At 43.9% G+C, this 68,129-nt stretch overlaps 1 long non-coding RNA gene across 1 annotated transcript; it reads left to right on the forward strand.

Moving 5' to 3' along the window:
• Positions 1-11,799: 11,799 nt before the first annotated feature.
• LOC116963365 lies at positions 11,800-37,399 on the forward strand. The gene is made up of 3 exons (XR_004408117.2): positions 11,800-12,188; positions 35,776-35,933; positions 37,288-37,399. It is a non-coding gene; the product is annotated as an uncharacterized LOC116963365 (long non-coding RNA).
• Positions 37,400-68,129: the final 30,730 nt, after the last annotated feature.

Consider the following 68,129-nt stretch of genomic DNA (forward strand, 5'->3'; position numbering starts at 1 on the left):
CCAGATTTATTCTGCTGTGGAAATAAAATAGGGAAATAACACTCTCGGGGCAGTGTGTTATCAGCTTTCAAAATTCCCATGAGGAAATTATGTAAATCTCTATTCAGTCAAAGTCAACAGACTTGTAGGAGAGTCAAACAAGGGTAATTCCAGATGAATCAAGGGTTATATGAGTACTGTGGCTGGAGAACAGTCTGGTTTGTCTGCCTTCCTGGTTGCATGCATTGTTCACTGGATTTGCAGAGGCAGTTTAGGGCAAGGGGTGGAAGAGCTGCACGGATAACCAGTACAGCTGGGAAACAGTTCCAAAAAGCTGGAAAAGACCTGTGGTTAATTTGGGGTTTGAGCAATCATTTCTCTATTTTTAACTATATGCTTGTTAAAGAAATGTCATTTTAATTCAAAAATGAAAACAACTTTTTTCTTTTTTTTTTTCAAAAAATGTAAAACCAAAAGAATTTGAGGAGCATTTAGGGGGACAACTGTATTATAGTTTTGTTTTTCTGAACCAGTAGGATTTGATAAAACCAAAATCATTAAGTGTATACGTGTACCCAAACTGGTGGGTTTTTCTATAGAGAAAGTTTCAGTCAAAAATTCTCTCCAGTCATGCAGACGGTTAATTAATAGAAGGGGTGTTTGCATGCCTGGCTGGAAGTTATGAAAGGAGCTCATAGGGCACAGGATGGAGACTACAGAGGGAGATTTCTCAACAGCCCATTGAAAGCAGTGACCCAACATGGGCTGGAGAAAGATGCAAACAAGCAGCAACAATAGAGCTGAGGATTGGGATCTTTCGGCCCATCTGTTTCTTGTAGGCGAATACAAGAGCTGAGCAGCTCTGCTCACAGTTAGCTACCTGTTTGCTCAGCATTGCAGAGGGCAGCCGGCTTTTCTGCATTAGATATGCAGATTAGATAACCAGATTAGATAACCAGAAATGTGGCCAAAAACTAACTTCACACTAACATCACGCTGCCAGCGTGCAGTGTGGGCCTCCTCTCAAAAAAAGGTCACCACCCTCAGTGGTGCCCCACATTCCTGTGTGAAATATTCCTTCATCCTTCCCTATAGTCTCTCAGCTGCAGGTCACAGGTCCCTCCATGTATGTGCACAGTGCATGGTGGACAGTTCCTTCTGATCTTCAGGTCATTGTCTCAGACCAACCTTCTCCCCCCAGCATGGTTTCTAAGGAGCTCCCCTTTCTCAAGTCATTTCTCCTAGTGGCAAATGGTACACTGCTGGTCACTGCATTGTCTTAACAGGTGAGAAGGTAGGACTGAGATCACCTTCTCCTCTTGAGATGGTCCCTAAAAACACTGCCTCCCTGTGCTTTCTGCTCAGGAGAGATGAAATCCCCCTCCTGGACCCAAAGACAAAGCTGTAGGGGCAGGGACTGCTCTGGTCCTACCCATGCTGCCTACAATGAAGAATCAAGAGGCATTGTTATATACTAAAGAAGCTTTCTGGCTTGTATTTGCATATTCACCCATAGGGACTTTCATTCCTTTGTTGTATTTATAGGTCCCCAGGCCTGGAAATATTGGTTTAAATGAGGCAAATGGTAACAGTTGAAGCTAAACCCCAACACCTGCTCTCATAAGCTGTAGCTGTCATCTTTGTTCAGCTGTTCTCTACACTCCTTCACAATGGGCCTGTCCATTGTAATCAACACACAAATTCTCACTGGCTTCATCAGCCAGGTCCCATCTCCCTAGAAAATCTCAGGGGTAGGAAACCTGCACCACTGACCATAGGGGCATGGGCAAAAGATTAATGTTTGTGCATGGCATTGGGCATTATTGCACAACGTTTGCTTTTTTTGTCTTCTCTTGTTTGACTGCAGGTGGAGGTGTGGCCAACATCTTTTGAAGGAGGGGCATGTGCTCTTGTAATATTTTACTTGAGCCTCTTGTATCCATAGGAGGGAATGACCTTTTAACAACGTTTCTCGTCTAGTTTCATTCTCATGGTCAATGAATCACACCACAAGCTTTGATCGACTAAGTGTGAAAATTACACCATAAGGTCATCTGTCTCTTTGAAAAAGCAGCTGTTCCATTTTTTCTGTCTAATTGAGTTTGTCCTGCTGAGAAGGACATGGAGTTTCTTTCGTATTTCAAAGTGATGAGTTCTTTGCATAATTTCAGTAAATTTGGGGTAGGAGAGGAACTGCTTCTGCTTATTGCTGCTTCATTCTCAGGAAATTTAGCAGGCTGATTTCATTATCGATGAAATGTAACTCACACCGGGATGCTTAATGATATTCCTGTACCATGATGTGTGGCTCTGAGGGTCCTCTATATTTCATATATTGCTGTCAGGCTGGCATTAGCTTGGACTGCTGCAAAGGTAGAATTTGAATCTCTCTGGAGTAAAGAGCACCTGTACAAGAAATAATTCTCCTGTTCCTGTTTGGCTGACTAAATGGAAAACTGGTGCCTAGCTCTCACATTTCCCTGCAGTACCATTCTGGGGAGAATAGAGGAGAAAAAAATGTAAACAGAATTTAAAAACCTCCAAAACAACAAAAAAAGCCACAACACAAAACCAACAAGAAAAACCCAACAACAAAACCAACCAAAAATCCAAAGTCCTCGAAATCAAAGAGCTGCTAGAAGGCCCTCTCCTTCCCTGTACGTTAAGCATACAGTCTTGAACAGCCAATTTATAGCAGGGGATAACCAAACCTGAATCATAGAAACTTCTGACCACTCTGCCTGTACTTAGGCAAGCACACAGATACAAGTGGTGTCAAGGCAAGGTTAAGACTGTGACTCAAGCCACTTTGAGATGGGGAAACAAAACTGTTTCTCCTGGAGTCATAAAAGCAAAACAGGGTCAAATCTAGGAAACTTTCATTTAGCTCATTAAATGAAAGCGATACAAACTATGTCAAAGCACTGGGTGTTTTTTACAGAAGTGAAGTTTTTTTCTTCTGAAGCTGATCAGCCTCAGTTCCAATGATTCGTATGCAAGGTTTCAGCCAGGTACAATGATCCTGTGTGCAGGCTATAAAGTAAACAGCCCCTTAAGTATAGTAGAGTTTTATGTGTATGTGTGCAACAGTATTATACCTGCCCAGAAAAAGCCCTGTTGTTATTCAGAGCAACCCTTTTCACAGATAATAATGGTTACTATTCTGCTTAGCACTATGATTTAGCAGTGAGAGACGTGAGGGAGACCACTGTGGAGCCAGTCCTATCATAAGAAGGGATGACAGGTCCTTACCAAGGGTCCCTCTAGCCCCATTCCATGTCCAACAGTGTTCAGGTCCAGATGTCTAGGAAAAAAAAGCATAAGCAGCTGGATAAATGATCTTTTCAACAAAAGAACATTGCCAACTATTTGGGCCATCAATTTTTAACAACTACATTTACTCTATTAGCAATTTAATTGTAAAAATAATTTAGCTCTTGATCCCTCCCTGACTTCTTATTCCAGCAATTCTCCCAGCTTCAGTAAGGAGGTAGTTCAGGGCTCAAACTATATAGAGACCTTTGGAGATGAAGATTGACAGGTCCTATTGCAGTTCTATAATGTTATGAAAAATCTGTACCATTTTATTATTGTCCTTAGTTTAGATGCTTCATCTGTGTTCAGGTATAATGCAAGTGTGAGGTTGTTTCAAGGAAGTGAAATAGGCTACTAAATCCATCCTGATGCCTTTAGCCACATCATCACTATTGAATTCTCTAGATGTTTTCTATAAGGACTGATTGTTGTTGGATATTTTTTTCTGAAATAATATGAACTTTCTTCCAAAGTCACTGCATTCTTGGGTAGCAAATAAGCTCTGATGCTCATTAATAGAGAAAACTAGCCTGAGTTTTAATCAAAGGTGCATTAACTCACATCCTGTTGTTTGGCTCTATGATTGCAAAACTGAAATGACTGAACACAATGTGGCAACATACATGCTTTAGTAGCATTACTGCCAACTGTTCTTGGCATAAAATGAGTTGACTCATCTTGAAAATAGGCCTCTGTTCATTAGAACTGGGGCAGAATGCAAATGCCTGCCCTGCTGACCATCACCGACATCATTACCGGTGTTATTTGTGGAGCACCACTGCACTCTCTCAGAAGAGACCTGCAAAAGATGTGTCCCGTTAAGCTGATGTATTACAGTAAGATGAAATCACTTTTATGATCAGATAAACCTATGGACTACGAGTAAACCTAATGCAGACTACGAGTGTTTTGGGAGGTCTGTCTGTGTAAACAATCTGTCTGAGCTGAGCTCATTCTTCCTGGCAAGAAAAATACTCCGTACCCATTTTGCTGGTTCCTTGGGGATGTGCACTCCATTATCCTAACCTTGAAAATAACAGGTGTGAGAAGACAGAGTGCATGTAAGGGAGAAGAAGGGCAGTTTGTATGGGGAAAAGGGTTGCTAATGAAAGGTGTCCTCCTGAAAAGGCTCGCTCTGGATACTGGATACTTTTCATTTCTTTGTAATCTTAGCTAAGTTATACTATGCGAGAGAATAGATTTACATTTTCCCACCCGGTTTTATGCAAAGAGGATGGTAGCTATTCAGTTTTTGACTGATTTTCCTTCATTATTTCATGTCCCAAAAGCCTACAAATGTAAGATGATAACACAGAAAGTCTGTAATTGGACCTGTGCTTAGTGCTGGGTTGAACTGGATATGGCATGCATTCCTTCCTCATGCATGGAAGTCCTGCAAAACCTATTCAGCATCCTTTTCTTCTATGGAAGAAAAGCTATACTTCTTAATACATATAGTTATTCTGATTAATACAATCCTGAGAAGCAAAGCAGTTGGAAATGACTGTCCATTGTTATTTGGTAGACTTGCACCCAAATCACTGTCTTAAACATTGGAAGAGATGTGGTCATCATCATGACCAAATCCTCCTGTATTGTCTGAAAATCCATTATCCTGCATAATAATGACAGTAGTAATAGTGGACAAATTCTTGCTTCTACTGGAGATATTAAAAAAAACAACCAACAAACCAACAACCTCCCCACAAAAAAACAAACAAAAAAAAAACCAAACCAAAACCAACCAACCAACCAACCAAAAAAAAAAATTAACAGAAAATAAAAGAAGAAAGGACCAGGTAAGGATCCACATATAATTTTGTTAAAATGAGAATTGCCTCCCTCACCCTAGCCCCCTCTTATATTCAGGACAACCTTTTGCCACAGCAAAAGGTCTTTCCAGTAAAACAGTAAATATTTGATAGCCTTTCCTCCTTTCCTCCCTTTCCCTACCTGCTTCATCCTCCCAGTATGAGGAAGCCTTAGTAGCAGTTTCTTGATGCAAACTGTTCTTCACATAAAAGGTCTGAGACTGGAAAGTGGTGGATCATTGGGTACTCATCCCTCTGTCTGGAGTAATTGTGTGCTGCAGAAGCTCAGAAAACAAGTGACTGCCTTTAAAAGCACTAGTTTCCTAGATAGTTTTTTGTTAGTGCTCCTCATTCAGCTGGCAATACAGGGAGAAATTGCTGGATGAGTCCCACAGGAGTTGGAACATTACTTACCCCTGCTCTTTCTCGGAAACCCTGGTGTTTGGGTCTTTTGAACTAATTTTTTGTGAACTGCCATGTGTTTTTGAAGCCATACCTGTACTGTGGATCTTTTTGAACAGTGGCTGGGGCAGACTGAACTCAGTAGCTCAGGATGATCTTTTTAGTCTCCTCTTTCCACTGTGCAGAAGTGACTGTGGCAGCAAGCAAGGAAAGAGGACTGCAGGCACCAGGGTGCTGGGTGATCCCCCTGGCTTATCTGTGCTTTCGTGGCAATTTATAGAAAGAGTTTTTGGCTTCTGACTCACAGCTAGTGAGGCTAAGCATGTTGCTTTTTAAAAATTGAATGCTAGACTGCATTTGCACTCATGGCATCCCAGTGCCTGGAGATTTGGCAGGTGTAAGTTCTGCAGCAGTAATTCAGGACAGGCAAGCATTGTTTGTTTAATAAAGAGTAAAGTCTTGAACATGGATATTTATATTGCATGCCACCATGCACATAGCTGGGCAGTGTAAGCATAGTTATATAAACTTCTGGAGAATTTTGCCTAATTCAGTACAGAGTACAGGCAGATTTGCACTAGGGCTGCAGAATAGCCAACCTCAGTTGCCTCACTAAGGTCAGTGCCCCTCTGGCCGCACCAGTCCCCCCAACAGAAATGCACACCATGGCTTGGCATGGGTCTCCTGGAAAAAGCCTCCTACACTGTGGTTGGGTGCTGGAGGGTGCAGAATGTCCAGTCCCTGGTAAATGTGTGGATAAAATTATCCTCCTGGTGCAGAAGTCTTTGGGGAGCACAAGTGCAGCTCACTGGATGATTCTGAGTTGTTGAGACACCACGGCAGCAGGTTAAGATGGATCACTGTAGCTGTTGGCCTCACATTCCTTCAGGAAGTCATGTCACCAAAACAGGGGTGGCAGGAGGGCTCATGAATCAGCTCCTAAACCACCAGAGCCCGCAGCCCAGCATGTTATGGGAAACTGCCATTGACCTGGGGTCACGCTGTTAAGCCATACTGTAAACTGCAGCTGCTTAGGAGCTGATTCACCTCCCTTTTATCTCTTTCTGCTGAAACCTTCAGGGGTGCTTTCAGTGTCCTTGCTTCATCTGCCTTTGTTTGTGCATCAACCTGAAACCAGGAAAGAAGTTCTCCTGCAGAAGCAAAAGAGGATGCTCCAGTTCACCTGCTTGAGCAAAGGTATTTCTTTTCCTTGATCTAATTGTCCTTATGACTGTCAGTCTGGCTGCTGGGTTATGACCTAAAATTTGGGCATGATAGATGGGCTTTGAAGAAATTCTGTGTGATTTAGAAAGAGTCTTTTTGCTAAACGGAAACATAACAGATGTCCAGTCCATTCTTTGAAATTACAATCTAAGACTTGCTTTTGTTGGGCCTTTCTCTGGGCCCTTGAGGGATGGGTCTACAGAAAAGAAATGGTGCGATTCTCTCCAAACACAATAAATTTCAAGTCATAGGAATGTAGTGGGGAGAACCAAACCCAACATTTTTTATTTGTTCTTGATATTGCAATGGTATTCAAAGACCTCAGCTGACAAGAGCCACTGCAAAAGTACATAGTGGAAGCCCATCTCTCTTGTGAAGAACTTCAAGTTGACAATCAGTGAAGGCATTAATATTTCATATTAATGAAATTCTCTAGAGGGAAGGAAGTTAAGCACACAAAGGAGGGAATTACCTTACCTTATATGAGCTATCTAGTTTGGCTAGTCAAAGAAATTGTCATTTTTTGATGGTGTTTTATCTGAATTTTAGACCAATGTTGAAGACCAGCATTTGTGCTTCTCCACTGATGGGGGAGGAGAGACTGCTTGACTGGCATAGACCAAGTACCTAATTTTTAGGTGGATAAATTTAAGTGAGAGTGAGTCCCAGTTTTGTCTCCATTTTCACTGCAGTAGGGTTAGGAGCTGTAACTGGAGCACTGTCAAAGGATATAATGTACTCTTGCTCTGTCATCTGTTAGCACTTAGGTCCTTTAGTAGCCTTTGCATAGTGTTAGGGTGCTCCCAAGAAAACATTTTTGTCCTGTCCATCAAAAACAACACCAGAAAATTTTAGTCATGTGTCTTGGTGTTAGTAAGACTTTTGACATGATCTTACATCATGAAATATTGTCCAGATGAAGCTATGGTAAAATGGGCACCAGAATACCTTAGAAAGGTGAAGTCAGATGGTAGTCACCAATGGTTTACTGTCTAACTGAAGACTACATTGTGTGAGATTTGGCAAGGGTCCATCCTAGTGATCTGGATGACAGAATAGACTGTATATTTATTCAGTCTTCAGGGGTTGAGAGCTTGAAAGGGACTGAAACCACACTGGTGAGATGAGTGAAATTTCAATGGATCATGACAAATTGGAGGAATAGTCTTAAATAGCCAGTATGGAGTTCAGTGAGGTCATGGACTTAGGAACAATCTGTTGCAGGATAGGCAATTAACAAGCAGGCATCAATTCTGCTGAAAACCATGTGAGGGGGTTGATAATGCATCACAAACTAAGTGCTATACTGTTGAAAATACAGCAATCATCAAGTCAGGATGCTTAAATAGGAGAGTTTTAATGTAAACCAGCTAATATAGTTGTTCCACTTCACTGCAGTACTGTATTATATACTACCCTTGAAGAGAGTTGGAAGGAGCCTAAAGAAAAGCAACAGATGTCCTAGAAAACACAACTCATTAAAAAAAAAAAATAAAATGAAGGAACAGGGACTAAATATTCCAGAGGAGGAAAATCTGAAGAAAATGTAGGCTGTGGTCTTCAAATATGTAAAAGATCATCATAAGGAGGGTGGTGGTTGATTTCCTCCCCCACCCATATTCTGCCTTAAGTGAACAAGGAGCAAGAAGATGAGATTACTGTAGAGGAAATACAGCATCGATATTTGGGCTGCAAGGGCAGCAGAGTACCAGAGTACTTCAAGAGACTTAGGAGCTTTATTCACTGGCAGTTTTTAATAGCAAGGCCTTTTCAACCCTATATTCTAGGAATCTATGATCTCATCCACTTTATGGTGAACCAGCACACATGACCAAGTGCCTGGGATAATTATCAGAAAACAGAAATTTTTCAGCAGTGGCAACTCTTCTTGCTGTTTGCTCCAATCCTTGCCAGAACTTATATCCTTATGCCTCCCACTCCCACATTCTTCCCTAATTGCCAGAGAGAGTGATTCGCCCCAGCTTGCATCTGCATTTTAGCTTAAAGTGGTTAAACAGCTGCTCGTGCTGTCCATGTGCACATGCTGGCCTGAAGACTTGTTGGCAGAGCACTCGGCAGGCAGTGCAGCCCCTTTCCATCACGGGGCTCAGCTTCTCCAGGATCATTTCATCATCTCTTCAAGCAAAATAAAAGCAGTTCTGGGGTTGGGGCCGAGGGGTGGTTGCTCTAATCTCTCTTTCTTCCATGTAAGCAGCATCTTTATGAGGACAGCGAAGTACTACCAGCTGGAGAATTAATTTAGAAAATTTCCTTTTATGGAAGAAGTCTTTTTCTAACACTACCAAAGAGAAGCTTTTAAAGAACAGCACTAATTTGAAAAGCTTACTGTTTCCTTTTACGCTGTGGATTCAGTCTAAATAAAGTGCATCTTCCCATTGCAGCACAGACATTTTCAAGTGTGCAGGAAGATTTTGGTTATCAGTGAATCTGTCTGTATTTTATTCGCCTAACAAAATAATTTTGTTGTTCAACATTAAGCATCCCATATCAGATGGGAGGAATCTGATTCTCCTCATCAGGGACAGATCCAGCTGTGCTGGTGGATGGGAGGAAGGGGGAAGGGAGAAACAGAGTGAGCTGTGTAACTGAATGGCCACATCTACACAGTGCAGCCGAGGGGCAGGCTGCAGTAGCGATGCTAATGCAAGAAGACTGGGACTCCAGCCACCTTCATGCCCCCTCCCTTCAGTTCGTGTATACCTGGTCGGTCCATGCGAGCCTCCAGACCACCATCCTGCTATTTGCACGCAGTGACACAACTCACTATGCGCACTCCTATACCAATGTAGGAATCCTGTTTCAAAAGACAAGCCACTAGGTTTTATTTTGGATTCTCATTTTGCCAAGCATGGGTGCTTTGCTTTTAATTTTTCTTAAGGTCTTTTAATGCTAAACCATTTCAGCCTACACTTTCCCTTTACTCTATGTTGTTACTTGTATTTACCATTTAGGATGGTGTTTCCACAAACTTTCTTGATTTGGGACCTAGCAACAATTTTAGAAGGTGTTTAGCACCCAGGACTCCAGCTGAAGTCAGCTGTAACTGAGTGGATCAGAAACTGGGGCTAATCCATACAAGAAGCTTACAGACTGTGTTGGGTCCAGTCCCTGCTGTGTCCTCAATGACCTGTGACTCTCCAGCCCTAAGTGATGCTTCCACCTCCTTCCTAGTTCATAGAAGACCTGGATTCAGACAGACAAAATATTTCCTTCTCATTGATCCAGAATGTTTTCTTGGGGGCTGGAAATGTAGTGGACACAGCTACCTGTTAAGTCTTAGCCTAACGTTGTAGACATTTTCAACTACAGCAACAAGCTGTTTCAGAGGATCACTTGAGTGTTGGGGTTGGACTCATTTAATCAGTGCAGAGGATCACTGCCCAATTTCCATTCTCCTAGGGAAGGCTTTTTGCTCTTTTCACATTATGTCAACAAACCATGAACCTGTCAAATTCCACTGCTTCACTGTAATTACAGCGTGGGCATGAGAAATTATCCACAGAGTCAAAGGCAGAGATGTGGATCCATAAATACATTTGTCAAACTGACCTCAAGCTGGCAGGCAGCATCAGTGCAAAAAAAAATATTTAGCAGGTGCAAGCATGCCAGCCACTTGTGGTATGCAGTATGTTTCTTTAGTAAGTAGATGGCTCTATGTGCTGTTTTAATATCTGTGGACAATTCTCATGTGCTATTTATTTACCATGGCATTTTAACTGATGCTATGCAGAGCTGTGTTTGACAGCCAGGCACCTCACAAACCCATTCCCTCTTCCGTTTTTCACTTGTGCCCCAACTGCAAAGTTTGTACTTCTTTTCTTTTTCCAAGTGATTGGAATCCATTCAAACTTCATAAAATTGAACCTTTGATGTAAAGAGGATTGAGTTCATGCTAAAAGGCAGGGTACAAATGAGCGAACAAACAGGCCCACCAGCCAGACCTAGTGGACACAGGTCAGGTAGAAAAAAAAAAAAAAAGCAGTGAAGAGTCAGGATAAGAAATACGTGAAGGGTAAGTGATTGCAGCAATACATCATTTAATGTGTAAAAAAACCACTCTTGATTGTGAGGGGGAAGCTTGATCAAATGGCCAGAAAAAAAAAAAAAAAATTAAGACTAACAAGAAACACAAAGCCATGCATGTGAGTCTTGCTTACCAGTATTCTTTATATGTTAGAATCTTTATTTAAGCTGGTTATGTTTCACTGTTTTTTCAGCCTGGAAGGAGGAAGACAGAGGGGTATTAAAACACTAGACAGCTGGGGTTAGAAGAGGGGTGTGGAGCCTGCAGAACATTGGCTTTGAATATGCTTAAGTGTCTGAAGGCTTCACACACAGGTAATGGGATAATGAAATGCACATAAAAGGTTTGGATTGGTTTTGGAGGTATTTTTTTTTGTGTGTGTGTTAACACTGGTGACTTTCTTGTCTTCCTGTAAGCCTAAAGGATTGTTGGCACCCATATACCAGGTTTGCTCCTATTGTGAAGAAGAAAAAGGGCAAGAGACCCAGGAAGCTAATGGCAGAGGGCCAGTCATAGAGCCAAAGCCAAGGAAGAGTCATGAAAAGCCGTAAAAGCAGAACATGACTGTAGGCAACACCAAATCCAAGTCATCTTAAATGTCCACAAGGTGGTTCCCAGTAGTTTAACGCTTAGAGTGACTAAGGCTGAAATTCACTGAGCACTTTAACCTGGTGTAAGATGACATTCTTGTTGAAAGAAGCTGGTTTTGTGTTTGTTGGCAGGTGCAGTTTCCTTCCTCGTGCAGCCAGCGAGAACAGGAAAGTGGGAACAGGAGAGGAGTATCTGGAAAACATAAAAGGTACTCTATTCAAAATCAATATCCAATTCTGACCAACTTGAGAATGAGAAAATCGCTTCTTTTACATGCCTGTCACCCAACAGAAATGGAGCATAAGGCCTAGGTTCGAGTGAGTTGTGGGGTTTTTTTGGATCAGAAGATTGTAGGTTCGACTCCTACCTGGCTCGTTGGCGAGCCAAATTTTGTTTAATTTTTCATTATAAACTTGTTTGAAAGAAGCCTTCTTCACAGTGTCCCTGTGTGAAAAGAGCACAGGACTGATACTCTGTCTTGTGCCACTGGATCTAAAACTGGAGTCAGTAGTCCTCACGGAAATAAAGCTGAAGGCAGGAATGAATGAACATGATTGCAACGAACTGGCGAACAATGGAAGAGCGGAGTTATTATTGTTTCTTAGGCCAGATTACAGAGGCCTGGTTTACCTCAGCTCTCTGCTCCTGGCTGCATCTCGCTCACCTCCTCCCTCCTCCCCCTTCTCCTGCAGCAACAAAACCATCTCTGAAACATAGAGGACATCACACTGGAGAGAGATCTATCAGAAACCACACCCAAGCTGTCGTGGAGGAATGTCAGATTGATATGGTTGGTCACACTCAATGAAAATGTGTGGAAGGTAATTTAATCAGTTCAAGGAGAGAAACAAAGAACAAAGATTTCCCTCCTACACATGACATGCGTAAAAAGCCTTCGGAGCCAGGCCTCCCCACTCCCCTCTGTACCATGTGGCTATGGGGACAAGACTCCCCTTTTCCCCCTTCTGCCTGCACACTCACCCTTGTCTGTCTGTACTGCCTTTGCTCGGCAGCTCGGTGCTGCTGGGGTTTGGAGGGGACACGCACCCGGCCTCGGCACTAGGGAGGTGCACATCAGTGCCTGCAGGACAACCTGAATTCGGGCTTCCTGCTCCCTGCCCAAATCCCCTCGCCAGCAGGGCGCCGTGCAAAACTCGACCACGATCCTTCTGCCCATCGCTTGCTTGGAGGAAAGCCAGAAATGTTTGTGGTGTTTTGGGCATAGATATTGTTGGGAGGTTTTTGCAGGCTGCTGTAATATTTGGATACCTGTAACCCACCTAACCTACATGCAAGTGCTCTTTGGATCCTCTCCTTATTACCTACATAGCTTTGATAACATCAGTGGGGTTATGCCCACCTAGCTTTGACTTTTATGAAGAGGTAAGATACAGAAGACATTTTTACAGAGTATAATTAATGTCATCCATGCCAGAAACTGCAGTGGCATAATTACCGTAATAAAAATCCCATACTTGTTTCTAATTTTATTATTGTCTAATCTCTGACTTTAAAATTGCATATTGTGACATTTGGAGCACAAATCACAGCTTTTGAACATTGGTGTGCACCACTGCCATTTATAAAGTGTTTCTACACACTGGTTTTTGGTCCTACTCTGAAGTTTGCCCGAGAGCTGCATATTCCATTGTCACAGTTCTAGAGAAAATGCACTCCTCTGTTTCTAACCCCCCTGTAATGCCTACTTCAGAAAGATGGTATGTGGAATCTGGTGACTATTTCACAGATGTGGAGCAGGACCTCCCCATCAGCCATCAGATCTGACCAGATGAAATTCATAACATCTGCTGTTCCTCGTCAGACACAGCTTTCTGTTATTCCAGCTGTTGCTGAGCATGCATTAAGCAGTTCTAATTAGTTAAACCTCCTCCTAATGTTACAGCAGCTTGTTTTTTGCTGCAACTGAAGAAATATTTTTCAAACCTTAAAGATCTATTTGTAGCTGTGGTGTTGATACACCCTCTAATGGGCTTTCAGTTTTTAGGCCAAAATACCAGAAGCCACCAACTGCCAATAAGAATAACAGATTGCATAGCATCGTCCCTCTCCAGAATTCAAATAGTGCTGGAAATGAGTAGTGAATTCCCTCTTCTGCACTTAGGAAGAATGAATAATGGAAAGATTAAGACTGGAATCAGGCTACTGTAAATCAAGACAGAGAAACCCAAACCTTTTGCCCTGGGATGTACTAGATAATGCTGCTTCCTATTGCCTACTTTTAGCTGATGCATCTTTTGCCCCACTGTTTATTGCTACAACACACATGCAGGGCTCATTTTAGCCATTCTGAAGTTCTCTAATTCAGAGGGTTGCAGATTGGCGTGGGTTTAAAGAAAAGATGACTGCTGGAACAGACCTTTCAGTGATGTCCCCCATCTCTAATTCAGTGTGACACTCCTGCCCAGTGTTTTGTGGAGCTGCAGAGCTCCACAGCAAACATCTGGAGGTTTTGCTGGTTAGAACCTGTGGCCAGCAGCACCGTAAAAAACATGCCTCTGATTTACAGCGACATGACGACTTTTAATAAGGTCATTTTTTCTTGTTAGTGTCTCTGTCAAGAGAATGAGGCGTTATATTTTAATGGCCAATACATTTTGTTAATTATAGCATTTCATTATTTTTCTTTGACCTTGTCAACTGTCAGCATTCTGATCGTGTATATACATTAAATGCATTAATGTCCCTTTTTCTAATGATCCAAGCTGTCAAGCAGGGGTTGAATAGTCAGGCAATGACTCTGCAGAATGATGAAAAGACCTAAACAGTGCCATGAACTTCCCCAGTCTGTGCAGTGTATGAGGCATTCAATTTCTAATATTTCATTCCTGTGACAGCAGTTGGGGGAGGGTACCAGCCTCCTCCAAGACCTGCACAAACGGCAGCAGAGTAAGCTCAGGTGGTTGTCACTGCCACGGTGGTAAACAAAAGCAGCCAGCAATAAATGGCACAGAGGCATAAGTTCGGAGAATATGGCCTTCTGTGCATTGCCAGGGAAGTGGGAACATTCTTCCTGATGCAGGAGAGTGACGAACACCGTGCAGGGGCCTCTTACAACTCAGCTGCATGTCTAAAATAGTTTTGCTACAGTCACTTACCTTGTGCCCCTCTCCCTTTCTGTGTCCAGATCCTCTACTCCTTTATCAAGACCTGAAGCAAAGAAAATCCCTGAAAAGTTTCCATAACTTTTGTCCTTTCTTTCATAGTACTTCTCTAGAAGTGCACCGATTTATGCACCTCCTGCCTGAGAATATTTTCTCCTGATGATTTTTCTCCATCTTCCAAATTTTTTATTTTGTTTCTTAACCTAGGAAAATCAGCGTCCCTTTGGTAAACTGTGAAGCTGTCATGGCTTGTCAATAATTTGTCATTTGATCCTTTGTTTAGTGGGGCTCATTATCTGTGTGGGAGAGGTAGTATATTTTGCCTTGTGTGAGTGAGTTAGAGAAAAAAAGTGAAACACATCTAGCATCTGTTATGGTTTTCCTTCTCAGTGTTTGGGATTTTAAATAGCTATTAGCACACATTTTTTTCTGCATTTTTTTGCGAAGTGCAAACAGGCAAATAAATACATAAACCTGACTGGGGCTCACTTACTGCAGTCTTACTGAGATAATTAAAAATGGAACAATGCAATGATAACATTAAGGTTATAATTAAGCCAGAAACTATAAATCAATGGGTTCAAATTATCCAGTCAGTAAATTCATCAAGCGTGGAATGAAATCAAATCATGAAGTTAACACTAGAAGCAATGAGGTTGTATTAGTTTGTTTTCAGAGGGTTTAAGGTGGAGCCAGCTTCCTCCCAGTGCAAGCCCACCTGCAGCAATGGCCCATACAGTGGGTGCCCTAAGCCCACTCAACAGATAAGAAACATTGACATGAAATGCCCTGAGCAAGGCAGCATTTGCACCAGTTTTCTTAGACCCTGGTGAAGGGACACTGCCCAGTTTGTGACGATCCTGTGTTGCTTTGCACAGTCAGCGATTCCCCTTTAACAGTCTCTGTTAGCTATTTCTGTTCTGATTTCTCCCTTTCCATATAATAGTGCAAGCCTTCCTCAGCAGTGAACCAATCAATGTTTGTAGTATCTTTTGAATAATGTTGCTTTATAATCTAGAAGCTAACGACTAGTTTGATGGCACCTTGATGTTTATTTCTGGGAACTTATCTTCATGTAATGCATATCCGTATGCACACTCAACGAAGGTGTCTCTTCATTAAACAAAGGCAAAGCGGTGAATCTGTACCCTCCTGCTCAGAGACTGGGGACCTGTGAGCTCTCCCACGGCAGTCACTGGTTACTGTCTGGAACTGGGAGACAGAGGCTCTGTCAAGGTTAATTCCCGAGTTAACTGCCTACACCAGAAAACAAGGTAATTAATTTCTTCTGCCTAGGGAAGGGTTGGGGTGCTCAGCAGTAGGTGTTACTTGCTGATAGTATAAGCAATTGAGACAACTGTTTCTCTTCTGCTTCACCTTTGCTTTTATAGGGACTGATTCTAGTTTCATTGAGCCCATTTTTAGAAATACTTCCTATTTTCAACACTCTCCTCTATGAGCAAGTCATGCCTGGTCATGGGTTCATCTTAGGTGTCACTTCTCCCAATAGTTCATCTTTCTCCTCACCTCTCCTATAGCCCAAACCACAGATTTCTCAGCCCACGGGTCACTACAGTGACTGGACCTGGCTAAGTGTGACCCCTCGGTGCTGGTGGTGGCCTTCCTCAGTTTGCCCCATGGCTGGGGGCAGCACAGCAGCAGCCCCCAGAAAACAGAAAAGCCATCAGCAGGCAGGCTAGGGGACCAGGCCATGCTGGGCAGCAGTGGGGACAAAGGGGCTGTGTCGGCATGGCTGGGTAGCAGATCAAAAGGAGAGTGTGGAGGAGGTTCATATTGCCCATGTTTCTGCAGCCTTGTTGTGATCTGGAGAGATCAACTTCCAGGGGGCAGAAAAATGTGAGCAGAGATGGAAACTGTCCCTGCAAGCGCACCCCAGGGTGACAGCTGGAGGTGTTCTCTAAGAATGTAGGGGAGAAGACTTTCCAGGGCCCATTAGAGCCCTCACAGCTCCTCTCTGAAAAGGTAAACAGCCTTTTGTCCAATGTGCTGCACCATCTGTCCTGTTCTTCAGTACAGTCTGACTCACATTTTATATCCAGTGACTATCCCTTTAGTTCCTTTTATTTTTAGTTTGGTTTATTTTGGTTTGAACCATGATGCAGAAGGATATTTGCCTTGGGAGTGTCCTCTTTCCACCCCATCATCACCACTCCCCCAACAACTGTTTTCTAATCTCCCTGTTTTGTTTTTAATCTCCTTTTCGGGGTATAGTGATGCTATTTACCACCCTCTCAACAAGGCAGCTATTGCTAGTGCAGGGGTATGTGTTGTTTGCATTTATCATGAGGAGGGGCCATGCAGAGCCAAATGCAGGCTTAAGAGGGGCAAAAATAATTCCAGCCAAACATAAGATTCAGGTTATTGCCAGGGAAAATGATGCTTTGCTGATGACAATGTAATGTGAAAAATACTCTAGAAATATAACTAAAGTATGTCCTGTGTTCATATTGGTAAACGTTTGGGGGACTGTATACAGAAATTATTTCAACAAGGGAAAATGCAAAGTCCTGGATCTGGGGAGGAACAACCCCATGCATTGATACATGCTGGGGGCTGATCATCTGGAAAGCAGCTTTGCCCAGAAGGACTTTGGGATCCTGGTTGACAACATGAACAATCAGTGTGCCCTTGCAGAAAAAAAGGCCAATGGTACCCTGGGCTGCATTAGGAAAAGCATTGCCAGCAGATTGAAGGTGATGATCCTTCTCCTCCTGCTTAGTGCTGGTTAGGCCACACCAGGAGTGCTGGGACCAGTTCTGGGCTCCCCCAGAGGCTTGTTGTCAGAGGCATAAATGCATCATTTATAAAATAAAGTAAAGCCAGAAGAGAGGGATTGAGAGCTGCTAAATCTGCATCTCCTTTCTTTCAGGAGCCTGATTTATGTCGGCAGCTGGGAGCTCCTGCGAGTTGTGTCAAACCCCTTGCCATGCTGGCTCTGCAAAATGCACGATTTGTTCCCAGAAGGGCAGGACAGTCCAGTGACGGGTTGGAGGTCAGCTGTGCTGCAAGCCATTAGGGTTAGGAACATACCACCCTTGTGCTACTGGGGAAGAGCTGAAATCTCTCTTTTTCAGTGTGAGCAAAGCCTTTGCTCCTATTTCCTAGCAGTTGTAAGATATGAATCAGAGTACCTGTATTAAAAGAAACTGAAGGATAGCAACAATACGACCTATATAAGGCTTTATATTCCAGTGCCTTTAGCTACTTTAAATCAGGAAGCAATTCCCCCCCTTTTCCTCTGTGATCGGTGACATACAGCCTTCACCACAGCGGTTGCTACTGGTGACTGTTGTAGCTCAGGCAGATCAAGGCACCTACAAGAGCACTATTGCTGCTGTACTTGTTCATCTGCTTCAGGGCTCACAGTTCACTAGCTGATGGGTTTGGGGTCACTGAGAGAAATATTTGCTTTTCTTCCTTTGTTATATCAAGATTATTTTCTGGATCTCACAGGTGATCATTATGCCTTATGATGAAGCAGAACAAAATAAACCTGTGACTTCAAGTGACTGTGGAACTGTTTGTGTTCTTCCAGGGTGATTTAATAAGGGGTAGGAGCTCAAAATAACATGCAAAAACCTTATTTTTGCGACATGGGAAAAGGCTGATGGTGGTGTTCCAGGGCAGTCCTACTTCCAGAAGGAAGAGGATTCTTTTCTCAGCCTTGTCACCAGTTTCCTGCTTGGTCGTAGCCCTGTATCTAGAGCCAGTATCAGACTAATACTTGTAAAATTGCTTTGGGTCTTTATACATATTCCAGAAGTATAAAATAATTTGCTCTGTGTCATATATACAGAAAAACATAATGAAAGGAGGAGGTGGATGATGCATCCAGAAGCATAAACACATTACTGTGTGGGACTTAGTAGACCCTCAGATCTGTGTTCTTATTTTTCATAGTGGGTTTCTAAATACAAGTGATGAAAAAAATTCTCTGTTCACTTCTTTTGGACGTACTTGTAGGAAAAAATTCAAGATGTAATTTCACTCAGCCTTCCTTTCTCTCTCACACACACAGTCAGGTATACAGCACTCCAGGGTCTGAGGGAGAAGTCATTCGATGTTAATTAAATGTGTTATGTTTCACAGTATTGGCATGGTCTAAGAGCTAGTACAGATGTGCTCTATTGACAGGAGAGATTTTTCTTAGTTTGCATCAAAGACATTTACACTAGGGTTTACCAAAGGATTTAAGAGGGTTAGGTGCCCAAATCCCACTGCTGCTTAGGTGGAATTAGGGGCCTCGCTGCCTCCGGTTCTGTTGCATAAAATGGTACACGGATGAGTGCACTTCACTGGTGTCACCAGCCATAATGTGTCCCTGGGATTAATGACAGCATTTGGAATAGTGGGCTGACCTCTTCCTGATTCAGAGCCTTTTTGCTCCAGTGAGTTCTTCTGATGCACCTAGCCTGACATAAATCATCTGTAGTGCCTTTGCACTGCTTCTTTCAACTTTTTTTTTTTTTTTTTTTTTTTTTTTTTCCTTCACTGTGAATGTGTGTGAGAGGAGAGGAGACAGGGAAAGTAAAGGATTCACGAAGGGTGGGTGCCTGAGTTAAGGACAGACAGAACACAGAGGGGCTTTTCAGGGCAGATCTGGGAAGGCTGAGAGAAAGCATGATTTCAGAGCCAGATAAATGAGTATTTTATGAAAGCAGTGGTCCTTCCACTGCAGGGATACAGATTTCACAACACGTTAAGGTGAAGTTTGCTCACCGCACACTGACAGGTTCCTGAGTGGGAGAGCAATCCCCTTCACTGTGTTTAATAAGATATAGGAAGGCGTTTGAGAGAGAATGAAGAACGTTGTCAAACTGATACAGTCTGAAAGATGTGTCCCGTTCATGGTAGTTTATGCATCTTCTGCGTCAAATTGCTTAAAATGTAGTAAAGAAAAGGCTGAGACAGGAGGCTGAAGTGTGGAGGGAATGCAATTAGGGGAGGTGAAGTGCTGTGTCCATGGGGTTTTACTATGCCCCTCTCTCTGCCAGGACCTTCAGGCCAAGTTAATGTCCTCAGGCTCACCTTCAGCTACAGCTGAGCTGAACCATGCCTGCGGCATTCCACCAGCCTCCTGCAAGTACAATTACTGTAACTTCAGTGTGGTTTTGTGACTTCTTCAGCCTTCACATGCTCACTTCTGCATGCACAGCACATGATTTTCTATTGCTCTGAAGGCTGGAGGTCATTTGAAGAGCTTCCTGAAGGGCTCAGACTCCCAAATGTAGCCCAAAGCTACATTGGCCCTTGTACAAACTTATTCTTAGCACAGCTTGTAATTATATTTATATGTGCTTGTATATGTGTGTAAAACTGAAATACCAACAGTCACTGTTTTCAGAAAAATTCACATCAGCCTGGCATGCCTGGAAGTCAGTGTCTGAGGGTAAATACCCCTTTCTAATCGCAAGGGCTAATGCCAGCAGGCGGGCAGGCTTCTTTCCCCAGGAGGCTCCAGTTCCTGCTCCTTACTCTCTCTCCCCACATTAGTGGGCTCCACCCAGATCACATTACAAACTGTCAGGAACACCCAGAGGATGGCAGGGAGATGGGGATGGAGCTGGCACTCCCAGCATCTGTGGGGAGGGACATCTCCACCTGCTGCCCACAGAGTTCCTGGAGAAACCCAAAATGTTAGATCTGACCCTGACAGTATCTTTAATTGGGCACAACTGTGGTGCTGGTGCATTGCAGAGCAGGCTGGTGACCAAACACCTCTGAGGGCGGAGACCTGGTGTCTAAGTGTCCCTCACCCCAGTGGGGACCTGAAATGAGAATTCCCACAACATCTGGACAGCTGTGGCCTCGCTGGCTCCTGTGTGGGATGTTAAGAACTCTGCAGTGGGAGTGGGAAGAAGACTGCAGGGTAGAGACCACAGTGATCTCTGTTTACAACTGGCTTTATATCATTTGTGTTTTACAGAACATTCTTGATCTCAGATACAGCCCACTCGAGAAGGTAAACAGAATCTCTACAAGAGCAGATCAATACCTACGCTACTGCTTCATGTTTTATTGCTTGTGCATAGCAATTAAATGACTTGCCTTGAGTACTGAGCCAGTCACAGTTTAGGCCAACCCTACTAAACCTTTCTTGTTTTTCATTGCTCTTCCAATAGTCTTCTAGCCTGACATGCAAAATCTATCAGGCCAGACACAGTCTCTAGAACAGATTTTGCTACCTGTGCCAACCCACATCTTAACTGCTATGCCTTCCATCTGACACAAACTGTGTTTGCATTACAAAGTAGACTTTTCATTTGAAAATGTGTCATATTCCATAGCTGCAGATGTAGAAGGTATGTTTTCACGAATAACTCAAATATACAATGAGGCTAGAGGGAATACACTTCAATAATGTGCATAAACACAGAGCCCTGAAGCACACTGAACTTAATTTTTTGTATTAGAAAAGCATCAACTGATTTGACTTTGATTTGATACTAAGGGAACATTTTATTTGTTCAAATACCTAAGCAATTCAAAACTTGTGGAACCCAAAGCATCTCCCTGTGTGCAGGACTTTGAGGGTAAGCCTTCCCAGGTGCACAGAGCTTACGCCATGCTGTCATGCTGCTGAGAGGGATTTGTGTGACTCAGCACCAGGAGTAACAGCTGGATGCAGAAATAGCTCCTCTCCATTACAGAGGTTGCTGGTTATTCAGAAAGCTTTCTTTTGAAGAATATTTTGACCATGTAAACATGTACTGTGTCCAACGGGGTTGAAATTGCACCTTTCCTGATGAATATTTCCAGAGGTACCTTCTAATTGTTGTTTGCTTTCAAAGCTAGAGGTCATCCTAGCTCCTAATGCTAAACTGTAAGACTGAAATGTACCCACTTGCTCCTCCTGCTCACAGAGAGCCACACCAGATATGCTGAGGATGGTCATAACTGTTATGACTAGAGGAAAAACAAGGACATAACCTGTCATGCAGAGGGAGCTTTTTCATTGATTACAAATACTTCAGATCGCTTCCTAATACACTTGCCATTTGTCATAGTTTTGCCTTCTGTGTTCCATGTTTTGTGCTATTTTTGAAACCTTTTTATACTCTACACCATGACAAATGCTTTGAAAGCTCAGTTACTATTGCAGAAATGTAGGTGTCTCAGCTCTGCCCTCCTAACCTTCTGATTTTGCAGCATCACCAGTTTTGCTGAGTTAAGCATTTTTTCACCTCTTTCATACATGTAAAATTTGCAAGATCCAGGACAGCGTTTGGCAAAATTAGCTTATTGTTGCTGTGTAGGCACCTGCTTAGCTGATCTGACAGGGCAATGAATGCAGACTTCCCAATATCACACGGCTTTATTTGTCCTGACCGCCAAGGCCTTCTCAAAAAGGTGCAGGTGACCTGCACAGGGAACTCACATTTTCTCATTTTGAGCAATTTGTAAATACTGTGGGACAAAATTCAAGAGATGAAAACTGTATTGTTTTTTATTAGCATGAGTCTACCACATATATTCTTTTCTATTTTATGCACTTTCTACTCCCTGGAGGTATGAATTATAAAAAATTTTAGCAATGCAGAAATATTCATTTTCTCCGTAGCCAGAACATTGAAAGCAACCAGCAGAACAGTAGTAGTCATGCCTTCATGAGCATAATAAATCACCATGTAAGCCGCTATCTAACTGAAAGATTTGAGAATACATTTAAGTTTTGACATTAAATTTAATCACATGTCTTATCCAGAGAATAATACCTAGAAGATCAGATTTACATAACATGAAAATCAGTCACTACTCAAAACTGTGTATAAATGCTTGCATAAAAAATTACTTGCCTCTCTAGACACAAAATCTGACTTCACATTTACACAGTCAAATCGGATTTCTCACCCTTTTTGTTGAACTGAGGAAATGTGCTATTAAGTATTTGTTTAGATACTTACAAACATACCTAAAGCTGTGTACACAGCCAGCTCATGGAAACCATGCCAGCCTCACTTTGCCTCTTCCTTTGTGTTGGTCATGTTTTCCCACCTCTTATTTCTCAACTTAGTCTAAAATTGTATTCTTGTAGGCAGGTGATTACCTTTAATGCCTACTGCCTCTAGCACAGCACTCCTGGCATAATTTGGTTCTTTAGGACTATGGTAGCACAAACATTTAAAGAACAAGACCTAGTAAGAGATTAAGAGTGCTAGAAAATTACTTCCCTCCTTGAAGATAACTACAGTGAGAAGTAGAAAAGTTTGGCTTTCCCTAGCTGGTCTGAACTTAAAGAAAAGAGTCTTTCAAGGGAGGAGCATATTTAGTGTGTTTTGCTCAGCACTTTTCTGCTGAGGAAGGTCTTTCCAGTGGCCTTGGAGAAGCAGCTTATCCCCAGGAGGAACAAGCTCAGGACAACCAGATTTGAATTGCTGAGCACCATTGCAGTTTGTTAAGATGAGGTTCAGTGGAGCTCTTTCATACTGCTCAAGAAGAGTGACATCTTTGGAAAACTACATTAGGAACCTAAAAGGGTGTGTGATCTTTAAGGTTGCAGGTTACCTGCCAATCAGATTAAATTTAGACAGTGTTAGGCAGGCCTCACCATGTCTGAAAATCAAATTTGGGCTCATAGATATGGTTTACAGAATTGAAAGGAGGCTTTGTGACTTAGAAATTTCCATGCTTCCCTAACTGTGGTTTATGGAGCTGCTCCCAGGAACCGAACCAAAAGGAAAGCCTCTTATAACCAGAAGTATAGTATTTTTTGTTTGCAAGTACTTTTGGCTTTTTTTTTTTTAAAAAAAAACTTTTTTCCTTGCATCCATCCACAGCATCAAATTGAAATCCACCATCATTGGACAGCAACTCCAAAATCTGCAGAGCGGTATGTATGATTGTGTAACAGGTCCAAACCTAGCTGGCTTCCCTCTGCCTGGAGCACCCAGGGTCTGAGGGCGGGGAGAGCCCCTTCTCCCACTGCCTCTTTGTGTAGGGCTGGCTGACAGTAACGGAGTACACCGGGAAGCAAGAGGAGGTCAAACTTCTTCCTAGTTGCACTGTGACATTTCTTGACTGTAGCCAGTGTGGAGCAAGGGGATATATAGCAAGCAAGCATTCTCAATCCAGTCAGCAAATGTAACACCTCCAAAAACTTTCTCCACTTACCCGCTATCTTTTCCCAGTGCAACATACACGAAAAATACAAATGCATGTATAAGAACTCCTTTAAGGAGGTATATGTGATATTTCCCTGGCTCCCTGGGCTGCAGTAGAAATTAAGTAATTCTAAATTACATTGCTGATCTCTCAGTTGAGGGAAGGAGCTGCAGAAGCCAGATATCAATTACATGTAGGAATTAAGGACATGACCCCAAATGAACCCCATTCATTTTCTCAGCAGCTCAAATGTCATCAGTCTTAAAAATCAATATGTAACACTGAATTATGAATAGTTTTCAGCTAGAAAGTTTGAGAAATATTGATGTGGCTCCTGAGCAGTTGGTACCACAAGATTAATGTGAGCTATGAATCTAATTAGAGCTACACACACAGCAGAAAATTGACAAAGACAAGGTTAAAGTATTGCCTGCTGCCTTTCAGAAAGAATTGGGTGATTTACTTTAAATTTCAGATTTTATATTCTCTAGTGTCATGGTTTAACCCCATCCAGCAACTAAGCACCATGCAGTTGCTCACTGACTCCCTGCCCTCCCTCCCGCAGTGGGATGGGGAGGAGAATCGAAACCAAGTGAAACTCATGGGTTGAGATAAGAACAGTTTAGTAATTGAAATTTTAAAATATTATTATTGTTATTAATAATAATAACAGTAATTAAGATGAAGATAACAAAACAGAAGTGAAATAAAACCTAAAAAAGACAAGTGATGCACAATGCAATTGCTTACCACCTGCTGACTGATGCTCAGCCAGTCCACACATCAGTGTGTTATCAACATTATTCTCATACTAAATCCAAAACACACTATACCAGCTACTAGGAAGAAAATTAACACTACCGAAGCAGAAACCAGGACATCTAGGTAAGTTAAAAATGCAATTACAAAGTAAAAAAATTCAAAGCTAAAAATCTGTGTGCAAAATAGGTACCCTTTTCTTGTCTGCAAAGAAAAAGCATTTATATGATTAAATTTGATTTTTCTTTTCTCTTGATAATCTCCATGTCCTTCTATTAATCTAAGTAACTTTTGGCTTTCATCTCTCTGTTCAGACTTCTATCCCAATTATATTTTCTTTTTCTTTCAGTCCCGGGTTCATTTATACTTTCCCAGTCTTTCAATATCTCTACCCTGACCACATGTATGTATAGCCCCTCTGTTAAAGAATACATATGCCTCTCCACCCCCTTCTACTACAGGAAAGGAGCTTCTTGTTTAAAACACTTTATAACAGAGAAGTAAGTGACAAGTAATTGTTGTACTTGGTCCTTTCAGATGCTAGTGGACAGTGGGAGAGGCTTTTCCTGGGAGGCACAATTACTGGCACAACATAGCACGAGTCCTACCAGCTGTGGTGTGGCCCTGCTGCCTTGCGAGAACAAAGATGTAAGCATGCACTGTACATGTCCCAGCCCATGAATATCTTAGGTTGTTACAGCAAATGGGATAGGAGGAAATTTGGTTATAAACGGAGGCTTGTTTTCTTACCATTGCCCACAATAAACATATTTGTAATTCAGTGGTGCAAGAAATCATAGATGTTCAAGAAAAGCCTGTTTGTATCTCAAGCGTGGAGGACAATGGGTGAAATTCAGCCCCATGTTGAACACATTGAAGTCAATGGAGTTCCTTCTTCTTTGGCCTATTATTTAAGGACAGTTATCTTGTCTTTACCTCCAGATTACTGGTGTGGAGCAGCCTGTGGTCGGAGTGCTGTTAGCTCAGCAGCCATGCTGGTGCTGCTTTGCCTGACGTGGCATAGCAGGCAGCACCCACTGCAGCGGGGAGGGACACCCCTGGGATCCCCTGATGGCACCTTTCTGCATGGTACCCCCACTACAGAAGGGCTCACCCACCTCTGAGGACAGTTTGACCCAGGAGTTGCTAAATGTCACCTGGAGATTGATGCACATGGAAGGGAAATCCTGTTTTCTGCAATCACCCAGTACCTTTTCAGGGCTTATTTGGCTGGAGCCAGGCTGTGTTTGTGCCCTGCAGGGAACAAAGCAGTAAAAAGTCCCTTACCTGGATCAAACTGCCATCTATGCCGCTTTCTGTGCCGAAGCTCCCTCTGCTCTGGCTGCTTCATCCCAGGGCAGAGCTCTGTCAGAGCTACAAATCACTCTGCAGCCAGCACAAGGATCTCCTGCCTTTGTTCACAGGAGCACCCAGGCAGGCACATGTCCAAATAATGTCTAAAGTCCCTGCAGGCCTACTGTTGGAGCCCCGTCCCCATGGTGTGTCATGGTGGAGGTACTGCATCCTTACAAACAGGTGTGGCACCACCTGATACCCCATTTGTAATGCACGGGTGTTGTCACTGTAACAGTGCTCTGTGTCACCCTGTGCAATTTAGCCTGATCTTATTTTGCATCTCGCAGATGCTATGCCTCCTTCGCTACCTGCCCACTTCTTTGAATGTCAGACACTTGGGTATCCTGGAGCCACCAGAGGAGACAAGCCTTTAGGTTTGGGGTGCGGGGGGTATGTTTGGTAGCAGGGGAGGGGACTACAGAGGTGAATCCTGTGAGAACCTTCTATAAGAAACCCCAGCTCCAAGTTGGACCTGCCTCTGGCCATGGCCAAGCCAATTAGCAGTGGTGGCTGCACTTCTGTGATAACAAATTTAAGAAGGGGAACCTGGGAGGAGGAGTGGTTGTAAGGAAATACCTGTGGAAACACTGAGGCCAGCTGAAGAAAAGAGGAGAGTGGAGGAGGTGCACCAAAGCAGAGACTCCCCTGCAGCCCATAGTGAGAGGACAGGCTGTGCCCTTGCAGCCCATGGAGGTCCACGGTGGAGCAGATGCTAACCTGCAGCCCATGGAGGACCCTGTTCCAGAGCAGGTGGCTGTGCCCAAAGAAGGCTGGGATTCTGAGGGAAGTCCGTGCAGGAGCAATTTATTGCTGGGAGGATTGCAACACATGAGAGGGACTCATATTGGAGCAATTCAGGGAGAACCACAGCCCATGGGAAGGACTCACATCGGAGAAGTTTGTGGAGGACTGCCTCCCATGAGAGGGACATCAGGCTGGAGCAGGGAAAGAGTGTGAGGAGTCCTCCTCCTGAGAAGGAAGATTCAGCAGAGACAACAGGTGATGAACTGACAGCAATCCCCATTCCCTGTCCACCTGTGCTGCTGAGGGGAGGAGCCAGAGAAATTGGGAGCAAAGCTGAGCCTGGGAAGAAGGAAGAGGTGGGGGGGAAGGTGTTTTTAAGATGTAGTTGTATTTTTCACTGTCTTACTTTGGTAAACTAAGTGGTGTTGGTGGTGTTTAAATTAAACTGATGTTGTTCTTCTTCCTCAGTGGAATTTGTCTCTTGCCTGTGAACATAGTTGGTGAGCCATCCCTCTCTGTCTTTGCCTGGATCCACAAGCCTTTTGTTTTATTTTCCCCTCTCCATCCCTGAGGGGAAGGAGTGAGCAAGTGGCTGCATGGTGTTCGGTTGCCCTCTGGGCTTAAACCACAACACCAGCATGATCAATTAGATTTTGTTGTTTCCTGTTTGAAGCACCAATCACAACATTAATGGATCCAATAAATTTTCTCTTTTTTCTCCTTTTTTTTTACCCTTTCATTTATTTCCCTGCAGTAGAATGCAATAGCTGTCCGCGCATGCAATAACCACTCTTGTGGCCATGGAATCACAAAAGGCCATAACTCTGGGATTTCAGGTTCATGGACAGTGCACCTGGGAATTCATAGCTTGCAGCAACTTGGGAAAGTGGGGAACTGCAGACAGCTACATTACAAGTCATTACTAAGACAGAATTATTTTGACAAGGTTGAAACACAGCTTTTAAAGTCCAAACACAGATCTGAATATCTCCAGAGAGAATACAGGGGAAAAAATTAAACAGTGATGTTGTGAATGCAGTTGTGCATCTGCTTTGTTCCCCACTTTGTTTACCTGAAGTGTGATAAAATATTTGAAAAATCTTGTCTTTGAAAATCAGAGTCCAACATGATTTTCTCAAAGCCAAGCAATGTGAAATGATCTTCACCACTCAGGCACGCAGCTTTGGTGGGGCTATTACTGAGTTCACAACATAGATGGGTGGTCTTGTTATATAGAACAAATGGGAATTGTCTTTATTACAGTATTTAATTGGCCATCCCCAGATAATACGAGTTAGAGCAAGGCATGTTCCTCCATAATATCGATGCTGGAGAATGATTGCCAAGCTCTCTGAGAGCTTTCCTTTTGTCTGAGGACTGACTTTCTTGGTGGAACATGCTCCACTCTCATCCTCCACTTCTTTAAAGGCAGCAGCTTCCCCTTCTCTCCCTTTCCCTCACCCATGTTCATCAGCGTTTGATATCATTGACCACTAATTCTGCACGATGTTGAGTGCAGAAGATGTCAGAACTGCAGGTAAGCAATGTGTCAGCGTATCAAATAAGGAAGAGCGTTCACTCAGTTCCCCACAACACACTTGTTCTCTGACCCTTCTCTTTATTTGACTGAGCAGGCATGGGGGAGCTCCCTGCTCACAACCTGTCCACTGCTGAGCCCTCAGCACAGTCTGTGCTCAAACCCTGCTGTGTCCTGTAGTCCCAAATCACTCCTCCCTCCACAGGTGACTCGCTTTCACTGGGAGGACAAGAGTGGCCCGTGCCTCATCTCAGGGCAGCATGGAGATCCAGGTAGTTGTATGGGAAGCAGGAGGTTTTAATGCTCCTAAGGGAGAAGAGGGACCTCAACCCATGCACTTCAGGAGGGAGGCAGGCTGCCCTGCACCATCCAACCCTGGTGGTTTCTGGCACAGGAGCAGTTCCTGGGAGTTTCCTTTTTAAAGAAAAAAAGCCAAGTGCACGGGGATGCTGACACTGCCAGCACTAGGCAGCAGCTGCAATCTGGCTTCGCATTTTTTAGACTTCTGTGCCTGCAACTCCCTTGCAGCCTTCAGCTGAGTGCCACGACCGGGGGTTTCGGTTGCTCTCACACAGTTGCACCCTCTGAGCAACTCGGGATCATCCTGCTGCACTTTGTTGTACGTGTCTTTGGCTGAAGGAGTGTGCATAGAGGCAAGAGGGAGCCTCTGTCTCAGGGAGATACTGCTGCTCATTGCCTGCTACTGCTGAATACTGGAGTGCAGCCCAGCAAAATTAACCTACAAGATCACAAATTATGCACATTGCAGCTAGAAGTATAATTGCACTACTATTATGTACCCGATTTCTGTAAAATAGCATTATTTCACTGTTTAGAAATGTGCCCTTAGCAGCAGCTATAAATATACTTGCATTCCACAGCAGGTTAATTAAATATCAATTAAAATATTTATTGAACAACTTATTAATTGACTATAACTACCATGTTATATAAAAAATTGTTTAGAGATGTGAAATTATATCTTAGGCTTGTGCAGTTACAGCTGATGAAACTGTAATTTTATATGGTATATTAAGAAGCAGCAATCATACACTTTTTTAAAGCCCTCTGATTTGTAAGCCCTCCTACCTTATGAAACATGTTTAGACGGCATTTTAAAAAATAGATGACATTAAAATGCTGCATAAGCATTTTCCAGGTTACTTTTTGAAGTGGCAGAAGTGAAGCAGGAGGTGCAGTATCTTGATCTCTGTAGCGTTAAAGCACTTCATCCGCTTTTGTGGGGGAAGTGTTTGGTATGCACAATGCACTAAGAAGCAAACGACAAAGAGGAATCTCTAGCAGCAGGTCTCATAAATTATGTTCCCAAACCCTTCCTCTCAGTGACATCCTCCCAATCAAGCTGGCTCTGGCTGTTGTTGTGGAGGTGGGAAGCCTCCTCAGGGTTGCATGGCTTTTGGCTCCCAGCCTCTCCCTCCCCTCCTCTCACCTCAGCATCACTCCATTCTGCCCTTTCCTATCCTCATCATTCCTGCCTTTCTCTTTCTTTCGTTTTTTTACCTACCATACCACTCTCCTAACCAAACCTAACTTGTCAATGGTGATGATAAAAATTAAAGCAGCAGAAAAAAATACCACCACCCCTGACAAAACAGTTGGCAGGTAGCTGAGCCAGACACTGTCTGCTCCTACTATTCTACCTGCTTCATTTGTCAAGACTGTATTTTCAGATGTATAACCCACAGGCTATTTGTGAAAAGAAACATAAAAGCAATAAATTCAGTGAATGCTGCGATTCAACAGCCATGCAGATAATTACTTCTGTAAGGTTAGACCTTTTCCTTTCCACCACCATGCACAGAATCACTCTGCTGTTGGTGATGGTCCAGGTTTCTAGAGTTTATTTTGAAAACATTGCTGGGAGTTATCTTGTGTAAACGTTGCTGCTTATCAGCTGCCACACTTCTGATGATGAGGGATGTCCACAGGAATTAGCACCATTTGCACAGAAGAAGCGTGGGCACCGTGTTTGCAGCTTGCCAAGCTGCACCAGATTGCATGGGAGCCGTGACGTTCTCCAGAGACAGACATGCAGACACACACAGACTTGCAGACACACACAAGCTCTCCCTCCAGTAAAAGATGTCAGTACCTCTCTGCAAAACTCAAACCAGAGCATTTTTCTTGCCTCTGGCTTGGGATTCCCCTCATGCCCCTCCCAATAGTCAAGACAAACAATAAAATGACCTTTATAATGAGAAAAAAACGACAGGCAATTAGTATCCTAGAAGGGAAAATATGATGTTATTACTGTTCCTTTCTTGTTATGCTTAATAGATTAAGTATGCCTGTACTTTAGTAAAAGGCTGTTTGTGGAGGGCATGTGATAGGGAACAGATGCAGTGAATACTGTTTTTAAATTCTCTTCTTTATTCAGTTACTGAGACTCTGAAAGAGATTTTTCCCCAGACCTCCATGGGTTTGATTACCACATTCTGGCATTTTCACATACTTCAGGTTATAGTCATGCTACCATGCAGATTTTGGTGAAAATCCCCCTTTTTATTAGACTTTTTCCATTACTTAATATGAAGGCCCCTTTTCCTGTAATGCTTTGTCACAAAATGGGGGCAGAGATAGATTTCTTCATGTTTGGCTTGTACTTCTGTGAGTGCCTCCAGAATATTTAGAAACTGAATTTGGGTAGGTAAGCATCAAAACTCCCAAAATTATTGAAACCTTGGTGCCTTCGAGATCAATAGAAATCCCCTCTCTCAGCAGGGACAAGGCTTTGTCCTTAGATCTTTTTGGCTATCAGAAAGCATGAAGTTGGCTGTCAACAGCTCCGGGTTTTTCAACAGTACTTCTTGCAGTGTGTATTTTATTTTATGAAGGTTTGTGCCTTTCTGATCCCGTGGTAACCATTTCCATTGCAGTAGAACGACTCTCACCCAAGCATCCCATCAAGAGGCTCCAACCCTTGCCTGATTCCCCTCAAATTGAAAGGGGGGAACGTATCAGCATGCCTCTGGCTAGATGTGAGAGCTGTTCGGTGGGAAAGAAGGTTTCGGTGTGGGAAGTACTGAGGGTCACTGATGAGTAACTTGATCTGCTTCACACCAGAGCAGGAGAGAAGGAAGAGAATCATCAGGACTGTGAGTGAGTGCCATTGGTTTAAGCAGCTATTACATGCTACTTGATCACTGTGAGAAGGAAAGTGTGTCTGCTTTCTGTTCACACATGTAGAATTGCTTGCGAGGGTCCCCATGTGGCTGTGACTTTGCTTTTTCAGTGCTGTGGTCAGTGAGCAGGAGCTGGGTATTCCATTCCTGTGCTGAACAGCACCCTTGGGAGCTGGCCGGGAAAGAGAAAACTCATCTGAGCTACTTTCTCCTGACCTCTTTTCAGCTTTATGATCCATGTGGGTGATGGACGGCTTGCTGAAACCTGGCAGCAGCGCTGCAGTGGCTGTGAGAAGCAATTTAGGTAAATGAATGGTAACTCCCTTTCTCTTCGGACGCCTTGTCAGAGGAGCCCTGGTCCGAAGCAGGCCCTCTGCAGTGGTCTCACAGAGCTGGGGGCCGGGGAGAACCCAGGGGCACATGGGGGTCACAGCCCACCCAGCTGCCAAAATCATGGCTGCCACCCGGAGCTTGGATGTGGCATTTGTGCCTTCGGCAGACGCAGCTGCACCTGGATAACTGGGCTACAAGCTGCAGCGCAGTGTCGAGCCCCTCTGTGTTTTGGAGGAAAGGGAGAGTTGTCTTTTACATCTCTTCCCAGGCAGCGAGAGGAAATCAAGAGGCATGAGGAGCCTGAGAAATGAGTCCTTTAGCTGCACCATAGGGACCGAAACCTTTTGTATCCTCCTAATCCAAAGAAGTGGTGAAACTGGAGACTCCCCGGTGTGGAAGCCAAGCAGCAATAACATGGTATAGCTGCTTGACTCCCGGGAAGTCTGTCCTTCTTGTCAGGGGACTGGAAGGTAAGAGAGACCAACTGCTTTCTAGCTCCAGCTAATGTTCCTCCCAGGTATTGTCAACTGGGAGTTTGATGGTGAGCTCTCTGCTCCACATGGAGCTGAGGAAAGACAGGATCCCAACTAAACCAGCCAGAACAGAGCACCTGACTGCAAAAAGATGTGGGTTGGGTTTCTTCCACCTCCTTTCCCCCTCATCTCCTGCTGTCCAGCACTGCATTGCCAAAGTCCCCTTCCAGTAAAGCTCACCAGTGCCAGCACACCTAGGGGGGACAGGGCTCAGCCCAATAGTGGGCTCATCCAGATCTCACCAGGAGTGAGGGCAGTACTGCAGTCCTTGACTTTCTGCCAACCTATTTCCTTTCTAGTACAGCTCTCTTGAGATGAGCAACCTGCTAGCCTGGGTCCTGGCTGTTTCCAGCCTGTTCGGGATTTCCTACCTCTGGTTTGTGCGGTCTATGGCACCGCTTCGTGCAGCGTCGCTGTTCTCCCCTGACCAGAGCTTCTGCACTTGATGCTTCCTCCCAAGTTCTTCCTGCTCTCAGCAGGTATTTGGGTCTCATGGAAAATTAGGAGCAAGGAAAAAATAGTTGTCTTTTCCTTCTTCTAAAGATGCTGTTTGATAGGACCGTGATACAGCTGTCTGTTTCTCTTGAGAACTGAAAAGAGGAGTCATCATTTTTGGATCTATGTTTTGCTTGGATCTTGCAGTAATCTATTCTACTGCGCTGGGATTTTCTTCTGAAAATGAAGCTGATGGTTTCAGGTAGTGAAGTTTGCTAGTCTTGGAAAAGATCAGGTTAAGAAGTATTAATGTTTTAATACCAGTCAAAAAGGCAGGAAAGGGACAAAAGGATGTGGCACCTGCAGGGAATCTCCCATCCCTTTGTTTGAGTTTGACGTGAGACTGAGGGATGCAGTAAATAGCAGATCTCTGTCTTTCAGTCCTATGTTTTATCATGAGAGGGACCATAAGACCAGCGGTGGCAAGTTCTGAGGTGTGTCGTTATCAGCAGAGTGCATCCCACACTCATAATCACTTCATTAGCTTGGGCTCTGCACTGGGGCCTCCAGATAAATTCCAGGTGTGAGGGGAAGAAGGTAAGAGGCAGAGGGTGAAGTTGGATTTGGGGAGAGGTGGGGAAGGGATGAGGGGACAACAGTGGGAGTTTGGCAGTGCCAGGGAAAGGTGGAGAGGAGTAAGGAGCCCAGGAGAGAAAGGCTTTCCCTGTGCTTCAGCGTGCTGAACTAAGTATGCCATGGTTTATGCTGGTGGGGTAATGTCAGTTCATTTATAAGATCTGCTGACTGAAGGATTCTGCATGTATATATATACATACAGCTTTTGGCTTCTGGGGTGTTTTTCCCAAATAGCTGAACAGACAGAAAAGCCCTAACAACAAAGGGGTATTTACACATTCAGATGTGCCCACTGATGGTTTCCTAATCATAATCTGGCACTCTGCACATTTGTGTGATATTTATGGACAGGAATCTGTTACATTTTAGGAAAAGGGAGCTACTAGAGCAGGAAGAATAACCACAAAAGGGGAAAACATCAGAGAGGGTGAAGAAAAATAGAAATAAAATGTGCACCATTATTACCACAGTAGCTAACAGCTTTATCACACATGATGGTAAAAAGAGTTTAAAAAGCAAAGCAGTCCTACTGCCAGGGTGATCTGACCCCCTGGTTTGGCTGGGATGGGGCTGGAATACAAGACTGAGAGTAGCAAGAGGCTGTTTTGTCCCAGACCTCTGTCTTGTCTTTGTGCCCTGTGCCAGGTCACGCAACGTCACCCAACAGAAGCAGCATGTCCCTGCCACATCCTTCCTCTCTGGTTGCCCCTTCTTACCATTTCATCTGCATTGCCTTCTCCGATGAGAAGGTAATACTTGGTCTTCTCATCCTACAAGAATTCCTTGCATTCCAGTTCAGGAAAAGAAGCATACATCCTTAAGTAAAGAGATAATGTACTTACATAATATTGGTACGTTTTAAAAGAAAGTTCCAGATGCCAGTCTAGCTCCTCCTGTCCACGTGTTACCTACATCCTGCCTGAATCACACACAGCACAAAAGGGTCCCTGTTCTCATTTTCCTTGGCTCTGTCATAATAGAAGGTTAATGACAGTGAAAAAATAAACCTAAAAATCCTACTAGCTAATGTCATTTAAGTATTTAGCTCAGAAAAATAGCAATGTACCTTTACAAGCAAATGCAAATGAACTTGATTAAAAAATCCTGCAGAAGGCTGGTGTACTTGTTCAGGACAGTGAAATTCAAAGTATTGCCATAATACCTGCCTTATAAAAATGCATGTATTTCTTCAGCTGTGTGTATTTAAACCTTTTAGCAGTTCTAATGAGCTTTCAGAATGAAGCTACTACAGCAATCAGCTTCTGTGTAACAAGCAACATTTAAATATTAAAAACGTAAATTAGCTAAGCTGGTTAATTACAATTTTCCAAATATTGCAGAAGTGCAAGTAAGACTATCAACTGCTTTGAAATTCAGATATCAGTTCCTCCCACTCAGGGAACATCTAGTTCAGTAGCAAAGATGAAGTTACAGAACAGTCTCCTGAGCTAGCCAAAACAGTATCTGCTTACCAGAACTAAAAGCCCTGCATTTCAGATGCCATTCAGAGATGTGAAAACTACACAAAAGGTTCTGAGAACGCTTTTTCTTTTCTTCGGATCAGAGTGTACCAGTTTGTGGAAATAAAAATGTCTTCCAGGAAACATCACTTCTGGTGAAACACAGGTAGATTTCTAACAGAAAACCTGGCTGGTTTCCTCATTGCTCCCTGCGCCCAGGCCTAAGGATGCCCAGGTGCAGGGCACTGTGTCCTGCCATGCCAGGAGCTGGGCAGGCTGGTCCCACCTCCACAGCCTCCCGTGCCTGTGTGGACCTTTCCTGCACTGAGCACACGGTGAAACATTTGTGTCTGGTTTATCCACAGCTAAAAATGTGCAGCAGGCAGCACCTGAGCTGTGGTTGCTTCTGTCCCAACTTCTTCATAAGACTGACTCTGGCAACAAATATAGTATCAGCAGAGTATCCACAAAAGCCAGCTGATGAGGGCAATCTCTTCATTTTCTCTTAGAAAGCATGATTGTAGTCTGGCACTCAAACCCATCCTGTGAACCCATTTCGTCTAGTAGAAAAAAAGGTAGCCACAGTCCTCTTTGAAGTCACCCACTAGGAATGTCCCCAAAGTCCCAGCCTGGCCCTTAGACCACCTCTACTCTGCTTATAGCAGTCAGCCACTGCACACACCTCCATTTTCTAAAATGGATGCAGGCACGGGGTAAATGGCCTGGCAGGAAGATGACAGATGGATCCAAAATTATAAATGTGCACATCTCTGGGTGTATTTTCTGCCTGTACTGCTTTGTGCTGGAGAACAAAGAAGGGCACAGAAAACTTCATCTCAGTCCTCGCTGGAACTGACTGAAACCACAAAGAAGTCATCCCTCTTAAAAGAGCTCTGAGTGCTTTTAGTTTTAATACTGCAAAAAAATCACATATTATTTTCTTGTTTTTTACTTTATACATTTCTGAAATTCAAAATTTTATAAGAGATAACATCTTACAAAAGTGAGGAAAGTGTCTGATTACTTTATACTTCTTCACAGGAGTAAATGGGTGATTTTTGTTGTTGCTCAAGGAAACTGCTTTTCAGTGCTAGCTCTGCAGTGGTTATGTGAGCATTTATGTTTCTAAGGCATCTCAAAATTTTGCATGTTGCCTTTGTTTACTTTTAAGTAATCTGTAATTTTCCATCTGTCTCTGACCCACTCTGGTTTTGGTTTAAATCCCAGCTGGCCCGTTCAGCTCTGCCTAAGGTGGAAATGAAGCTCCAAGCTATTTCTGGAGGACATAATGTATTAGAAGCTCTCAACACTTGGTGGTATCTTTTCACTTGTAAACTCCTTGTTGATTTAATTTGGAGTTAACTCCAGGCAAGCATCTTTCAAAAGTAAGTGAGAAAATGAAAAGGTTTGCTCAAGGGACTTTCAACTGCTTAATAAGAATTGAACTGAGTAACACTTGTGTCACTCAAGCGTACTGCAGACTAGGACAATTGTTAACATTAACATCTAAAAAACATAATATTTCAGAACAGCCAACAGAATAATTGCTTTATGTACATCTGAGTAATCTTTCAGCTGAGTTAATAGCAAGTTAGTCATTGCAATGATAATCTCTTATTTTTATTGGCTTAATGTCTGCAGGTTCACAGTCTTAGAAGACCCCCAGGTTCTTGGCATTGTACACAGTGTAAGAGACTGTCTTCCCAATAAAGATTCTAAGTTCTTTGGGACTGGGGCAAGTAAAGAAATTAGTACTGTCTCCTTTTCACAGATGGAAAAATGACACTTAATGGTACAAGACCATTTTAACCAGAAAGCCTGTATCAGACCTGGAGGCAACCCAGTTCTCTTGAATCTTACTGTCCCAAATATCCCTTATCTCCATATCTGCTAGACTTTACCTTTATAATATATGGAAATGAACATATATGTGAAATTCTATGGAATTTTCATTTTGCTTTAACAATGCTTTTATCATGATACATTTTTTGTTGTTCTTGGGCACTTGAGAAAAGTACATGCTCCTTGTAAAATACCACTGTTGAGACACTGGATCATCTTTAATTTCACGGCATTTAGAATAAGGTTGTTCTAGCCAATAGAAAGGAATTTAGTGTCTCTCAGCTGCATAGAAGTGATTTTAAAGATTATCTTTCTGGTTACTTCAAACTGTGAGTCAAGAAGGCCTGTTACTGAAGTAAAGTTCAAAAGGACTAGACTCAAGTGTGAAATAATTGGGGTCTATAAAAGCAAGAGCTGCAACAATTGTGTTGATTTCTCTGCAAAACAGATTTTATCTAGTCTTCCCAGTCAGTTCCCTTTAAAAGGATAACTTCAAAGATGTTCTCTGCAATGGCAGTGCTTCAGTGCCAAACTGCAGCAGCCAGGAGATATCAACTTCTTTATATGTAGGAGCAGTATTTGTATGAAACTATCCCCCACTCAGTGTCTAAGTGAAGTCATTAAAAACCCCACCACCACCTTATTCTTGCTCAAATATTAACATCCTAATAGTGCTCTTTGTGCCTTAAGATTTAGTAGCAGCCATAAAAGCACTAAAACCTTAAATAACCCTGTCAGTGGGAGGGAGAAATGCAGAGATGTATGCTCGATGGCTCTTTGAAGCATTCCATGAGCAAACTAGCCTGCTGACCAGTACCAGTGAAAATTGTTGTGGTTCTCTTTCCTTTCTCTTGACCAGGGTCTTTTTCTGACTTGACTATGATTTCTTTTTTCTAGGACAGACAACCGAGTGGATTCACAACTACTTGCCATAATTCCTGTTTGTGATTCTTGGCCAAGACCAAAATTGTGGCTTCATCCAAAATACCTCTGGGTTTCTTTACAGCTGTATTAGGTCAGATTCTCTTTTAGTTTCTGTTTCTGTCTGAGGAAAGCATTTCATGCCTGAAAATTACAAATCAACACAAAGCTCATTGGGACAATTCCTGCATGGTTATGAGCAGTGAGCACTTCAAATTAATTTCTTTTGGGGGTGGTGGGGCAGAGGGGTTAATTGCTCATCCAGACACAGACACTTGCTGTAGTGGCATGTTCACAGCAAAAAGTGGCATTTCTCTGCCCAGGGCATGTTTCTGCTTGGAGAAACTACCCGTTGACACAGTGCACACAGCATTTCACCACTTAGCAGCAGCCGCTTTTGAAGAATTTTGTGTTTATGGAGGGGTGACAGTGTGTAACTAATAACAGCTTATTAATCAACGGGCCTGATGACCAGAGCACAAATACCTCAAACCCTATTTGTTACCAGTTTTTTCTCTGGTAGCAATTCCAAATCAGCTATCTGCAAGGAGAGCCCTTCATTTTCCTGAGCCTGATTGATGGCCCACAGTCAGTGGGCTCAGGGTGTTTATATTGTGCTTGCTGTTTAGGTCTTTTGAGTCACAAAGAAAAGTACAGGCTAGCTCCAAAGCCCATTATCTTATGTTTTGCTTAAGCCTATGCTTATGATACTTGTGTTATCTTTCTTTTCTCTGCTGAAAGGAGGGTAGGACTGGTGTATAATCCCATTGCTACCTTAATGTGATATTTAAATTACTTTGAATGTGATCAAGCACTGTGTGTGTGATTGATATCCCGCACCCTGAAAGGTAGAAACGGCCCAGCTGGATGGGTGGAAGAGATGTCTCCAGCAAAAGGCTTAGTGACTCTCAGAGAAAATTATTTCCTCTCTCTTTTGCCATCTTGGGAAGCACAGGAGACCCCTGCAAGCTTTATCCTTTTTAAGAGGGAGCCTGGAGGTTCCTATGTTGAAACAAGAATGGGGGTGGAGGGCTGGGGACCTCCATCCTCACCGGCACCCTGGGGACCGCAGCGGCAGTGCCCGAGTGCCCCTTGCAATCCCGTGCCAGGGAGCATCGCTGTGCTGTGCAGCTGGGCCAGAGCCCACGGGAGGCACCCAGTGTCACGGTGTGGGTCATCTCAGCAGAGTGCACAGCTCTTTTCTCCCTCTGTTGGGACTCCATTGTTGTACAAATGGCATCAGTAAAGCAACTAAATACTTCTAAATCATGTCAGCAGTGCCTGATCTTGCTTCCCAACCCACAGCAGCACACTGCTCTCGAAGCATGGGACAAAGGAGAAAGCATCCGTGACAAGACTATTAAAATCTCTGTTATGTGCTGTTGGGCTGGTTTGGTGAATGCACTGCTGAAATGGTGAAGAGAGAAATTTCAGAAAGGAAAAGAAGGAGAGGAGAGAGAAGAAATGATGCTACAATTATTTTATTGGGGGTTTTTTAGGACCCAACAGAAGAACTGAGATGTGCAGTAGCAACTGGATCATCAAGGAAATAAATAGGATGCTGTAGAAATATATGATGAGTACAGAGAGGAGGGGAATTGGTCTTGTGTGTTGTAGATAAACTTGAATAATGGGGTCACACACTGCAAGCTTTGTAGTCCAATTTAATTTCCTTCACACATCATTCAGTTGTGTAAAACCTATTCATCTAGTTATCTCCCTCCAAATTTCCTTCTACTCTGCTGCAGCCATTGATGGCTCTTATCTCATTACCATATGCTTCTCTTGGTCAGGAACCATTCTTTGTGGGCAAGATTACCCTGGTAACTAAACAAAAACAAATGAGAAAGGAGAAAGATGTATCATTCAGCATGGTTGTGTCAAAGATAATACTTGATTTTATTTTTTTTTTTTCCTCAAGAACAATTTTCATACTCTACAATGAAGAACAAGAAAGTAGCTTGCAGTTGGAATTTGTTACATGGTACAATTTCCAGATAAATATGCACAGAAGAAAAGTGGGTTTGTTTAAGTAAGTGCAGAAAACAAAAGCTTGACTTTGCTGATGAATTTCCCTTTCTCCCCATGCATCTTGGTATCAAAGGAATAATCAAAAAAAGAGACTCCCGCATCAATTCCCACAGTTACATAGAACAGCAAGTTAATGCCACAATCCTTTTTTTAATTAGTTTTAGTTATTTCTGCAGAAGACCTGTGTTTATTATGTTACAGTGTGAGGAATGTTTATACTGGTAGCAGCTCTCTGATGAAGGAAAAATATTAGTTCAGTTATAGTCCAGGTAATAAGTGAAATCTGAATCTGACCTATGCTTAGCTAAACATCAATCCCATCAAAATATCTTCAAATTTTAAGACACCAAGATTTTAAAATAAAAACAGAGGAAATGTCTTGACAGTGTCCTCTTAAAAAATCTTCAGAACAGGGAGCACCATTTCTGAAAGTCTATTTAAATTCCTGTAAGCATCTGAGCGATGTGGGGGAAGGCAAGCAGAGGGACAGAAAACAGAAATCAATACAGGCTTTTAATAAAGGACAGTGTCAAAGGAGAAATAATGTAAAAAAAATATATGAACAGAAAATTGCTGTAGCTCTAGTAGTATTTCAGTCACTTTCATCTGTTTCAACCTGGTGTTCAACCTCCCCTAATTAAGACCAGGGGGTGTTAAACCTCTTTCCAGCCAAAGAAAGGATCTGAGTAGAGATGGAAGCAGCCTGCTTTCTTCTCTGAGCTTTTTTTAAAGCACAGAATAATTACATTAAAACACTTCCTGGCCTTTTCAGGTTTTGAACAGAGGCTTATTGGGAGTGTCCGTGACTCGTTAGCACATGCAGGCCAGCAGTTAAAAACTACAGTATGTAGTTTTTACAGAATGCAATTCATTCACCTTGTGAGGGCAAAAAATAACTAGTGGCTCCCTGGCATCCTTCACAATGTCACTAACTGGATCAGCCCTTCTTGTCCAGGACTCCCTGGGGCATTGATCTCAGAGCTTATGATGAAGGAGGCTTGTAGTATTGCATCAGTTATCACTTGAATAAGAATGAATCTGCTTTATAATGCAGTTTTGCAGATACATTAATGCTTTAAATATTAATAATTCAGTTGTTGGACTCACAAGGTTGGTAGCAGAAATTATGAGAGGTGGAAGCATACGTGCATTAAATAGGGTTGGCAAAAAGATCAGGAGAGCTCATGTACTTATTAGCTCAGCTCTGTGGGGAATATGAAGTGTAAGAGGTGGTGCTTGAAAGTTACAGATGGGCTCAGCTGATGCACTGGTCTCCTCCATCCTCACCAGGGATCTTCCCAGCAGCATGTGCTCAAGTAGTTTGTTCAGCCCCGTTTTATGCAAGGGACTTCAGGCCTACTGCATCCTGTTCGGTTCATTTTTTCTTCTGTTTTGTCTTCTTTTTTCATGAGATCTGACACATGCGGTTGTGAATCCTGGCTTAAACGTTACTGCCATTCTGTGTGACTGTATGGACACAGTCCAAGCAGGACCAGAAATGCAAGGAAGGTGCAGGCATTTTGGCTTCTGAAAGCTCCCACAGATGAACCTCAGCACCATTAGTTTCTGTAGCTGTAGGCTGCTGAAGCCCAGCCCAGCCCTGTTTGGGTTCAAGTGTCCATGGAAAAGACCATAAATTGCATTTATGCCACTTCAGCCTCCTCCTCATTTTGGGCTCAGCTGGAAATTGCCTTAATACAGCCTGCTCCTGTATCATGCTCAGCGACAGCAGACCAGGGCTTCCTATAAGCATCATCACCAGGGGCTGTGCCGGACTGGTTTCCACTGGAGCTTGAAACCAGATATGTTTTTTCCCCCAAGAATCAGTAGCTTATAATCCAATATAAAATGACATGTGGGGCAGTCAGAGCAGGATAAGTGGGCTCCAGGGATGTGGATTCTGTCTGCATGCACAAAGAAGAAAAGCTTTTTTGCTCCATTAGTCATCCTGTAATGAAATGTCTGTCCTCCAGAGGTGTCAAGGATGTTGTGATCTCATCGGAGTTGCAAGGTGGATTTCTCCAAAGACAGCTAATAGGATCAGTTAATGCATTTAAACCAACACTAGCTGGAAAAACCTTGCCGTACAGCAGCTTGCCTGAGTGATGTCAGATGCTGTGCATGTGTACACCAGGGGGGTAGGAAGGGGAGAGAAAAAGCACCAGAGCAGCTAAGGGGGATGTGATGCACCACTGATGCCTAAAACATATGACACAAATTGCCCCTAACACTAAACAGCCCTTCTGCTCACTGTTGGTCAGCCAAACAGAAAAAGAAATAATTGAATCTGGGTGCAGCTGCTCAGTGGGCTGACGGAGCTGCCCTCCGCACCGCTCGTGGTCACGGGTGTGTGGAGCAAGCCTCCCCGTGTGTTTCGGGTGCAGGCCTCGGGAGCAAGCTCCTGCCAGCTCATCTCTCCTGCCCACGCTGCTGTGCGCGTTGTGTCCTACCTGTAAGCACCAGGCAAGCTTCAGCAGGGACACCCTTTTGGCATGCCCCAGAGAATCATGCTTTTCTTACCACCGTTACTGAGTTATTTTCACTAACTGTACTGAAAGCTGCAGCCCGCTGGGTTCATCCTGCTCCATGAAACTTCTCTTGCCTCCAGCTGGAAGGGCAGCAGGACGCCAATCTCCAGGCATCTCAGCTTTTGGGAACCCAGCACAGGGCTCGGGTGGCAGCAGCACAGCTGCAAGGTGGCACAGGGTGAGCTGGCTCTGGGTCCCGGCTGGAAGAGGTGACAGTCCCCCTTTGGGTTTCGGCCGTGCCTGTCGTGTGGGCTCTGCGACAGGAGGGCTGGGCCGTGCCGTGGCAGGCAATACGTCAGGTGCAGGCTGATACCAGGCTGAGTGGGAGATCTCCAGCGGGATTTGGCAGGTTATTGCAGTTTGGTGCCAACGTGGAGATGTTTTGCAGGTTTGCAGTGAGCAGGCATACTTAAGTGCAATTACAGCATCTAGAGGCAAATTACAAGTTTGGAACTGCTCTTTGCAGTTTGGAAAGCCACAATTATAAAGCTCATAGAAGAGTGCCAAAAGGATAAGAAGTAACCAGAAGAAAGTAATTATTAATAAGCATAGACAGTCTCATTTGCTGCATTCACACTGTGGGGACTCTAACAGTGCTTTCCCATGAAATGTCAATAAGCAGTCAACATCCCTTGAGGAGCAAAGTAATGCGGTGGTTTTATGCTTTAACTTTCCAGCCAGTGATTGCTAGACACTTCGTTGTGATAAAGCATTCTCATTAACTAGAATTGATCCTTTGCAGAACTAAGTCTAATCTGTATGTAACCTGGTGCATTTGCTTATTACCATTTGCTGATAGTATACAGTTCAGTGGCAATGGACCTGCAGTTAGACAGAAGAGAAATTGGGATAGAAAAGATCCCTGAACAAAGAGCCTGTGCTTGTGGCTATGACAGAAATATGATCCTTTGCTTCGAAGGAACATGAAATAGGTCTTAAAGCTTTGTCATCTTCCTGAAGGTTGTCAGTGATGTACAGATAGGAGAAACAGCAAATGAGGCACAGATAGGGCATGCATATAGTGGCACACGATAGACTACATCACCTGATAGTCTGGCTGCTGTTAAAAAACATGCACTTAATGCAGCCAAGCTCAAATCCAGACACCCGAGGAGATGGGGTGCAGAGCATCCTTCTGGGGGCAGGGCAATGCTTCCTCCCAGGAAACTGCGGCAGACTGGAAAAGAGCTGGAGGCCACGCTGAACATGAGCTGCTAACCCAGCCCTTCTGCCAAGTGATTAAAGGCAGGGGAATATTGAGTGGGAGTAAGTAGGATATATTACCTCCATGTCTGGCAGCAGCACACTGGCCAAATGAGTCCATTTCTGGAGTCAGCAATTCAAAGAGGATATTGAAAATCTGGAGGGGATTCAAGTGAGAACTACCAGGATGACAAAAAAAATGGAAAACATGAGGAAGCCTCAAGGAGAGGAGTCTGTTTATCTTATCAAAAACAAGGCTAGTGCAGCCTGTGAACATCTACAGAGGAAACAAAAATTTATTAGCAGATAATTCTTCAGCCCCACAGACAAATATATAGCATCATCCATCAAGAAGAGACAAAGACAGAAACAGTTCAGTTTAAAAATAAGGCGTACGCATCTAACAAAAAGAGTAATTAACAATTAACCTCATTAATAACCACCGTAGATTGCATTATTTTCCTGCTGAAAGAGATACTTTGGTTCTAACAGGGGTTAACATGGAAGTCTGAGGTCCATGTTCTACAAAATGTCAAACCAAATAATCTCAGTCATCTATTCTAGCTCTGCCTTTGAATCTTGTAACATATTCTGTTCCTAATTCAATATGGGAAAAAGGTTTTGTTTCAGTATCTTTAATTCCTACCAAATGCTTTTTGCATTCATCTTCCAGTGTTTTCGATTTCCTGTAATGAAATTTTGGCTGATCTTTAGCTCTGTGTGCATAAACATTGCTGGCAGATAATGGCAAGGACTTGTTTCACAATCGGGCTGCAATATCCAAAGCTTCATAGGAGTACTCCATAACATAGCAGGCAATTATGAAAAGAAATGATTAGATTATGAATCTGATTCTGTGTCCTGAGAGAATTTCAGCCAAAATCCCACCCTTTTTTAAACAAACAGGCCTTTTACCAAGGGCTTGCATAGTGGGGATTGAAAAAACAACTGGTTGAGCCTCATATATCACCTAAAACCATATTTTATTGTACATGCATATTGCAGATGTATATTCAAGAGTACATAATTTAAAAGTTAAATCTTTCATTACTAGTTAGTGTAAGATTTTAATTTCTCAAAGCCTTTAACTCCCCTTCTTCCAGTAGCCACACTGTTATGGCACTGAAAGTCCAACACAGCTTTCAAAATCTGCAAGATCCAGATTGGCGCCTGGTACTGCAATGAGCTGAAAGTGCAGTGGCATCAGGAGAGAGAAGAACTAAAAAAAGAGCAAGAAGGGGTGACAGTAACAGCTGTGCTGGATACTGGTTTGCCCACCGGAGCACTTGCAGTGGGCAGTGGGAGGGGTGCGCTGTGATGGTTCCCACGGCTGGGGGGGCACGTGGCAGCGTGGCCTTGCAGCGAAGCTCTGCTCCCTCACGTGGCATCAAGGCCTGGCGGCATTTCTTGACATGACACGACACCTTGTTTAAATGTGGTACTTGCTGAAATACAGCTCTCTAACCTGGTTTTGCCTAGTCTTGCACACTGTAAAGTCCATGCCAGGTGGGTCTTAAAAGCCACAGAGTTACAGGTCGAATATTTTACATTAATTTTCTGGGGGAGGAAGAGCAGGGCAAGTGTCTGAGCTCAGTTACTCTACTGCTTGCCATATCTTGTCTGTGCCTTGTGTTTAAGAGAATTAATGTTTCCTTTTTTGAGGGATTTCTGGGTTAGACCATTCAGTGGTTTTAGTATATCATTGTCACCATTTTATTTCACTGATATTTTAATAATAATTATTATTAATATTACCCAAAGCATTTACAAGGCCATGGCATGTGGTCACATAATACATAGCATTTATATCACCATTCATTTATGAATTGACCATATGCATATGCTAAAGCAATAATAAAAAAGCAGCTGTGTTTAAGAAGATAATGTTGTCAAATGCTTCATGCATATTTGAGGAAAGAAGATTTTTATTAGGATTAGTTCAAGGTGTTCTGTTTGAATGACTTCTACAACTCACTGTTCTGTTCCTGACACAGAGCAATCAGAAGCATTTCTAGTTTCCATTTTTAAATAGTCTGGTATGTGCAGACATAGACTGATAACCCAGATCAGGCTTATGAATTGGGGTACTGAGCTCAAATGAACACATTTTCCCCGTTAATTTGGATGGGGCAGGCACAATTGTTTGACCAGCTAACTTTGTAATTTTTTCAACAAAAATGGAGCAAGTAGAGGGGAAAATCCAATGCAAACAACATGGATTACCATCTGGATTTTGAGGGGACCCACAAAAGGATTTGCTATTTACAGGGTTTTAGATTCAGTGTTTCAGTGCTGTCAACACCATTATTAAAGTCAAAATTTGGTTTTGGATTTACTATGCACAAACATGTGCTTAATACAAACCCTCTGTGTTTAAGTAACAATAATTTGAGGCACCAGTAAGCACAGACAAATTCTACTGAGAAACCTTCAGACCCTTTTTCCACACTTGCTTTAGAAATCACCCCAAAGCCTTGGCTCAGACTTGCATTCTCTTCCTCTGAGAAGCCTAAAACCTGGTGTGTTCAAAACACGCACACCCTAAAATCAGAATTTGAGGCAAATTTGGTCTACAGGCATGTGGGGGCTAAGACCAAATGTTCTGCCAGAAAAAGACAAATAAGCCTGGTTTTGTTAGGTCAGTAGCCAGTCCAGTTTGGATTCCTCATTCCTGTCACATGAAGGCAGATGTGGTTTTGGTATTGCTTCTGTTTCACTATTTTTGTTTCTTTTTTTCCTTCTCTTTTCATAAAAGGTGTCTCATGTCCACGGCTGTATTTCAAAGCAACACTCCTCACTACAGGTCAGCAGTGAGAAAGAGGAAAAGCCATGGCCATCCTCTGAAGAAGGCAGATAATGATTTGGAGTTTTTCATCAAATGCTCATTCCCCTGATATGACTGACCCATTGGGAACTTGAAATAAAATAATTAAGACAATTCTGTGCTCTTATAAATTCATAAGCACTTCAATGATTTTGAATTTTTGAGACTAAATTAATGCTAAGCTTTGGATGAGCAAGGGTACATCGCAGAATTAGCAAGGATAAGGAATAAAGTAAACACCTGCCTGTGTTCATTCTGTAATTTACCAACTTTTAAATTCTGAGCTCTGCACACAAAGCTATTCATATTTCTGAATATGAAATTTAGGGAGGTGTAATTTCGTTCTCAGCCTGCCTTCCAGCTGGCCTCCCTGATTCTGGTCCTGGGCAGTCAGCAGCCCTTTCAGTGTCCCTGTTACAGCAGGTGGCTTTACGCCGACCGTTTTTACAATCTTCATAATGCCATGATAAGACCTGCTTAGAGGTTGAATGTGTATGAGTCATTAGCCCAAAGCAAACATGTATTTTGCCCCTTGCATTTGGGGGGAGGAAGAGAATGTCAGGACAGTCAAGTGCATAACTGGTTTTTGTATGCTCCAGCCACTGAAATGTGAAAGCAGGAAGAATAGCAGGAGAAAACAAAACACCATCCCAAGAAAGCCCATTTAGGGACCCCTACAGATAAAAAAATAGGAGTACTAATGAACGCATTTTTGAGGTATGACTTTGCACAGGACTTTGTTCTACACACATACAAGTCACTAAAGCTGCTCTTATCAAATTTCCTGCTGGTGACATTGTCATTTACTCTGAGGGTACTCATGGGAGGTAAAGTATTTCAGCCCATTTTGTTCAGCTGTATCTTTCTAAGAATTGTTAATATTTCATTTGAAGTTAGATGTATACATGATGAAGGTGGGATTATTTCTTTAGGACTGCCACTCACTAAAGTGTCCTTTGTGAATTGTAGAAAGTGCATTTAATGCTCCTTGGTGCTTCACAAATCAGCATAGGAGTATGTGAACCAAAGTAAAGGCATGGTTGACCCTCTCTGTAAAGACACGTCGAAGTTGTTACTAAGAGGGTTATATCTGTTAAAAACGTACAGAATTCAGAACCACGGATTTGCTCTGTGTTTGTGTTTGTGTTGAGGGAGGCTGAGGTAATTCACAAGGAGGCTTTATTTATCCAATAATGACTCAGGATTAAAAAAAGGATCTTTTACTTGCACTCCAGTGACAGAAAAGTATGAAAGCACTATTCATGATACCCTGGAGGCTGCATGATATCTTGGTGGTAGTTGTTCTGTCCAAACAAAATTACATAAAGGAAACTATTTACATTTTGTCTAAATATGGTCCTCTGAGGATTAATATTTACAGGGGATTTGGGAAAAATTTATTTCATATCAGTGCAGATTATTTAAATGAGAAACTGGACATTAAAGGACGAAGGATCCCAGAAAAAGGTAAGACCACTGGCCCTGTTTGCTAGGACAGAGACATGCAGGTGTTGGGAGTCAGCCTGGAAACCTGACTCTCAGGGGCTGGGTTTTAACTAGTGCTGGCCCCGGTGAGAAACACAGATGTGGCATAAGCAAAGGTGTCCAGACCCCAGGGAGATGCGGGGCCATGGCTGCCCTCTTTGAAGGAGAACGATGCTGGGTTTTTAGCAGTTGCTAGTTCAGTAGTGTTGCCTTATTCCTTCCCTTGAGAGAGATGAAGACATTTTGTACTCATATACCTGAAATCCTGCTGCTCAGAATTACTGGCCTGGCTCGCAAGGAGATGCAGCACCCCACAGAGATAGGCGTTTGTTTTGTCATGGGTAGTTTTGGTCATACACAAAGCTGATTTTCGTAAGAAAGAGAGGAAACAAATGATCAGTGTTATATTTCATATTCCTTACTAGGTTTGCGTCCTGCCCTCTGGGGGTTTTGCACCTTTTCTGGGGGGAGCTGGGACTAGTTCTTGCTGCAGACAGGGTGCTGCTCAACAAGGAAAATGGGGGTGAGCTATTTTGGTCATTTCCCATATTTAAAATGTATGACTTTGTCAATGTGATTTTTTTCTGAAGCTGGGGGAGGGGGAGAGAGACAACTGCAGCCTTTCAAGGAAGGAAGGCCAATAGGAATTTTTGGTGTGCTCCCAAGTCATTAATTAATATCAGCTGATGAGTCAGAAAAATGTGGCTGTCTGCTGACTTGTAACGTGTCTTAGTAACAAAACAGGTTCCTGTAGCGGCAGTTCACCGTTACTAATGTGGAGCCAAGCCCTCTGCCAGCCCCACATCCAAATAAAGGGCTGCTTTTTGCTTTCCGTTTGCTTGTATGATCTCTTGGTCCCCCTACTGACCTCCACGGGCAGCCTTATGAAAACAGTTCTTCTACAAACATGCAGCATGCTGTATGTAAACATATATATACATTCAAACAGAATAGATAAGGACACTAGATTCTGCCATAGTATTCTCCATTTTTAAGACTGTGTGACCCTCAGTGTTGAAAACTGCAGGGGTTTTGCAAAGCCGTTTCAGGTCATGCTCGCAGTAAAGCACTCGAGGCAGTTGCTGAAGGCATCCCTTACCCCCCCTCACGACATGCCCCCCCCAGCAGCGCTGGTTCTCACTGCCCAGAGAAGGAAGCAGTGGCACGGACTGGGATATGCTGCTGCAAGGACCGGGCTGCGTCTGCTGTGAGACAATCTGCTCCACAGGGTCAGCTGTGAAGGAGCAGAACTAGGCAAAGGCAGATGGCAAACGGGCTGATCCTGCTCTGAGCGGGAGGCTGGGCTGCAGCGATGGACCTGCTGATGCCCCTTCCTACCTGAATTACCCTGTCATCCTCTAACCCACACCAGGACCGCTCAGGATCGTAAGCCCTCGCACCCGCTTGCCTGAGTCAAGTATTTGGCTTCCCAACTGTTTTCCAGACTTGGATTTTGGCCACATATTTGCATCTATGTAATCATTTTGTGACTTAAAAATCTGCCTCTACATCTTCTGGGTGTGCGCAGAAAGAAAAAGAGAATTTTAGGTTATGGAAATTATCCAAGGCTGTTTTCTGGTGGATTTTTACAGCTTGAGATCCAGACCTGCTATCTGCTGCCAAAGCTTAGAGACAGGCTTATCCTAAGACACCTTAGGAACCAGGGCAAGAGGCATTCAGGGAGCCTGAGCTGGCATCTACTGGGGTATTTGTCCTCTGTGCTGCTTTGTGGCACACTTTGCTGACCAAGACACCAACTGTTGTGGCCACCCTCTCCTGACCAGAATAACACCACGGGAATGTCACTGTGAGAGGTCGGGCATGTAAGTCCTCAGGATCACAGCAGAGCTCCTGGCCCGCCTGGGGTCCAGAAGTATCACAGCCTTGCCTCTGCTGTGGCTGGGAATTTTTAGCAGGATCCACCATCTGCCTGATCCAAGCTCTCAATGCCTGTCCTGCATGGCCATTTCACTTGTCTTCATTCCTCTTGACATGCTAAAAGTAACACATGAAAAAAACTAGGAGAGACACAGGCAAAACTAGGAGAGACCGCACACACAAGGGGTTGAAGGACCTCAGCACCGACAAAAAGGAAAGGAAAGGGGAGGTTGGCCCCTTCCCTCACAGGGGCTAGGATCAGGGGAGCACCCAGCAGGACACCCAGTTCAGGTACGGCTCAAATCCATCACTCATTCTCCCATGTTTAAGTAAAACAAGCCAATGGCCTTTGCTTTGGTATTGCTCCCAGCAGTCAGAGTTCAAAAACACACCAGTGTTTGGTTTTTCTAGCAAACAGGTGACTGAAAGGGTCTTGGGAAGGCGCATACATGGATTCCTTGCAGCTGGTGGTTCACCTTCTCTGCTCCTCCCCCAGAAGTACCAGGACAGACTTTGTTGTGCAGATGGGCTGGTGCATCTCGTGAACCATTCCCCAACCCCAAAGTTTGCCAGCGGCCATGCAGCTTGGAGGCCAAGAGCTCGGACTGCCCATCTCCGGACTGACGGAGTCATTCCTCCTCCCAGTGGTCCCCTCGGGCCCCTCGGCTGTCGGCGTGCTTGGTCCCCGGCGCGGTGCCCACTGTGGAGAAGCAGCAGCCGAGGCTCACCAGGAATGCCCACCGCGGAGCTGGACATCCCTGCTCAGCCAGCAGGACCCAGTGCCCAGGGGAGTCCCGCTGCAGGAAGAGTTGGCATCCACATCCAATGGCTGCTGCGCTGGGAGAAGGAGGAAAAATCTAATTTACCTTTGCAGGTGACTTCTAGACATCTCAGCATCAGACAGTGACGCTGACCTTTAAAACCCCTTTTTTGGGACAACCTCTGGAGGGCTCCCCGCAGCTCCGGGAGGCAGTGGCTCTGCGCTGATCGCTGGCTGCTGTGGGAAGGACAAGGGGAAGGGGAAAAACCGCCTACCACCACGGCCCGTGCCAGGAGGCACCTGAGCTGTCCCCTCTGCAGCCTTCCTGGCTCAGACACATCCCCACCAGTGACACGGGCCACAGGCAGATCACTGCCCACCGTCCCATGCACACCCACTGTATATTCTCCCAGCTACCAGCCCACGGCAGCCCCATGGGTTTGTGTTGGTTGGGAGGGCTTCGGCCAGCGGCTCATCTCTCTTAACCCAAACCGATCCACCTCTTTGTGGAACTGTGTTGCAAATGGAAACCACCTTGGCCACAGTTTAGTGGAGGAAAAAAGGCATTTCTAAATGTCTGCCCACATGGTGTGACCAGTAGTCCACAACATCTGTGTTTCATACTGGGATTTTGAACTGCATTGTCCCCAGTCAAAAAAAAAGGGCTGTAAATTTGTTCACTCCTTCAAAGAGGGTAACAACTGCATGTGAATTATTTACATTAGTTAATAGCCCTAAAATGGACATGTTTATCTGCTAATGCAGTAAATAATTTCTGGGCCACAGCACCAGATAAATGATCACTTAGCAAATGTAGCTGGGTTCTAAGCACCTGCCGGTCATTGCTAATTGTGTTTCAAAACTTAACTAGCAAATTAATTGTTTTTTTTTTTTTTTTTTAATGTGAATTTCTCTCTTTTTTTTTTTTTTTTTTTTTTTGCTTGTCTGATTAGTCTTATTTTCCTCCTGGTGAAGTTCTTGCTAGATAAAAACCAGTTAAGCTAAAAATCAGCTTATGAGGCTGTTCTGTTTAGCTTCACAGGTTTCTATCTTGCCTTTTCCAGCTAGCTGCATATTTTTAATCACTCTTGTTTGACAAGCTCAAAAGTAAGGACCTAACCACCTTTTATTCACGTTCAGTGGAAACTCAGGCACATCTCAGTTTAATCATGATCACTGAATCTGGTTTTGAGGAAGAAAGCTGCTCAGAATGCATATGGCATCATGATGCATGAGCTGTTTCCCATAAATAAAAAGCAAACTAGGGGAGAGGGTAAGAGGAACACAAATGTTTTGACACAAATAGACAGAAAAAGCATTTTTTCTAGTAGTTAATTTTTGAAATAGAAATCCTATGAGATTTCAAAATAGAAATCACTTCTACGTAATTAAATCTTTTGAGAGGTTCATCTGCATGCTTGTTCCTGCTGTGGGACTGGTGTTTTGCTGTTCATAATTAGGCACAGTTGGTCTCTCCTGCAGCTCCCCAGGGAACTGGTGGTACAGTCAGCAGCTCCCAATGTGTTTGTGGGGGACATGGCTGCAGGTCCAAGTTGCCACACGGCTGGGAGAGGAAGGGCATTTGAGAGGACCAGCTGAAATAACGAGAGAAATTATCACATCCCCCAGGGGCCAGATTTTCAAAGATAAGCATATAAATCCTATTTTCAATAGTGTTGCATGTGTAGCCAGTATGGTCCACCTGGAAATCCATTACCTGAATGTAAAGAAAATGGAAATGATGAGCTATTGCAGCAATTTATCCCCCTCTATGCCTGGACTCAGGGTGGGGAAAAAAACACGCCTGCAAACATGAGTAGTAGTCTTCACTAAAAATAACAGGATAGTTTTTGAGCAGACTGTTATTGTACATAGGTGTCTCCTCTTCCTTTCTGTTTCTGTCATTAGGCTCCATGGATTTCTCTGCACAGCAGAGAACAACGGCCTGTTATCTTTTGAAGTGCCTCTGTGTTTAAGACCTCAGCTGCAGGTATCTTGGGCATAAATTATCTCAAATGCACTGTGCCTGAGCCTGCAGAAGCAATGAAAATGCCCCTAAGCTGAGCAGTCAGCATCAGGGTGACGTTTGCTCCCATGGCTGGGGAAATTTTTGGCTGGCAGCGCTCATCCCCCATGTAGGGATGGGGAATGGGAGCGAGATGTTTATGGAGGGGTGGGAGGACCCTACACAGCCAGCTTCCCGAGTGCCCCGGGAAACATCTCCCATGCACCTGCAGATAGATCAGTGCTTGCAGGGAGGCTTTGGAAGGGGGGAAGAAGCCCCCTTGCCCAGCACACCCTCCTGAATGACCCTCAGACCTGGGGTGAGCTGATGCAGGGGAGGCGGTGGCTTTATGTATACAAAAATACACAAAGAGTTTCCTAGTGTGCTGGGCATTGGACCTTCCCAGGAGGAGCAGGAGGGCTCGAATGCTGCCAAGTCACTGACCTGTGCCAGTGCTGTGGGGCGGGCGAGCATCAGGCAGCCATGGCATTGGAAAGCTCAGGGAGGCTTTCCACCACAGGAATGCCCCGCAACGGTCCCAGCCCCGCTAGGCGCCTTTCCCTGGGGTGGCTCCACCAAGGAATTGAAGCTTCACCAACACCACCACGCATCAGCTTTGCCCACTGCCCTCGTGGGCGGGAAGGTGCTGCCCCAGCACCGTGTGTTGGGGCAGGGCTGATTTTCACTGGTGCTTTTTACATGTTCCGGGAGCTCAGGAGTAGCAGATGGCAGCGTTTATTGCATTACGGTGGCGTCCCCTGCCAGCTTCACATTGATCCGAGCCCAGCAGCACATGACAATCCCTCCCATTCATAAAACCCTGGGATTTTTATTGTTTCCTTTGACATTTGGTTTCTGAATTATACTGATTTGTGCCCATGAATGTCTTAGTGATCTTGTGAAAAATAACCTGGTGGCATGGGGTCAGGGGCAGGGAGGCAGAACCATTTTTCTTTTTGCTGTAGTTCTCTTCCAAGCTGGGTGTGAACTATGTTCTGCAGTTAATGATGAAGTGCTGAGGCTGCCGGGGCATTCTGCTTCCCCAACAAAAGGAACAAAGCATATCTTTTAGCAAAAAGCAATATTTTTTTTGTATCTGAAAGACCAATGGTGCCTGCAAAGCGCTGAGGCTTTGAAGTTGATGTTTGGGGGAAGGTTAAATGCATGCAGCAGTAAAGCTAACTCACAGCTTTAAAAAAGGGACACCTAAAAAAACCCAAATAGAGCAGCAATGAATATAAACTGTCCTAGATGGGGCTTTCATGTGCTGTTCTTTCACTCTTGTATTTGGATTTGAAGCTTACAAGGAAGAAAATTACTTCTATGGCCATTACTTTTTAAACAGAAAATAAATATGATATTAACCATGTGTACAAAGTGTGGAGGCTCATTTCAAGTGTTTTCTCAGAGATTGCTTGAAGGAAAAGCATCCTCTTCTATAGTGTGTAGCTCTAAGTCCTGCTCGTAGCAGTGATTACAAGTAAGAGTAAATGGCTGTCAGAATAAAATGCTGTTACAGCACGGTGCTTACATGATCCCTTATTCAGCTACAACACAGTTATAACCTACCCTCCTGCCAAAAGGGGACTGTAAATGTCAAGACCAAAAGGGTAATACAACACTGCAATACAATTTCTCAGTACTAAAGCTGTGAGTCTGCCCTGGATTTCATAAACATATGAATTGGTATCTTCTGGCACTGTAATTCAGAGAAACCCTAGGCCGTCAGGCTTCTCAGCGGGTAGTGGTACTCTTGGATGCAGATAGCATCCCCTGAAGTGCCCCAGCACCTCGCAGGAAGGGGTCCTCGCTGCCCCGAAGCACTTCACTCCCCCTCCAGAAGTGCAAGGCTCCAGGGGTGGGACAACTGGTAAAGCTGCTGTCCCCCACAACGTAATAAATACCCGCGTCCTACTCATTCAGCATCCTGCACGTGGTCCCTGCCATTACTGTAACTGTGGATTCAATCCTCTGCTAGCCAAACCCTGTTCTCCTCCGTTCCCTGAGCTTGCTGGGTCATGAATTTCATTACATTGCTCCAGGCAGATGTGGTGGAAGTACACAGCACCGTAACGCTTACCATGGAGGAATAATATGTAAAATTAGATGTGGTATATGGTTTATCAAGTATTATTAAATATAATTTTCAATGTACATATTGATAAACTCACATGTTATTTTTAACTTCACTTTTTTTTTTTTTCCTTAAAATAAGTATAGATTTGAAATTTAATTCACAATCATGATGGCCTATTTTAAGGTCACCATGGGGTATTAAAATAGCATGAACTGAATAAACACTGATAGATAATATTCAAACAATACTTGTTTGCTCTGAAAGACCTTGAGGCAGTTGGAGGTCTAGAAGAAGGAGAATCTCAGCTGACCACCCTGAACCAGGGTTTTACCAAGGAGAGGTACCAGCTTTTGACAGTAGCAGCCTCTTCTCCAGGTACAGAAGGAATATCCGCTTTGCTTTGTTTTAGTTGTTTAAAGTCCTTGACTATGGATAAGGCCTTCAGAAACCAAGCCATTCATTTCCAGTGAAAAATGTAATTTGATAAGAGTAAATGATACATATGAAACAAATCTACCATAGTTTTAAATTTCTGCACTTTTATTAAATACCACTTTCCATCCAGAAACAGCAGCATGCAAAAGTAAGTTGGGTCTTTCAGTTTTCATTTGCTATTCTCTGTTATACAAAATGAAGAGCCTAAGCAGGGTATGTTAAGTTAACAGGGTATGTTAAGCTTAAATATGTTCACCGTGTTTCCTCCTGGATAGCAAAAACAAATGCCAAATTCTGTGCAAAGACCATATACAACTCCAAATCAACATATCTTCGTGGCTAGTAATCAGTGAGGTCTAACCTCTCCCTTGTAAAAGAATCAAAGAAAAGAAATGCAGAACAAGATTCAAATCAGTTATTTAAAGGAAAGTGCCTTGCTGTTACTTTATATTGCAATGAAAGCCACGGATTATAACCACTTTGGTAAAAATTAATCTATTCATATGCCCTGTCCTCTGAAGAAGCCTCTGTCTCCCACAGCTAGAAGTCATGGATCTGGGTAAGCAGAATCTTCAAGTAAAAAACAATTGCCCTTGACCCCTCTGATGCAAGTGGAATAAATCTGGAGACCAAATCTGAAGCAGGCCCACTGGCTAGACAGGGCAGTCAAATTTGACTTCATGAGAGGAAATGTTCTTGCTGTAGGAGTGGGTAGGCATAGTCATGCTCTCTTCTCTTCAATGATCTGGTATAAAAATGTTCCTGCACCAAAATGTTGTCCCATTGCAATGTATGCCTTGACTTTACTTCTCTGAGGCAGAGATAAGAGCTGTGGTCCCTCTGGAAGGGATGATTGACGTGGTACATAAAATGTCCTTGCTGCTCTGTCTCATCTGCTACAGGAATTATTCATGAGCTGGTATCTGCTCTAAGGTTCCTCGTTTCCCATAGAGATGTCACAGCCTGCTTGTTACCAAACAGAGTCTCATAGAGGAGTTTCCTCCTGGATGAGAAGGAATAAATGACACATTGCAGTATTCAAAACAACGTAGCAGTCTTTCTAACCATGCAGAGCTTTGTCAGATGGTCAGATGTTGCCTTGATGAGATTTCATAAAACCCCTTCGGCAGCTTGGGGTCCCCTTTCTGACTTGCCTTGCTGTATGCAGAAACCAGCCCCATCCTGCTTCTTTGTTCACTAAAAGACCAAGAGATGCCAAAGTCCTCTGGAGACTTTCGAGTGATTGTAGAATACTGCTGGCTCTCAAGGACACCATTTCACCTGGGCTGCCAGTATTTCCCATGATGTTTATCCCTCTGATTTTGAAGTCACAATGACTGCTGAGCCTCTGTGCATCACCCTGGGGTCTGCCCTGAAACACGATGCTCTCCTGGAGTTTTATCTGGGGCATCGGGACCTTTGCAAATGTGTCGCAACTGCTGAATTGATCACATCTGAAACCAGGATAATTTTGCCTGGGTTTGGGAAGCAGCAGCTGCTTGTGAACATTTTGGATAAGTCTGTCTGTAGAAAGCCGTGTTTCAGCCCAGCTGCTGAAGGAGAACTTTTAAAACTTAATTTTCCCTTTAAAAATGATGAGCTGAAATAGCTATCACTTACAGTTTCTGGTGAACTGCTCCTTCTGATATTGAAGAAGCAGCTAGAGAGAAACTGCTGGGCTTTGAGACTTAATGGGACGTGCTGCTTGTTTGCTAGCAGAGAGCAAGGAGATCCTTTGGATCAGGAAAGAGCATCAACCCTGAAGCAACACAGTACCTTTCCCTGCAATATAATTTTTTTTTTTGCCCATCCTTCATTAAATTCTAAGGATTGTCTTATCTAAATAAACAGTTTAAACTCTTTCACACCTTTATCCCATTCCCATTTACTCTTCAGTATAAGACATTTTACATGTTTTAAGTATTTTTTATTAATGATGTAGAGTTACTATTCAGCCATTCATCTCTGATCATCTTTTGACCATCACCCAATCACAGTCTGATTATTAGATTCCTGCAGGGTAGATTTTGCTAAGTATGTTTGGCTTCTCTCATTTCAAAAACAATCTTCTTTGCAATATTATCTTCATATTTTTTCCTTTTTTTTTTTTTTTTTTTTTTTTTCAGTGATGAAGCAGCCTTTGGTGTCAATACAAATGCTGTGACATTTATAGCAGTTCAGCTGGGAACATGCTGCCTGCCTGTTCCTTTTATACCTAATTTGCTGATGATTTCCAACAGTGTAAGAGCACAAGCAAGCACTCTGTTTGATAGCAGTGTCTGCTGGTGTGCCCTTTTCTTTTTTTTTTAACCCTTATCTAATTTTGGCAGGACCACAGTTCCTGCTCTTAAACCCGATAACGGGATCAGCACACAGCCTGAACCTACAGTAAAAGGCTCTGAGACCACTTAGGCAGGATGCCTCAGTCCAGCACATGCTAAAGTGAGGGGATCTGACCCATGAGACTGGCAGTGCCCTTCGGTCCCAGTGGGTTTGCTGGGTGCCCACAGCCCTAATAGTCCTGCCACTTACCATTGCCATTGGCACATCTTGTCTTTCTTGCTGACTGCCTTTGTTTCCTCTCTCCTGATTTGAAAATGGTCTCAAATCCTAAATAAGAAATGCTGCTTAACCACCTTGATTTACAAGGATATTTTTTACTCTATGTGGTTTCCATGGTGCAAGCCTTAAAGTGCAGAACAATGTGGGGAGAGAACTGGGAGGGTCACAGATCTGAAGGCAGGAAAGAACTATCAGACGTAGCACAATCACCTGCAAGGAACAGATCATTAAATTTTGCTTGAATGTCCATATATAACTTGTGTTAGACTAAAGCGTATCACCCAGAAATGAACTAAAACTTCATCTGATGCCATCAAGAAGTGGAGAAACATTTTGATAATCATGCTTCTTTTTGAAGAATGGATTTGTATAAAAAAATGAATTTCTTACTACTGCTAACTAAACCAGATAATTATTATCTATTGATAATTTGAATATTATCACTGATACCTTTATCTGAATTAATACCTTCTTAACTCTAGGTATTTTGAGACCCTATAGAAGCATTCTCTGCGGATTTTGACAAATAAATGACATTTTTCTCAAAGCTATTGGCAATTTTCCTGTGTTCCAATTATTTGGTGGTTCTCTTCTGCAAGTGAATTTTATTCTACAAGAAACATAGTCGCTAATTTGACACAAGTTTCCAGGATCACCTCACCACTGTCGTATATAAGCATTTGTGTCAGTGTGTTGCTCATTATTTTCTTATCCATATACCCATATATATATATTTTTTGGTGTCACATAGATCTTTTTTTTTGTCACACTATTTTTTTGGTCATATATCTATTTTTTTGTTATGAGCACTTTAGTTATACTGCTTATTCTCTTTTAATTCCTGAATGCTACACAGAGTTGTTTCTTTCCAGGGTCCTATTTCCCACAGTGCAGGTCCAGCCAGCACTCCCCCTTCCTAGATGTGTGGGTTTGTACTGCCTTGTGGTAAAATATTTATTGTTTGGGTGACTTGAGCTGAGCAAGTGCACCAGCTCACTCTGCATGACTGCCATATCATTGCATACTCTCTTTATAACTGGGACATCTTCCACACTTTGGCTTTGAAGTGTTCTTGTAATTGCATTTAGGTGCTCAATAAAAACACTGCCTTGGTCCTACACTGATTTGATCTGAAATCTGGCCACTAATTTCATGACAGTCCCTCACTGTTAATCAGTGGGGTCTTAATCCACTGGCTCTGTCCTGTATTATGTAGTGGGACTTTGTTGATGTTGATGGGGCTCTCTTGAGATAACACCCAGCTAGACTGTTACAATATGTATGGGTTAGAAGTCTGCTGTGTGTCCATAATTGCCTTTTATCAGTCAAGCTTATAAACCAAAAGAGTGAAAGATATGTCAAATAATGGCAGTTTGTTCTTATAAAACACTGGTGTCATTGATAAAATGTACACCTTTTTTATCACTGTATCTCAGACAAAGCTTCTTCATGGTTTCACTTAGGATGGAAATCAGCCAGCCAGTCTATAGCTTTCAACCAGTGACCTCCTACTTGTCCTGTTCAGTTAGCACATCACCGTCTTGCTTTAATTTTTCTGTAATTCCCCTGGAAGCTACTGAAAAGTCATACACTTCTTGGCCAGTTCCTTTGGGACATTCGAGGTGCACAAGACACACTCTGCTCCCGTTACAGGAGCCAGCATCCTGCATCTTCCAAAGGTAGAAAAAAAAGCACTTTACTGAATTTTTCTGCCCTTTTTTGTGTCATTTGAAATATTCTTCCATCCCCAGCTATTGGAAGTCCTCACTCATTTTCGGTTCTTGTTTTGAATATATTTACATTTAATAATTTTCCTTGAACAAATAGTAGATTCACACAGTAAGAAGATGCATCTATCTGGCACTGGCCATGAGATGTATTAGAGCTACCAGAATGGGCTGTCATTCTCTGAGATTCTGGAAAACCCTAGCGTGTCTCTCATGCAGCTATTGAGCAATGGGACTAACAACATATTATTTTGGGGTTGGTGCTGCTGTGATGCTCTGCATGGGAAGCTGTGTAAGGTCCCCCTTTCCCTATAACCTAGAGGTTGTGCCAAAGGAAAGCTGAAGCCCGGCACCCACTGCCTGCCCCATGCCTGTCCGCTCACTCTATTTCTCACTTTTTTTGGAAGCTGCAACAGCAACTTTGTGCTTTACAAGTGTGAGTTCATTTGAGAGATTTCCAAAGCACCCTGCAGCTTTTCCAACCTGCTCAGACTTGGAGTCTCCTTGTATGACAGCCTTTTGAAATGGCCACAAATATGTTTTCTTGTTACCCATTCATGTATTAAATAGTCATCTCAATGATGAAATGCTTGCCTGGGTCTCTCTTAACGAACAGGTGTCAGACGTTTAGCACCAGTAGACTTTACTTCTCAAAGGCGCAGGCTTGTTGGAGCTCCCCTCAGTCACTTCCAGCTCTGTCCGGCTGAAAGTAATAGGGAGGGGCGTGAGGGAAAGGAAGAGTCTGTTCCTGTCAATGGGATTCCAGCTGGTTCGTATATAAAATCTTTCCAGGACACCCAAAATGCTTCATTCACCAGTTGGACATCGTATTCTAAATAAAACCAATTATTTGGTTGACATCTACAACCCTGCTGAGGTACGTGATAATGGTGCCCCTTGTCTGCTAAGACAAACACACGCGTTCCCCCCGCAGCGTGCAGCCAAGCGGCCCTCGCCAGCCTCGGCGGCAAAAGAATGCGCCCCTACTCCCCGCCGCTTTCTCTCTCTGCCTGCCCGTCCCGGCGAGCCAAGCCCGTGAGAATACCCTGGCATAACTTCCTGGCAAGAACCACCATTTTTATGTTGCTTTTGGGTAAACTTCAGTGACTCATCCTGTATTCATGCTCATCTATGGTTGGCTCTTTTTTTTTTTTTTTTTTTTTTATTTTTTCATTCTAATGTTCTGATCCGCCAAGCTGCAAGCGGTTTGCTTAACAATGTGCAATGCTTGGAGAACAGATGGGCTCTTTTCTTCCACCCGGTGGCATGCAAAAATGAAATTTTATCAATCAAACTTCAGTCTGTCACATTTTATTCAAAATGTTTTTTTTTTAAAAGCTACTTTGCCACCCACCAGCTCTGTTTTATTTCCTTCTGCATCAGACACAATTTCACGACAAATTCAAAGTTCAGCAACCAGCAGTCTGCGTTGCAGCTGTACCTCGCACAAGATCATCTCAAATTGCCCTCTTGTACAAATACGTACTTAGAGAAAGTTCCTGCCCTTAAAAATTTACAGTTTAGGCAAGGAAATTGCTTGGTCAAGCTTAGTAGCAGATCTGGTAATGGATACCCAGGTCCTCGAGCTCACTGTAGCATTGACCACCCTGTCTGACACCCCTTTGCCAGGGCTGGTGCAAACTCACTGTTATTCAACCTATGAACTCCACTTAAACCCAGACAAAACATCTGAGGGAAATAACTGTTTTTCCATATGCTATTTCATGAACAGTTGACCAAAGATGAGCAGCAGGAGAAGGAATGCTTCACGCTCTGCTGCTCCACTGGTTTGGAGACTGCCTTTCTAGAGGGTTGACTAGCAAAATTTTTCTCAATGAAACCTTGCTTGCAACCATTAGGAAATAAACAACACCTCATTCAAATGCACACTGCTTACCTCCATGAAACACTGAGTGGAACAGCTAAAAGCAGAGCTAGCCTGGGACATCATAACTACTCAGAAAGTCAGATCTGGGAGAGCTGTAGTGACTGTATTCCATACACTCAGCCCAAAGTGCTCTGGAAGCCTGTATTACCATCTGTGTAAGAAGAAAGGGTTCGCTCCTTGGTTGACTGAAAGACTTATTTCCCTGTAGGTAAAAGAAAATAGATGCAACAGCTTGGGCATTCCTATACAGAGCTGGTGGAGCTCAGCTACTTGAAGCTATTGATGAAGCTGTTGATGACTGGTACAATGCTTGCCTGGAGCAAGATCAGCACACGGACATGATAGGCTTTCACAAGCTTTAAAGATGGATTAAAGCAGAATATTCACAAAGGCTAATTAAGCAACAGCAGCTGCTCTTCGCAGGTCGGTCTGCAGGCAGTGCAGGGAGGCAAGCTCCCGCAGAAGCGACTCAGAGCACCTCTCTATTTTAAAATCTTGTTCTGAATCACCTCCTGGGACAGCCTCTGCTCCCCTCACAGATGCCCCCCTCCACCATTTCACATTGCTCACCGTTCCAGCTGGGTCCCCCAGGTTCCTCTGATGCCACTGGGAATCCAGGCCAGGGGAAATTGCTGTAAAATCTGTTGTGGGCGGAAGAATAAGCATATGGTAAATGATTTCAGAGATTCAAATGGGGCTTGCTCTTTCTAATTATGAAACACAGCTTGCTAAATTTGAGGTTTTGAAATTCGCTGCTAATATTTTAAAGCAAAAAACAATAACCATATGGGATTTAGCAAGTCACATGCCAGGTTATGATGAGCTGCTTGGTTTGTCAGTTCCCAGCTGCTACTTTGATAAATCACTGGGGGATTTCCTCGCTGGCTGGGCTTCTGGCTATACCAGGGTGAACACAGCAAACAAGAAGTTTTGTATTAGATTTTATGGGATGGAGCCTTCAACATGCCAAGCCCCCTCTGAGCCACATGAATGTGAACCGAGGACAAATGGGCATCGCTGAATCCCTGTGTTTATGGGGACAGAGCTCTCTATGGGCACAAAACAGGTGGAGGCACTGTTCCAGCGGTGGATTTCAGACACACATCCTCTGGCACAGAGAGGTAGGAGGAAGAGAGATATGTGGGAATAGGGCTTCTCTGTGCCTTGTCCTCTGCCTGCTGGTTTCCTCTGAGCCCAAGTTATGGCTGCAGCAGAAACTGCAGGCTCACGGCTGCTCTTACCGCTCCGAGGACCAGCTGGCCATCGCCTACATCTAGACAAAAGCACATTTACTGATATATACGTATAACCAGGACAAGAACTGGGGTCTTACGCGCTCTCTGGCACAGAAGGCATGAGAGTGTTTCAGGGTGAGCCAGCCGATCACTATCGTGCCCTTCACCCAAGGGAGCCTTTTCAGACTTTGGCCCCCGGCGCCGGCAGCCGAAGCGAGCGCACCCGCACAGCCCGGCCGGCCTCGGCGTGAGGAGCAGCCGTGCAGTCGGCTGTACGAAGCTCTGTGTCTCGATATTAATTTGCCTGTGGTTCTGCTGACACCTTCTGATTATGCTGCTCTCTCAGTAAAGGGCATGCTGAAATCAATTTCCCACCCCCTTACTCCACTGCAGATAGAAGACAAAAGATATATTGCTAATTAAAATGTTCTTATCTGCTGGAAAGCAGTTTGTAGGATTGATTTGAATAAAACTGATGATGCAGCCCACTCAGATCACTGGGAAATGACCTCTCTATTATGAAGTCCCAGAATAACACAGAAAAGCAATCTTGATTTCCTAAAATCTGTCAAAGGAAGAAATTCTTAGTTAGTTACAGCATATAATATGGATACTCCTGAAATGTCCTCTGCTTAATGAACAGCTGATATTAGCTAACCTCGTGGAAATAAGAGAGAATTAGTACCAGCTGCAAAATGCATTCACTGGATAGTGAAACTGGCAGTTGGTATTATGCCTGCTATAAATATTTTTAATTAAAAATTGTTTTCTGTCTCTTCAATTGGTATAATAGCAATGATGCTTACTGAGAGTTACTGGAGATGTAATAGGATTCCCCTTCGTGTATAGCAGAGCTATTTATTCTGCCGTAATATTGCTATAGTGGAAATCTGCATAATAATGTCCGGATTCTAGTACAAGAGAAAAATAGACCGAGGGAGTGTTTTATCTGGCTGTTTGGGAAAAACGTGCATGAGCATTGCTACGAATCCATAAAGAAAAGCTGCTCAAACTCTTGTTGCTCAGGCATGACTTTAAAATTATTTTAACAAAATTTTTTTTGGAAATTCCAGCTTCAATCCACAGCCCCACGGTGCCGTATGCTTTTAAGAAAGGGTCTGCTCTTCGCAAGTTTACAGGGAGCAGCACAGCAGATCCCCTTCTGGTGTTCTGGCAGGGCCGTGGCACCGGGCTGTACCAGGGAGGATGGAGGCTTGAGGATGCTTCCCCTGCCCTGATTTGAAGGGGAGCAGCCCCTTTCCCCTCCAGGCCCATGGTCCCCACACTGTGCTCTCCTGCAGCAGCTCCCCACGGGTGACGAGGGACACCTCCTCCTTTGGGGAGCCGAGAGCCATCAGACCAGCTCTGCTCTGGCAGGCACAGCCCGGTTTAGGCATTACCTAAATAGGGTGGGTACTGAGACAGCTGGAGAAATCTCCATTAGCCATCCTGCTGGGCCTTTGGGAACGTGATTGCTCTCCACACTATGTGGGAGACTTTCTAAAGCAGACAGGAGCGATCGCTTTCTAATCCTTGATTGACTCTCTTTCCCTCTGAGGCTTTGGACCAATATCCTGATTTAGACATTTCCTCTCACCGCCTTCCTGAGCCTCCTGCCTTCCTCCTCCCCAGCTTCCGATACACCTACCCCTGGCCAGCACTCGCCTTGACCCTCCCATTTTTATTCTCCTGTGTGTATCTCGGAGGGCCTGGCACAGCTTGCCATGCTGTGGTGTTTGCTTTCTGACAACTCCCAGAGGCTCAAGTCAAGACAAAAGCTGCATTCTGTCAGTCACTGTATGAATACATGATTAGGCACATACCCTGCTCCAAAGACCTTTTGATCTAAACACGCTGCTTTGATTTCATAATGATACTAAATTCCTTTCCCAGTTTGGCTCTCATTTCTTTCTTGTCCCCAAATTGACAGCAATTTTATTGCAAGCAAGTCTTTCCCCAGACAAAGCTATCATATTTTTTACACATTGGATCTTACTTCTTATCCTGGGTTCTTCTTTCTGCCACAAATTATCTTTGCTTTGTTTTTCCAGCTAGCCCTTTCAGACGTTTTTTTGGCTTGCAATCCTCTCACTTTCCAGCTCCCTGTTCCTCTTAGGGTTCAGCACATGCTCTTCTCTCTGCTCTCTTTCAAAGGGAAGTCCTTGCTCTCACAAACTCAGCTGTCCCTTAGCTGAACTGATTTTATGATGGCCACTGTTCCCTCTTCTTTATCTTTTCATGCCTAACTTCACAAGTGTCTTCACAGTAGCTACATCTGAAAGCTTTGCTATCGGGTCAGTGATATTCCTCTCTATTTCTTGCAAAATCATCCTCCTGTCTTTCCAGTCTCAAAGTATGAATAGATATCTGACTGTGTGAGTGCTTGCTTTTTTTTCTAGGTTTTAACCCCACTAACAGTGAAGGTGAGTTGTTATTGATCCATCATATCCTTGTGGTAAGATGCAGATTTGTCACCTGGTGAAAAGGTAACTCAAAAGGATGGGATTTTGCATACGATCTTGTGACGATACAGTAAGTCTCTTTCTTGCTTTTGAAATTCATGTTTTTGACTTCCACTTACCTGTTCTCACCTATGACGAACTCTGCCTTCTTGGGCATTCCCCCAGCTCTCCACGGAGAGGGCAGCAGCACCACTGCTGTGTGGCTCTTGCCTGACCAGGTCTGCGATGGGCACCGTTGCCTTCATCTATCAGCACTGCAGCAGATCACTGGATTCGACAGCAAAGATGAGAACAAAACCAAACCAGAGGAGTGACTTAAACCACTGCCCAGAGAGAGAGAGAAAGAGAGGCGATAGGGAGAGAGGAAAGAGAAATGAAGACCACAATCCCATCCGTCTGAGGGCACAGAGGTCATGTTAGCCAGATGGGGAATGAATCAAAAGAGACTTTCCTGGAGGTAGCTGGGCAGGGGGAGCTTCTGTTTGATTATTTTAATTATGCTAGGCTATCTCCCAGTGTTGGGCCACTCAGAGACATAATTTTGTTCCAATAATGACAGAAGTCTATATTAACAGAAAAAGGACAACACATCTGTGATTATTTTTTTCTCCATTCAGTCCAATTAAAAGGTTTTGGTGGCTAGTTTTAACTATTTTTTGATCACCTGAGAGGTTTTGTATGAAAAAGCTGATAACTTAAAAGCCAGTCACACCAGGAGAACCTCTCACTTGCCTGTGTGCCTGTTTCCTGCCCTCTTGTAAACTAAACAAATTAAGAACACCCTAAGCCAAGATAAATCTGAAATACAATTCTCCAGATATTTGAATCAAAAGGCAGTATTGATTATTTAATTATGTAGAAATGATCCAGATGCTGAGCATTTACTACAGATTAATGACTGTCCCAGAGCAGTTAATGGCCCTTCTTGCTGCCATCAACACAAGCTGATTATTAATCCCTGGAAAATGGCTTGCATAACAATCATAACCTGCTGTTAAAAGTTTATAAATAGATAAAAGTGTCACATGGATTTAAGAGTGCTGAGGCTGAATGGGATCTGTGTGGCATTTCTAGTGAACGAATGCCACGTGCATGAGCTCATCTGATTGCTTGAATTATCACAAAATCCCAAGTTGCTCATTTGGATTGGAAAATGGCATGCAAGAAAGTGCCAAGTGGCTGGAGTCCTATCTATTGACTGGGAAATAATTACTTTGCTGCATAATAAAGAGGCACCTTCATTGTAACAGCAGAGCTCTGCCCTTTTTATCCAGTATCCTGCAATGCATGTAAAGGAGGCTGTGAGGCCGTGCTGTTTCATTCCTTTGCTTTGTCTTTAACAGGAAAAAATGGTTGCACGTGTATACACACACAGAGCTGACCTGAGCCAGGTCTCCCAAAGCCCAGCTATGGGTTTAGCAGGCATAGGGGTCTTGCTAGGCTGGGATCTGTATTATTCAAAGGTCTTCCAAGGAGCCCTTTGCACCTGGGTCCCTCCATCCGATCCTGGGCTGTTATAACAATGAAGATGGTTCGTGCTGCCAGTGAAAGGTGCTTTCAGCAAACACGTCGCCCCTTGGTGCTGGCAGAGCTGGGAGGGCACGCAGACCCTCGGGGCTGGGGCGGCTGAGGGCAGGGCACTGAAGCAGCACCGTGTCCCACCAGCCGTGTGGCAGCTGTGCCCCACCACCGCGCTGGCACTCACGCTGCCCCCCCTGCCTGGGAGCTCAGCTGCCAAACCGGCATGCGGGGGACCCCGTTCCTGCGGGGCCGCAGCACCCCCGCCACGGCACAGCCCAGACGGAGTCACCTGGGCACCGGGCTTCAGTCCCCCGTGCCCTCGGCAGCCACCGTTCCTCCAGCTAGCTGTCCCCACCCCACCAGACAAGCGGTGGCTGGTTATCACATCTGAGCAGTGACTAATAAAAATGATATAAACATGCTGTTCTGTGGAGCCTGAGAAGGCTGCCCGGAGGAGCGGAACGGGCCTGTGGGAGCATCCTGTCCCTGCCAGGAATTAGGGAAGTGGCTTTCTCATATCCGCCCCGACCACAGATCCCAAGGAAAGAGTAAAGATGAGAAATTACTGTTTCCTTCAAAGAATCAGACAGGAGGGGACTTGAGGGACCTTCCTGAATCACAGCTTCCAAGTCTGTTAGCTTGGCTGCCTCTGTTTTCTACTATTTTTAGTGGACCTGTCTGAATTGGGCAAAGGTACACTTCAGTGTGGTGCCGCACCGGAGAGTGCTATCCAACCTTTGAACCAGAGAAGCTGCGTGCCTCAACGTGCCAGTCCCTTGCCCCCTTGCTCTGGGCACCTCCTTTTTTCTCCAGCACAGAGGTTTGGGGAGCTCTGTGACCCCCATGCAGCAGCAGCTGGTGCAGGGGCCGGGGTGCAGGAGAGGAGCGGGCACACGAGTGGTCTGTCACTGGTGCTGCAGAGGCATGAGATGTATACCCAGAGCAGGCCTGACAGGATGCTGATTCCCACTGTCGAGCACTGCCAGCACGCCCCTTCCACAGCCCGCTCCCGTGATTTTTTTGGTGGGTTGCATCTTACTCATAGGAGTCAGGCTATAAAACAAGTGCTGAACTAAACTAACTACCCTCTTTCAAATTCTTCCCAAATCTGCTTTCCGGCGCTTCCACAACACCTAGCCAGTTTTCAGGAGAGACATGCACCATGCACTTCACGTGCTACCTCCCTGAGGAAAAATGCCTCCCCAGCCCCCCCCCGCCTCACCAGTGGGCACCTACACATGGCCAGCACCCCTGGCCTGTGCTCACAGGCTGGGCAGCGTAGAGGGATACCAGCCCAGAAGACTTACTTCTGCATCCAAGAGCTGAGAGAATCAAATTTGGCTCCCTGTGCTCGCCCAGGGGCACTGCACCTTTCTGTCAGTCGCCTGTGGTGCCCACAGCCCGGCGCCAGGCGAGGCAGGAGCAGGACCCCAGCCTCTCCACGCAAGGCAGGGCTGCGTGGGCAGAGGGGAGCACGCTGCCCATCGCCTCCATCTCTCCCCATCTCCTCCCTCAAACAGAAACCACAGGGCGGGCGGCAGCTCCGTTTGGGATGCCCCACTCGGCGCAGTGGTCACTGCCATCTAGCGGGATTTGGGATGGAAAACCAACCGCCTGAGGAGACTGACGGCACAGACTCCAATATTAATATCGGAGACACTTCATTATTCAGAAAGCTGAGTTTTTATCCCCCCTACAAAGTTGTCCACACCCCCAACATAAGTGCTTATTGGTTAACATACCTTACTCACACACCTGTTCTAAACATTTAATTGGCTAGCTTAACTACACATGTTTTTTCCCTTCTCACTATAACTTGCTTTTTTACTTTTTTTGCTATGGGTGTTCTTCCAAAGTCCTCTGTTGTTCACTGATAACTTTCTTATTTTTCTGTTATTCAAAAACCTTATTTTTCTGTTATTCCAAAACCTTCGAGGTCTGTTGTTACCTTATTTTTCTGTTATTCAAAACCCCTTACTTTTCTGTTATTCAAAAACCTTCAAGGGCATCATGACCTTCATTGATGTAAAATGTCTCCCCAATTCCCCCTTTTTTGTTTTCACCAACCAAGCTGTTGATACTGTCGTCGAATCACCCCTTGAATACACTGCAGAAAACAAGGTAACATCATAGCAACAATCAAAATCACCAATAGTACTATTCCTCCCCAGATAATTATTTCTTGTAGCCATCCCGT

This window comes from Tyto alba, unplaced genomic scaffold, assembly GCF_018691265.1.
Source record: "Tyto alba isolate M040663 unplaced genomic scaffold, T.alba_DEE_v4.0 Super-Scaffold_2, whole genome shotgun sequence".
Taxonomy (NCBI): Eukaryota; Metazoa; Chordata; class Aves; order Strigiformes; family Tytonidae; genus Tyto; species Tyto alba.